General features: G+C 34.7%; 1 protein-coding gene and 1 long non-coding RNA gene across 2 annotated transcripts; one reads left to right on the top strand and one right to left on the bottom strand.

Annotated features, from left to right (window-relative positions):
• Positions 1-9691: 9691 nt before the first annotated feature.
• Positions 9692-53770, bottom strand: LOC149787783 (uncharacterized). Its single transcript, XM_089973987.1, has 12 exons — positions 53637-53770; positions 51682-51789; positions 49950-50087; positions 47759-47842; positions 46808-46975; positions 40594-40785; positions 39715-39903; positions 24617-24787; positions 19924-20282; positions 18810-18903; positions 12378-12457; positions 9692-11901 (listed from the first exon to the last, which is right to left on the bottom strand). The coding sequence occupies exons 1-12, from the start codon at positions 53638-53640 to the stop codon at positions 11875-11877; spliced, it is 1614 nt and encodes a 537-aa protein (XP_089830113.1). The 5' UTR covers positions 53641-53770; the 3' UTR covers positions 9692-11874.
• On the top strand, positions 44222-50871 carry LOC149787784 (uncharacterized). Its single transcript, XR_016424099.1, has 3 exons — positions 44222-44498; positions 46210-46335; positions 50520-50871. It is a non-coding gene; the product is annotated as an uncharacterized LOC149787784 (long non-coding RNA).
• Positions 53771-56924: the final 3154 nt, after the last annotated feature.

Genomic DNA, 56924 nt, shown 5'->3' with positions numbered 1-56924 from the left:
TTCTGATGTGAACATGGTCTGGAAGGCCACATACAGTTGAATACTTTTGATGTGTCAATGGTCTCGAAGGCCACAGGGAGTTGATTACCTCTGCGGTGAATATTGTCTCGAAGGCCACAGGGAGCTGAACACTTCTGATGTTAACATGGTCTCGAAGGCCACAGGGAGTTGAACACTTCTGATGTTAACATGGTCTCGAAGGCCACAGGGAGTTGAACACTTTTGATGTGTCAATGGTCTCGAAGGACACAGGGAGTTGAACACTTCTGATGTAAACATGATCTCGAAGGCCACAGGGAGTTGAATACTTTTGCTGTGAATATGGTCTCAGAGGTTACATGGAGTTGAATACTTTTGCTGTGAATATTGTCTCGAAGGCCACAGACAGTTGAATACTTTTGATGTGTCAATGGTCTCGAAGGCCACAGGAAGTTGAACACTTCTGATGTAAACATGGTATCAAAGGCCACAGGGAGTTGAATACTTTTGCTGTAAATATTGTCTCGAAGGCCACATGAACTTTAACACTTCTGATGTAAACGTGGTCTCGAAGGCTACAAGGAGTTGAACACTTCTCATGTGAATATGGATGTCAAAGGCGCCAAGGATTTGAATCCGCTTCCGGTGTCGTTCATGCTAGCAGCTGGATACTGGTAGTACAGAATACGTTATATGATCTTCTGTTTCAGAGGGACTGAAATATTTAGGTCAAATGAAGGAAGGAAGTGATTATCTGTGCAGATAAATAAGTAATGATATTCAAAAGACAACGATACATAGTTTTACTTGTAAGGAATTGACATAGTACCGCTTTATTGGCTATTGTTAGGACACACCAACCCTTCACTAGTCTGGGTGAGTACGCTTTGACTACGCTATTAAGATTGGGGCGGGTTAGGCAGGCATCTGCATTTGTAATACATTGTTGGCTGTATCATACTAAGTGCCTTTCCCTTGCATTTTATTCCAAACCAGGCGAGTATAAAACCCGCGACCATGGATTACTAACCCTACGCTCTACCAACTGTGCTAGCGCTGCTCTGATTCAGGGATAGACATTTGATAAAGACCTTACAGTTGATCAAAGAACTGACTGAGTTTCAACTGCCGGTCGATTGATCATGTAACTATTGGCTGACAACACGGCCAAACCGTGATACACTTATTTCACCAGTGGCATTCCTTTTTGTCACGGTTGTGTATTGGAATGTATGTGGATACCTATACTAGAATATGATCAAAAATGGTAAAGTTGTGACTATTTGCACGTGTTTAGGCGCAAAAAGAACAGTAACAAAAAAGAGCGAGAACAACAAGCTTTGAAAAATTAATCAAATAATTTATTTACCTGGAAAAACACAATAAAAAAGAAAAAAGAACTTACGGTTTTCAGAATCAAATCCAAAATTAATCCAAGAATAATCCACGAATCAAATTTTAGAAGTCCTAATGATGAAATGTTCTAATGAATTCAAGTTCAAGTCCCGACGAAGAATAAAAAATGGAGGACGATGACGTATACTGTAATCTTTATGAAGTAGTACTGTTTAAGTTCTTTTTTATTCCACAGTCAATAATATTCTGGTGTTTGAATTCAGAATAAAATTTAAATAAATGTCTTTGTCCCAGAATTCTGCATGAACAATCAAATGTTTCCCGGAGAAGGAATTAATCTTTTATAATCCAAATAATTCGAATAAAGGTTCCAATGTAATTCCCAAACTTATCACAAACACAGACACCTTCCAGTGTAAAGTAAAGAGCCTAAACTGACGAAATATCTCTATAAACAAAGGTTATACAGTACCTCGAGACGCAAAACAGATCACGTTCTAGAAATATTTAGAAAATATCCTCAAGTCAAAGTTCACGTAGCACAGTACAGCCTCGATTTCACAACCACCAGTCACACACCAAAAATGAATAACAAAAAGTTGTTTACTTGACCCCCAATCATGGCCATTACCTAAGTCAAAAATAGAAACAGTATTTCTATTATTAGGTATTTATAAAAAGATTCAGCTCAAACTTACATTGTTTTTACATATAATGAAATTAAAATTAATTTTGTTTTATAACTTACAAACAATTAATTTAAATGAAGTATAAATTAAATCAAATATACAAAACACTGTATAAATTGGTAAACATCAGGTTGTAAAAACAATCTGAATGTCGGAGTCGTCATGCATGGCATTTTTACATAACGTGGTACAGGTTTAGGTAGATATTGACTGTAAATTGACTTGGTTAAACATAATTAGGATTAAATTTTAAAACAACAAATTATATTTAATTTACGATAAGTTAATACGCATACATGTCTTGTATAACTTTTACTATAATGAACATCAGTTAATTAATTGTTATTGATATGGGGACATTTTCAAGAGGGTCTACCCCTTGTTTTAGATTAGCATAGATTTTTTTGGTATATTTTTTAAATTATAGCAACCAAGATGTTTTCATGAAGGAATTGTTGAGTGTACCTTCATTAAGACTGTAGCAACATTGATGTTATAACATTCCGTGCCAGGATCACTGTTTTTGACAGCCGACTTGTTAGATTAACACAGAGCGTTATATTCAGAGATGATGCGTTGTTTTTTTCAAGGAGTGCTAGACTATTCATCGAATGATTTAGTGAAGCTGATAATCTGTAATTATGAGTGAATGTCATATCATTTAAGAGAACTTTGTTCCATCTAACTGTTTGGGAATAACTTGAAATCATTTAATTTGTGTTGAATTGTTTATAATTTTCTGTAGATACTGGCGCTTGATTTTCTCATTGCTGTACTTCGAAACAAAAAGCCAGAAAACTAATATTTGGTTATTTCGAATGACAAGTTGCATGCTAAGTGAACATTGACAAAATCATAAATAAAAGAGGACTTCCTGTTAAAGCAACACTGGTCGCGGAAGTAAATTTTCATTGTTGTTCACTAGAACAGTTGTAAATTTTATATTTTCGCGGATATTATTCTTTATTTTTTTGCTTATTTGTTTCATTGTTTTTGTTGGTGCAAAATTACATTTTCGTTTGCACTTTAAATTGTGGATTAAAGAAGACTTTCTATTGTCTCCACAGAAGGATAGTTGTTTCCTGGGTCTATAAATTCGTCATCCGGGTAACTGTATATATTGCTTATGCAACGACTACACACTAAATATTTTCAAGGGACGTAGCTAATTGCCCGTCAAAGGTTTATTTTCTACTGTAAATTCTAACTAGTTTCTAGAAATGTCGTAGACCAGACCACATAGTACTACAGTCACCCTGGTCTCCGAAAAATAAATCTCATTCGAAAAATACGTTGAGGTTTCTGCAATTACTTTGACAAACTTTGCCTGGTGTATTTGGATATATATATATATATATATATATATATATATATATATATATATATATATATATATATATATATATATATATATATATATATATATATATATATATATATATATATATATATATATATATATATATATATATATATATATATATATATATATATATATATATATATATATATGTATGTATGTATGTATGTATGTATGTATGTATATATATATATATATATATATATATATATATATATATATATATATATATATATATATATATATATATGTATATGTATATGTATGTATATATATATATAGCACAACCGCGCAGCAGCAGGGCATGATAAAATAAATGTGACATTCAAATTTGTTCTAGCAATCAATTCCTTCTTTGTCCCGCCCCAGTATTGTGAATCTTCTTGTAACGAGGTATTAAGTGACATTCATTGCCGGTGAGAAATGCTATTTACGATTATTTTTTCCAGCAATACTAGTGAGTCGTTGATATTAAAAAGCAAAGGATCTAACACCTTAGAAAACAAGTCAAACGTTGTTCTTGATTTGGTTTCTTATTTCCATATATGAGATTTTGCCCGTGCATGAACAGCTGCAAACAGCAATTTCCCATATCTTTCCAAATGAATTGTTATGTATATTTGATTTATTTAAGTTAGATTTAATCTAATTGTTTGTAAGATTAAAAAAAATCATTTTTTATTTCATTATATCTCAAAATAATGTATTTTTTAAAACTAGGAATTTGATATTATCCAAAATTAGTTTAACCTTAGAGTTATTAGTAAACACCGAACTTTGTACCTTACATTGACCTAGTTCCCGACTTTAATTCAGAAATCACTGAGACAAGTAAACAACTTATTTTTTTTTATCTTATTCTTAGAGTAAACTGATTTGTGTTTGTCATGGTCATACTGGGATAACGTGTTTTCAAACATAAATACTTCTCGAAGATTCTGGAAAGTTGACCTTCATCCGGGAATCTGTTTTGCGTTTCAAGTTACTGTATAATCTTTTTTTTATAGAGATGTTTCACAGTTAGGGCGTTTCTTTTACACAGAAAAGTGTACGCTTGTGACCAGCTTGGAAATTATGTTTAAATTTGTATTCGTATTATTTGGATTCTAAAAGAACAATTCGTTTCTCTGGAAATATTTGAGTGCTCATACAGAATTCTTGGACAAAGACATTTGTTTAAATTTTATTCGGGAATTCAAACACCGGAAATACTATTGACTGTGGAATAATAAAAAGGACTGTACAAAGTTCTATACTGAATATGGATACGTCATCGCTTTCCGTTTTGGATTCTTTGTCGGGACTCGATCTTGAATTCATTAGAACATTTCATTACTAGGACTTCTAAAATTTAATTAGTAGATTATTCTTGGATTATTTTTGGATTTGGTTTTTAAATTTTATAGTGATTTTCCAGGGAAATAAATTATTTTCTAATATTTGGAAAGCTTGTTGCTTTCACTTTTTGTTTTGTTACTGTTTATTCGAGCCTAAACAAGTAACATAAGAGAATCTTTCTCGCCTCCGCAACGATTCGCTCCAGAAGAAAGCACTGTTCACTTTTAATCTTGGTTGTTTTTGTTCCTTTTCATTTATTTTTTTCCTTCCTTTTTCTTGTATTCCTATTTTCTCCACTTTCTGCACAATGTTTGACACATTTTAATGAACAATGTCTCATTTTAACTTCTTTATTTCTTTGTCCTTGTCTTTCGTTTTACTCCATCATTGTTCATCCACCTGCTTATGTTTAACCAATAGACTCTTCACTTTAACTATAAAAATGTAGCTTTGTATAATTGAAACTTACTATCATCTATTATTTATTCATATTAATATAAGTTTGCAATTTTTCTATCATAAAGGAGAGCAGTATTGTAAGCCATTTGTTTTCGTTCTAATCCTTTACCTTCTTCATTGTACCTCTTGTTATCTCTACTTACAAATTTATGAAATAAAACATGTTTAAATACGTTAATTTGATTTTTTTCTAGCTGGTGCTAATGTTGTTCCCTAGGAAGGTTCGCTACTAAAGCGGCAAATATTCGTTATCTAAACCCCAACCCCCCTTACACGTCACATATCGATCTATGATATAGGTACTCTGTTCATAGAATATATTCTTTATTGGCTTTTACTGGAGCACATCTTCATACCGACATATTATCCCATAGACTTTAAAACACCGTCTTTATCTGCTTTGGAATTGCAACATTCTTTATTTGTACCACTAATTCGCACTGACTTACTTGGAGACAAATCTATGCTTATTTTCTTATTACGAGTCGGATAAAAAAACTGACCTCTTAATAAAGTTTAGAAAGTTTTATATTTGGTTGGTGAAGTACCGTGCATCTTAAACATTGTCAAAACATCGAAATACCGAGCTTAATTGTGATTAAGACCGTGTGCAAAGCTAGAGGAAATTATGGTATATATGCATTGACAATAACAGTGTTTCGTAATTGAAATATTGAAAGAGTCTGGTTTATATATAATTCCACTTTACGGGGATAGAGATATTGATAGACAAACATGAAAGTTCGAGAACGGCTCGGGGAAAAACTATGGACTTAGAACTTCGAGCAAGGTCTTCATCGAATGACAATTAAAAAAACCCACTCACACCAGAAAGAGTGACACCTGTAGAACAATATGTATATACATTTTAGCACAAAACGTCTTGTTTTGGATAGTCTAAAATAATGAAGAGGTCTAAACTAAAGAAAAAGAGCAAAATAATATAAGAAATAACCACATGACTTGAAAAGGCACTTTTAGTTGTGAATAAGGCGACACGTATCGATGCGTGCGAACAGTACTACTTCGTATGCTGTTCTGCGGGACATAGGGCGCCATCTTTAGTGATGCATAGTTTTGCCAATATCTGTATCATATATTAAATTTATATATATTTGATTTTCATTTGGGTATATGACAGTTATGTTTAAAATTATATAATTCAGTGGCTGGCTGGTGCAATACGCGGTGAAATGACGCAATAATATTATTCTTACTATTACTAATACTGCTAAAACAACTACTACAACAACTACTAATATTACTATTAATATTATTATTTTTATTATTAATATTATTACTATTACTACTACTTGAACTACTAAAATTCTTACTACTATACCGCTCCCTGGCTTAGTGGTTTGAGCGTCCGCCTCAGATGCGTTAGGTCGCGGGTTCGATCCCCGGTTGAGTTATATAACAAAGACTTTTATAAAAGTGGTACTAATAGATGCCTAGATAGGTGCTCAGCATTAGGAGGTTAGTGTTAGAACTGGTCGGCCTGGTGTCAGAATAATTAGACTGGATTAGATATAATGCTACATGACTGTGGCATGATGCCCAGTTCAAGACATCGCTATAAACTGCCACGGTGCATACATCGTAGCAATATGACTGAAACTTTGTGAAAGCTGCGTTAAAAATCCAAATCACACACACACATTATTATTACTACTACTACTACAACTGCTACTACTACCACTACTACTACTATTACTACTACTATTGGGGCCCCGATTGGCCGAGTGGTCTAAAGCGCTATCCGTTACGGATCACTGCCATCTCACCTCTGTCTGCGTGGGTTCGAGTCTAGGATTCGGCCAATGTGGGTATGTGAGAAAGCTTCCAGTAGCTTCTCGTGGGTCGGTGTTTTCTTCCTCCACCAATAATACTGGCCGCCATGCATAGCCTATCGTGTGCTGAAAAATGGCTTTAAACCCCACAACAACAACAACAACTACTACTACTACTACTTTTACTAATAATACTATCATTACTACTACTACAAATACTAATACTATTGCTACTAATATTTCACTCAAGGAGTGTGATGGTGAGAATCTTGCAGGAAAGAACATGCATGGTGGGTTAAACTGAACACTTTTAGACAAGAGTTTTCGTTTAATCCAAGTTGGTCTCTTTATGGCCATGTTCTTATGCCATGTGATCTTTGATCTGATTCAGTGGCACCATTTCAAAGGACAGGACATAGTATCGAGCTGATGTGGCATTAGTTAACCTCGTTTCTAATAATTACTTGGTCCCTCTTTTTAATAAAAGAGCGGTTTCACGAACATATTGTCTGCGCTTTAAATATGTGTTCTTGGTTGAGTCTTGTTCTTTGAGTTCAACTGGGTACGCACAAGGTGCTCTTTTAGGTTGTTTTGTTCGTCGGTAAGCAGCCATATATGACACACCGTAATGTACGAGTAAACCGCTTTAGTCAATGGGCTTAGTAAATTTTACTATAGTCTGACACATAGTTTTGTATAGTCTGACCCATAGTTTTGTATTTTCTGACCCATAGGTCTTTTTTAGTCTGACCCATAGTTTTATATAGTCTGACCCATAGTTTTGTATTTTCTGACCCATATTTTTTTTAGTCTGACCCATAGTTTTGTATAGTCTGACCCATAGTTTGGTATTTTCTGACCTTTAGTTTTGTATGGTCTGACAGATAGTTTTTTTATAGTCTGCTCACAGTTTTGTATTTTCTGACCTATAGTTTTGTATGGTCTGACGGATAGTCTTGTATAGTATGACCCATAGTTTTGTATAGTCTGACCCATAGTTTGGTATTTTCTGACCCATAGATTTTAGTCTGACCCATAGTTTTGTATAGTCTGACCCATAGTTTTGTATTTTCTGACCTATAGTTTTGTATGGTCTGACAGATAGTTTTGTATAGTATGACCCATAGTTTTATATAGTCTGACCCATAGTTTTGTATTTTCTGACCCATAGTTTTTATAGTCTGACCCACAGTTTTGTATAGTCTGACGCATAGTTTGGTATTTTCTGACCTATAGTTTTGTATGGTCTGACAGATAGTTTTGTATAGTCTGCCCGTAGTTTTGTATAGTCTGACCCATAGTTTTGTATTTTCTGACCCATAATTTTGTTCCAATATCCCTTTCTTTTAAATTGTCATTTAAATTTAGTATTTTAAGACGTGTTTCAGCCCTGAGGTTTTTTTGTTTTGTTTTAATACAGTACTTTAGCAAGTGTTTCAGCTATGTTCTAGTCTCTTTGTTTGGCTTTTTGAATTAATCCGTCGTTTATTATTCGTTGTATGTGTTGTGCTAAAAAGTCTGTGTTATTATAAATTTAATAGTATTTCAGGACTCATGATAGACCACAAATTGATTAACTTTAGATGTTCTGTTACAAATGATTTAATAGTATATTGGCCATATTGTTACAGTCTTAATATGAGCTGGAAAATCGACGCGTAAAATTATTTTATGTAATATATTAATTTTCTCAGGTCTAATGGCCCCGAGTGGCCGAGTGGTCTAAAGCGCTCTCCGTTACGGATCACTGGCATCTCACCTCTGTCTGTGTGGGTTCGAGTCTCGGATTCGGCTAATGTGGGTATGTGAGAAAGCTTGCCAGTAGCTTCTCGTGGGTCGGTGGTTCTTTCCGGGGTTTTCTCTGGTTCTTCCTCCACCATTATTACTGGCCGCCATGTATAGCCTATCGTGTGTTGAAAAATGGCGTTACCCTACAACAACAACAACAACAGGTATAATGCTGATGATAATCACTACATAGTCACTTTTGGATGCAGAAAAACATCCACACATTCTACTGAAACGGACCTTTACATCTTCCATAGGCTTTGAAATAAAAATAATTTGGCTTTTGTAAACAAGTGAGATTAATGAGAAATATTTAATTGCTTGTTGATCATCCGGGTATTGTTAAGCTCGTCCTCTTAAACAAAACAGAACATATCGGAAAGGGACGAGCATGACTGAGCATGGTGAGTTGGGTGTACATGTCTTTGCATATAGCTACTCTTCATTTTGGGAGAACAAATAAAGTCTACTTATGTACCAGAAGGTAGAATCGAAGTAGTCCCAACTTATCAGTAGAAGTAAAATATACAGACAGAACGTAGCTCTGAGGAGACAAAGGAGATTTGTTCGTACTAATTTAACAATTTAAAATCTGCATTTTAAATCAATGACAATTTCTGCAAAGCAAAACCTCGATTATAAATGTTCATAAACCTAAACAACACGGAAGATGTTGGGTCTCTCAATCCATTAGAAACAATGACCAGTGACCACAAGGAAATTTTGCAAATATGGAACTTGTTAAAGTCGCATATTTAATTATTATTGTATCTCCTAATTACAAAGCGTTAGTTAAATAGAAACACAAATTGCATCAAAATCAGCAGTACAAAGACCATGCCATAATACACATCACCACTGATCTCATTGTTAAGAAGTTTCACCTAGTGATCAAAGTAAAGGACATAACTTTTCAAGACTGACAACACTGACTGCAAACAAGTTTATTAACTTATTAACTTAGCATAGTGAACAAAGATACAGGTAAATAGGAAGCAAATGTCATATATTTCGGTAGAAGATTTTGTTGAATACAGGTAATCTTATTCAGGAAAGTTTCATCAACACTTCGGAGATATCAGATATTACCAATAGTGTACTTCTATTTTTTTGTGCATGTTATATATTGACTCTCCTGTCTCTTAAACTTGCCACTTTATAACACTAATTAATTTGTTTTCTTAATTTCATTGAGGGATGGGGTTACTAAAGAGGAAATAATTCCTTTAGATGTAGGGTAAGAACAAAAAGTATAATTGACGCTAATTTACCTGCTAATTAAAAAACTTAGGTCTATTATCATATACATGGGAAACATATATTCCATTTTGGAAGCAAGCTCAAACTGTGCACTGAGATGGGCAGAAGGTGCCAAAACAATATATGCACAGAAATCTTGCGAAGAAATAAAATATTTTCACGATCAGCATTACAAATTAATATATACAAAATGACAAGTGTTAATAGCCTGTTCTAACAGAAGAGTAAAAGGCAACAAGCTTTGTAAAAGTCAACAAATAATTCATTTCCTAGAACACAAAGTGAAAATGAAAACAATAAAACGGTATTGCGAATTAAATCCCAAAATAATCCTAGAATTACAGACTTATGTACTAATAATACAAGTTCTGAAAAAGCTTTAGTGGAATCCAAATTAAGTCCAACCCTGTAGGTGTTAATGTGCCTGTGGCGGTCTGTTGTACCAAGTCTTTTGATGAACCACATTAATAATTAATATAATTCCAGGATTGAATTCACTATAAATCCTAGTCAATGTATCTGTCCAAGATTTTGTTTTGTATGAGCACTCTGTTTGTCTAGTGAACAATGACTCGAACTGATTAATTTGAAGAAATAAATTCCAGCCCTAATGAACTACTGGACAAAACAGAAATACAAAATTGGTTCTGTTAGATTTTAAAGCACGAATTAATCATTTTACAGTGACAAGATTATATAGTCCTCTACTTGACATTAGAACACGATTAGCATTTTGTTTTAAAAACAAACAATATTACATAGAAAGTTCCTTCAAAAATCTTAATGTTTGCAAAATAAAATGTTAGTTAAAATTAGAAACTCTTTTACCAAAGCTATACTATATAACATAGACTTTGCTAGGTACGCCATGGGAATCCCAATTACCCAACGCTAAACCCAAATAAACATGATTGCTTCTATTAATAATGATCCTGATATTAAACCCATACACTGAGAATATCTTAGCCATTTATTAGTTGGTTACAGAATACAATTTAAATTAATAATTCAGGTCAAGTAGAAAATAAACATGATTGCTTCTATTAATAATGATCCTGATATAAAATCCATACACACAGAGAATATCTTAGCCATTTATTAGTTGGTTACAGAATATTATTTAAATTGATAATTCAATAATATTATTTAAATTAATAAATCAAGTCAAGTATAAAATAAACATGGTTTTGGACAAGGTTAAGTCCAGCATGCTATGTAACTTTACAATAGCATATAATGAAATAAAAGACAAAAAAAAATAACTAACAATACAAATTAAATATACATAACACAAGTAATTTATATTAGTGGTAGTGTATTTATCATATAGAAAAATACAAAGGAATATTGCCATTCAGGCATAGCAATTCGAAATTTTAACAAATTTGGGTGTATTTAACTTAGTTCAGACAACGTTGATCTTTCTGTAAGTAGCTTTAATAGGATTTCGCGAGTTTGTTTGCTGATCTATGTCACCAAATCTCAAGCACTAATGGTTTTCCAACCAAGTTAGTATATCTTGTCTTCAACGATATTTGCTTACATCTCGACGATTCTATAGATGTACGAATTTTATGTTGAACGAATCTTTGATTCAGGTAATGAATATATCACCTAGGACAATACGATGTCCACAGGAACGCTGTAATGTTATTTCCAGGAATTCATGATGATACATAGTTTTTATCGTAAAGCGCCGGAACCAACTTCTGTGATCGTGCAAATTAGCATATCATTTAGTCGACACAGAGGGAACGAATATGTTTAAAATGAGGTGTCCTCCAGAAATACAGAAGTTACATCATGGCGATGACTTCATACATGGGTGCCTCTAAATTCTCGCTTTCTTTTCTCATGGTGGACAAGTATAAATTGACATCTATAAGGAGATTGTAGAAAAAGAGAAGATTTAAGACCGTGCAACGGAATACGTCTCAGCAATATGCACTGAATACAAAGATGATTTGTAAATATCATGCCATGGAATGATCCCCAGTTTACTATCAGTCCTGATCATTGACAACATATCATGACAAAAGAAACGTATATTATTATTATTATTATTATTATTATTATTATTTCCTACAAGATGACGCGATAATTCGGTTATTAAAAGAAATATACTAATATTACAATTATGGATTTTCAAGCATTTATAGATTGCCTTCTAATACGTAATAAAATTAAGAATTTTAGATGACTTAAGATTTGAACAAATTCAAAATCTCCTCTCCTTGACAAAAAACATTAACTCTAAGGGTACATTAAAAAAAACTTATATCATTAAAGACATGTTAAACCTATCGCGAAGCATACGTTTACTCTGTGAGTGAATATACAAATTAGAAAACTTACAAAGTCTATGCATCCTCTGAAGGCGTGCAAACTGTGTCCCCAACCAACTTTGAGACCACACTGACTTTTAGCGATAGATCCTGAAAGTGCAAGGCTTTATTATTATATTACTGGACAGATTAACAGAGTGCAGGTATAATGCTTACAAAGGCTAAATATTCTGCCCTGATGCTTGCATACCATGAAACAAAGAAAGAAATATTCACTTATCGGAAAATGAAACTGCAGATAAACTTAGTGACTAAATAGAGCTAAATGCACACTGTTGCATTACACTTGTTTCTGATCAGACATTTAATCAATCAATCAATTAATGCAGAAAATTACGTGCTTTGTCCTGATTATGCGAAAGAACGAGTTTGATACAGCTGTCAGGCATAGACGTATTCATACGCCATATCAAAGAGTTCTTTCATCCGAATCGGAGCAGTATATAACTGTGGCTTTTGTTTTTATTCCAAGCACCACCATGTATGCTTTGGAACTATTTTAGCTATATATTTTATATATATTTAATGATGTGCTTAACTTTTGTCCATGATTTTTAATTGTTCTTCAAATAATGTAAACAGAATGAACACATAACTAACTATTATCCATTGTTGTAAATAGTAAATAGGATGTTTTCATACAATTTGAGCTCGGAACATTCTAGGCCCAGTCTTGTTTACAATTGGACTATAATTTTATATTGGCTGGTTCACATCTAGTTCAAGTGATAAAATGTATAAATATGGGTTTGATGAACAAATAATTAATTCCTGTTTTAGGTCAGTCTGTGGAAATCCTTGATCGCACTTTACAGTTGTGTTCAGATATAATTAGAGAGCAATTATTTGTTTAAAATATTCACTGAACATAACAAAGTGCTATTCACTTGTGAAATTATACACACTGCCTTGAATTATTGTCAACGCATTTAAAAACATTCTGGGCTACATGCTTGTCTTACATAAGGATATTAAAGACTACTGGAAATAATTGGGAACATTCTATACTTTTGGACATGTGATAGGACATTTAAGATTATTTGGGACTTAATTCACACAATCTTTGTCTCTTGAAGTTTAACTTTATATTGTACAGAAATATAGTTGCTTATTGATTTTACTTTACATTGTTGGTTTAGCTTTATTGCTGTTATATATAATTTAACACCTACAGTCGTAAAGGAAATTGGGGACTGGTGAGAGATCTAACTATCTTTACAACATTTAAGAGATTTTGAAAATTGTATTCAAAATTTAAATTGACATTGTTTCGGAATTTTCATTGTCACTAGTAAAGACTTTAATTTCACACATTTGAGAAACCATTAGCAAAGCCAGCAAGCATACACAATGTCATCTAATGTCGAGAACTTTGCTTTAAATCATACCACAGATGGGTTAGAGTCTTTGAAAAGAACGATTTGTTTGAGTTCGCCAAACATGATCATTCTGAAGCAAAATCATCGTTGACGAAACAAGCAATTAAGAATACTTTGATTCAGAACTTAGTGGGAAAGGAAATTTCGAATGTCAATGTTTTGAGTTGGAGTGGTAAGTCTATATCTGGAATTCATAAGAACTTAAAGGAATTAGATTTAACAAAACCAGATAGAAATATAATTAATAAAGCCTATGCTTCAGAAGGAAATAATATTAATACAAACCCAGCAAGAGGAAAATGAGAGGGAAATACAAATACTAATTCAGTGAGAGAAAAAGCAACTGCGGATGCGGAGAGACATAGAGGGAAGAGAAAGACATGCAAATTCAGAGAGAGAGAGAGAGAGAGAGAGAGAGAGAGAGAGAGAGAGAGAGAGGGAGAGAGAGAGAGAGAAATAAAATTCAGATGCTGAGAGTAGAAAGGAAAATACAGCATAAATTAAAATAATTAGAACTGACAGGCGGAGCACACGCACCCTTACACACAAGTTCAGGTTTTGAACGTGCCAGAAATATGAAGCTATTAGGTTAGTACCACTTTTCAGGAAAAATAAGTAAATAAACACTTTCTTCACTTTGAGAAAATTGATGACAGCTTGACATAGAAAATATATCATTGAGCTTCATTATCACAAAGTTTACTTATTGGCATAGCTCGTGAAGTCTACACATCGCTGTCGATACAACAGAGTACTGATTATGATGTGGATAATGAATACATGTAGAACAGTTATGAAATGTTACCTGAAGCATATTGGCAAAGGCTAAAGAATTGTATAAAACAGAAAATACACAAACAGATGTCAAGGGAACACGAAAAACTATTTGATAGGTGGTGATCAGTCAACATGGTGGATAAAGTTTATGATTACATCAGAAACTTATATTAATTAAAGAATTCAAGAGTTGTATCCTCAGTGATATCAAGACCTATCTTGATGAGAAAAACGTGGAAACTTTGGAAAATGAAGCTCGCACAGATGATCATTATTCCTTGCTTCACAAAGTTTAGTTTGTCAGAAAGTCTTCTTCTCAAGAGCATTTTGGTTAAAAGATCATCTCAATCTTCTGATGAAAGTGTTCTTCTCCTGTAGAGTGCGACGTTGTTAATGTTCCTTTCCACTGTATCAATTTGGTATCATACTTAGTTTCTGGACCCATGACTGTTGGAGCAGTGTCTTCTTTATCTATATAAGTATTCTTAATGACTTACCTGGATATAAGGTTGTCGTCAATCCACTAGTAACTGACAAACATTATTTGGGTCGAAACGTTGATCATATTAAGTGTGAAATCCCTGTTTTGTATCCTACTTGCGCAGTTACCAGAGATGTGGAATAAAGCTCTTGGGAATGATGTAATCAGGAAATTATTTCTTTCGCTGACACATTTATTGGTCAGTCTTTTGTTTAATCCACTTTTGCTCCTGGTATTGATCAATCAATAAATGTTTATCAAAGGGACCTTCTTTCACTACTCATTATCTCTACTTTAACCAGGCTGACAAAAGATAATCACTAGTTGTCTTACAGGAATGAGATTCTGAGATCTCTTTCTTGTTTCAGATGGCTATTCGTGGAAAAGCAATACACAAATCCCAGTTTGTTAATTTGTGAAAAATGGGATTTTTATGAGAAAATGGAGACCACCTGAGATATCCGCTGGTGACGAATGGTCAGTGAGCAATCAAGCTGTTGTTCATAGGTCATATATATATATATATATATATATATATATATATATATATATATATATATATATATATATATATATATATATATATATATATATATATATATATATATATATATATATATATATATTGAAAATTCTAAGTCTATCCAATGGGTCTCAAACTCAAACCACCATGAGGGCCGTATAAGGGCATGTACGATGGCCCATGGGCCGTACTACCTTTATATCTCTCATGACACCTTGGGACGCCATTCATTCTGCAGGCCATACGATACGGTTTGGCGTGCCGCGTGTTTGAAACCCCTGGTCTACCACATGGCGCTACTTTGACTGCTCCTTTAGGGGGGTTTTTGTTTCACCAGTTCATGAATCAGTTTTATTGGCCGAAAATTAAAAGTGATGTTTGTAAATGCTGTAGATCTTGTCACGATTGACAAATGGTAGGGAAACCCGATCAGAAAATATATAAAGCTCACCTGCAAACTATTCCTGCATTTATCGAACTGTTTAGCAGAATAATGGTAGACTGTGCAAGTTCCTTAAATAAGCCAGGCAACCAATACCTGTTGACCATAATGTGTGCCTGCGCATACATTCCAGAGCTAATTTCTTTGAGAAATATTAATATTAAAAGCATCGCAAAGGCTTGTATAAAGCTTTTGTACAATTATAGGCCTTCCCAAATCTGTCCAGTCTGATCAAGAGTCAAATTTATTGTCTGAAACTTTCAAATAAGTTATGCATAAATTAGACATCCAAAGGTTTAAATCTCTGACTATCATCATGAAAGTCAAGAGGGTTTGGAATACACGAATCGTTGATACAAAAAAGATTAAGTTACGGGTATCAATTTGCTGTTGTTCAATGTTACGGAATCGATTCCAAGATTAATCTTCGAGACTATGTCTCTGAGTTTAGATATAAGTTGTCAAAGGCTTGTGAAGTTGGAAGAACTAATCTACACTCTACTCAAAGTTGAAATTTAGGTATGACAGAGCTACATAGGGAAGTTGCTTTCGGCCTGATGATACATTTCTGGCTCTCTTTCGCATACGTCAATATCCACTTTGGGCAAAACAGTGTTGTTCCTATACAATTGAAAAGAGAGCGAGTGACGTACATTGTATTAGTAGAACGCATGGGAGGTAAAATAGAAACAAAAATATCATATAAATATGTTACAGGAGTGCGTCGATAGGGATAGCACAGTTAATTATTCAATCAATTAATTTGTACCTGTCCCATGCAGTGAGGATGTAATCGATAGAATGCAATCTGTTGTGACATTGGTTTAACTAATCCTATGAATTCGGAAATATTAATAAATCTGGACCAGAAACTTCCACACGTATTACAACACAAAGGAGTAAAGTAAAACAGTTGTGATATGAACATGATCACTTATTTCTTGCTGTTCCAACACGAACAAGTTATATTTATTAAGAATCTGAGATTCTAGATTCTACTCCTAGGAAGCAATATCCTTACAGGATGAATCTTCTCAAACGGAACATTTAAAAAGAATATATAACAGGAGAATGATTCATAGAACTGGCGTTCATAATGTGTTCTTGTGCCTACACCAAATAATACATGTCGAATGTATAATGGTTATATAAAAGTCAGCAGCGACACCAAAAGAGATTCATTTCCAGTGTCAAGAATAGACGAATGCTTCAACAAAATTGGAAATGCGAACTATGTCATCTCATTTGACCGTTTAAAAGGATGCTGGCAAATTCAAATCACGGAAAGAGGAAAAGAAATTTCTGCATTTGCAACTCCAGATGGGAATTATCGATGGAAAGTGATGTCATTTGGAATGAAAATTCTCCGGCAGCATCCGAGCGTCTGAAGAACTTGGTAACATCTGGTAAAGATAAGTGTGACGCTTACCGCGATACCTGAAGCAATCACTTGGAAACCATTCGGAAATCCTTCAGTCGACTCAGTGATGTAAAACTGACAGTCAGTTTAGTTAAAGTGGGGGTTTCCGTGCTAGTGTCATATTTTTGGAACATATATGGTGAAACAAGGTCAAGTTCAACATGTGGAAGTTAATGCCAGGGCTATCTATGAATTCCCGGTGTCTATTAGTAGAAAGCCACTGATGCGATCTTGAGGTATGGCTGGATATTATAAGAAATCGTGCTCAAATATTGCCATGATTGCCAAACGTTTGGTAAATATTTTAAAATAAAAATTCCGAAACAAAGTCAGTTTAAATTTTAAAGACATTTTAATATCTCTGAAATGTTTTCAGAAATTCAGCGTCAGAATTATTTTGGATTTCATGCACACTACTGTGTTTGCTGAATTTACTTAAATTATTGGTTTTATTTTCTTTATGTTACATACTTTAAGACCTAGAATCGTAACAATATTGTTGTTATGGGTTTAACGCCATTTTTCAGCGCACGGTACACTGTACATGGTGGCCAGTATGACCTGTGGAGGATGAACCCGGGAAAATCCATGTAAGTACCACCTACCCACGGGAAGCTTCTGGCAAGCTTTCTCACATTCCCCATATTTTTCGAGCCCGAGACTCGAACCAAAGAGGATTTTGCTATATATAATGTCAATGTAAGCAAAAACAATCTGGAACCTTTAAAAGTTTGATTATGTTAATAGCGACGTGCAGACGTCTGTGAAAACACCTAAATTGTTCCTGTCCGGGGTGTGAGAGAGCTATTGAACACAAAGTCAACCTTTCTATACCAGGTATGGTTATATAATCAATCAATAGCTCAATTCATCAATACTAGGCAAAACTAAAAATGTAAAATGTGGGTGGGGGGAGAGGAATGTTATGGACTGATTATATGTGTTGGATTTGATATACCTTGGAGGGGTTTATGTATTGGATTTGATATACCTTTGAGCGGTTTATGTGTTGGATTTGATATACCTTTGAGGGGTTTATGTATTGGATTTGATATACCTTTGAGGGGTTTATGTGTTGGATTTGATATACCTTTGAGGGGTTTATGTATTGGATTTGATATACCTTTGAGGGGTTTATGTATTGGATTTGATATACCTTTGAGGGGTTTATGTATTGGATTTGATATACCTTGGAGGGGTTTATGTGTTGGATTTGATATACCTTTGAGGGGTTTATGTATTGGATTTGATATACCTTTGAGGGGTTTATGTGTTGGATTTGATATACCTTTGAGGGGTTTATGTATTGGATTTGATATACCTTTGAGGGGTTTATGTATTGGATTTGATATACCTTTGAGGGGTTTATGTATTGGATTTGATATACCTTTGAGGGGTTTATGTATTGGATTTGATATACCTTTGATAGGTTTATGCTCAACTAATTGCTCATCTATGGAAACGCTGAAAATGCCTTGGTTCAGAGACATCTCTATCGTTCTCCATCCATCGATCTGAAATATCACAAAAAGCTTAATACAGTGACACATACTCTTCTCTCTTTCGTTAAAGGTATGTTATATATGGCATATATATGTCATAGTACGCATATATAATTATTCCTGACCTATCATTGGAACTACACAATAGGCTTTTTGTCCCTTAGTTATAATGTTTTCATTAAATAATAGTAACTGTTGGATAGTTTGCTGCTTCAAGTTGAAATTTATAAGTGTAATCTGCTTGGAATATAAAGTTTTCGACCGCACTTTAACTTTTTAAGGATACATTGTAATTTTACATTTTGCATGTCTGAAATAAAGTGGATTTACAACTTAATAATTAATTTGAGACTGGATATTTTCGTCAGCTATGAAATAAGTATTTTATAAGAATAACAAGAAAAAATCAAATGATACTTATTAAAAAAAGGAGTTTGGTTTGTATACCTCATTTTTATATTCGGTATTGTTAAGGCATACAAACTTGAAAGATAAACTACTGATAATTTGGAATTTAAATGTCACAATCAGGCAATTTGTATATATTCATATATAGTTTCCATTAGTAGTTCATATCTTTTCTAGAAAATCGTTCGTAAATGTTTCCTTACATCTAGCTTTCTTAAGAGTCAGGCATTTTCTTTATAAATTCCCGTATGCACATTCTGACATGTTTCTGGATGGTTTGGAAATTTTGACTTTGCGACTTCAGGCGTACTCAGACATGAAAACTGCGTGGGACTCTTTAAGTACATTATTTTTTGCTTCTCTTTTCTGTTCATAATTAACAAATAATTTGATCATTTTGTAATTGATCATGTAAGAAAAACAATTATAGAAGTTTCGCAAAGTTCTAACTATTTGTCTGAGCACACAGGAAAGTTTTTGAACGCTGAGACAATTTTAACTTAGGAACCATGCGTTGAACTTAGGAACCATGTATTAAATTTAGGAACCATGTACTATCTCTGTATTATTATCCACTCTATAGGCGCTTAAATCTAAAACACACACGGACGAAAGTGGTCTTACTGGCTTTTTAAATTTTATGTCCGTGTAAGATCCATCTGTTGTCTTCAATTGAAAGTAGTTCCAATCTCTGTTAGCTCCAATTATTATAGTTGGCTCCTTTCCACAGTCTCCGTTATACATCAATGCCTGCATATCGTTGGTTTCGCCAAAATCGGACAGTCTATATTTCATCCGCACGACAAATGTTTTTCCAATGTCAGCGTTGGCAAACCGAGGAATCACAAAAGCGCTGTTACCATGGAAACATGCTGCGCCACTTTGGAATGTGACGTTGTGCACTTGAACATGCAGATCATTTCTCGAGGAATCTGTGGCTTCGCCATGGTTAAAGTTCAAATCAAGTTCTGGTTTGCATTTTGCTACAGGAAACGGGAAACAGAATAGATGTGGTTTTAAGAGATAATCTAGGTTAGTTAATCCTGGTAAGCTGCATTGACTTGATGAAAGTGGAAAGAACTATGTAGCATCTTTAATGGAAAACATGCCATCAGAAGTTTAACAAATACTTTTTATGGTATTTTGTGTCAAAACTGGCATCCTTAAATCATGGAATAATCGTGTGATAATATTAATAATAGTTGTGGCTGATGCCACTTTTGACCGTGCCTATTACGGGCAAACATTTTTGTTCAAATGTCAATCAAAGACAAATGCCAACAATTTATAATCTTAAAGCATTATTGCAAGTTCGTTCATTGTATAATTAGTTCAGAATAGTTAAGAAATGAAGCCAATTGACAAAGGAGACTTTTGACCGTGTTTAGGAACAATTGAATTATACTTACTGATTACTTCATGTGGGCAGATCGCGATTTATATGACATAGATAACGCTAACAATTATGGGAAATATGAATTCACAGGATGTACATTCTTAACATCTGTTCAGGTCCTGATAATGAAAGGTAAAGTCTGTGTGTTTAGTTTGAAAGTATAGTTTCATATTAATGAATGACACCTTCCAGCTTTACAGGCAACTGTTTCCGACAAATTGAAAGAAAAAAAATCAAAGTACTCATCATATTCTGGAACAACATATTGAATAGTCATGTGCATAAAAAAGGCAATTACTGCATGCAGTATTATTGACAAGAACATAGCTTGCTTTTAAAGCAATAACCGGGTGTGGATGACTCTGACACATAAGATATCAAAACATTTATAAACAATATCTTGTATGTAACAACATGGAGTAAATTTTGTGGATTCAGCTGGCAAAATGGTACCTAATGGAGCAAAATAATGCAAATACTTACTTAAAGCATACTTTCATATCAACCCTCTATATTATCTACTTATCAACTTATCACTTCACGTGCGTGATCGATAAGGGCACTTGCAAAGCACGATGAAGGAACAAGTGCATGACAATCTTGCCTAATAGTAGCCCGACAACTCCCGGTGTCATAAAAGATAATTAGAGTGCGGCTAATGTTAAAATAATTCTCGCAAGTCTCAACGTTAAATAATAAATTTCAGTGGTTGTTACTGCTCTACAGAAGTTCAAAAGTATAGAATATTCCGAATGCATTCTAAAAGTCTTAAATGTTCTGATGTACCACAATGATGCAGTCCAGCATGTCTTTAAATGAGTTCACAATCATTCCAAAATAATGTGTTAATCTATTGATAATTCCAATAAATAATTTAATTCATAATTCTTCTTGAATTATATATGAAAACAACTGCAAAGGATTCCGAAAGCCTGATCTTAAAACAGGAATATGCACATTATGTTGGACTTATGACATAATATGATGTGAAGATTTCCAACTGAAAATCCTAGTCTAACTGTAAACAAGACCAACTAGTATGTTTCTAGAATATTCTGAACTTAAAAGCTATGTCAATATGTTATTTACAACCTACAATCATGGAAAAAGTTTGTCACATGAACATGTTGTTTTACAAATGACCATTATTGAAAGTCCAATCTACAATCATACACACAAAAAATATAAAATCGGCTTTGTTATAACTAAAATATTTGTAATTTTATTAAAGACAGTTTTGCTGGTTAAGTGCCGCAATACCTTTTACAATTCACATATATATTACAGTGTTTCCTCCTGTATTCCATGCTATTTAGTTAAGTAACATTACACATTGCAGATGCCATATGAAGATAATTGCTGATGTTAGCAAACTCCTATGAACTCTATAGTCAGGTGGTCTGTGTTCTTGCCCAACAGGCGGGCGATTTTTGGAAACGTAATAATCAAATCTAGTAACTTCTCGTAACTCCAGAGCACAAGGATGAGTTAATTGCTTTAAACACGAGACTTTTTATGGAGCAAGGTACACATTCCATGCACCCAGAACTATATAAACGGCCACGTGCTTGTGAAAAGCCGCTACCAAGACTTCACATCGTATACTTCTGCCTTTTCTTTACAGGTAAGAGAAAACACATTTTAAGGACCTTATACTTCTGCCTTTTCTTTACAGGTAAGAGAAAACACATTTTAAGGATTTTTTTTCCAGTGACTTAATGCAAATTTGTTTTATGTTTAGGGACATTATGGGTAGAAATTCAATTTTCTCTTGAAAACATCTGTATTATTTTTATAATATATTATTAATTATCAATATATATATATATATATATATATATATATATATATATATATATATATATATATATATATATATATATATATATATATATATATATATATATTATTTGTTTAAACGTAATTAGATATTTATATTTATTTGTAATCGAATACTGAATCATTCCAAAAACTATTTTGCTACCAATTTCATGCTCTACAATAATCAATTTAAAAATAAAATACCTTTTAACAGATACAAAAAATGTTATTCGGAGTTTAAGGTTATGCATCAAATTGTTTCCTTATACTACAAACGATTTTTATATTAGTTTGAAATACTGAATTTTTAAGCATCTTTTTCGCTTTTGTTATGACACTGTGACTTTCATCTACGTAACGGCAATGAGCGAAAACCAAAAGGTTTTGTAAAATTGAACAACTTTAATTTTATTTCCATAAAATAGAAAATTAAAAATTAAAAATAGCTTACAGCATGGTTAGTGAAATCCTAAATAGTCCTAAAAGTTAAATCACAAGTCCGAACTTATCCAGAATTCCAAATGAGTTCAAGAGCTATTCGGAATGAAGTCAAATCTACTGTGTTGATGTCACATTGTAGCAACACCCAGTGCACCTGCCATCAGACGAGATTGCCATGCACTGAATGTGCCATATACCTGTTGTGAATTAGATATATTTCTAATGTGGACGCCTTCATGACGACAAGTTGATATGGTATCTTGTGAGAAAGATTATACACGTATCTTCCGGTGCTGCCTTTCTTGTAATTTTAATACAGATGAAAAAGTGACATCAGCAGCTTGGGAATTCCTGCACACATTCCCACCTTAATTATTCGTTAGATAGGCCTACATATATTCATGTTTATAATGATGACCTTGCGATCGTTTACCTACCGTATGTACTCACTAATAAGTTGACTCGAACTGCAAACTGCACGAGCCCAGAGATGCCCTCGCATAATGCGCCAGCAAATATGTGTTTGTTCAGTTTGATAGGAGTAATCAGTAGAATAAACACCACAGACCCTGATATATAGCCGCATTCTGCTACATCATATCAGGATCTTGTTTGTTTGCAGTTTGATACTACCTATAAGCGAGTACAAACGGTATATTCGAGTGATACATACTTTTCACTTAAATAATGTTCTCACAACAGTACCTTCGGTATTTTAAGCCCCCCCACCCCTCCCCCACCTACAGCCTTTAAAGTGTTGAACAATCAGCAAATTGTATTGACAAATCGTATCAAAAATATAGTATTGTTCACTGGACACACTTTCCTGTAAAATCAATCGTATGGATTTAAACTACATTAAGCAGCGACTGAGCGACAATGTATGCTGATTTACCTCTTTAAGTAATGTGTGTTTAGTTATGGGTATTCTGAAAAGGTATTGAATATTTTTCCCACTCTTTTAAATTATGTGATATTTGTTTTTACATTATTATTTGGGCTACCGTTTACAAAGAAAACGTCGAAATGTAAAAACTAAATTGACTAATATCGAGTAATATATACAACAAAAGATACGCTAACAAATGCTCCAAAACCCCACAAAATAAAAATTAAGCTATAAATGAACCCCTGCAATGGGAAAACAACTCCGGCCCCGATTGGTAGTCAACCTATGTGAAACAAAGAGCCAATACATCATTATGTATCTCTGTCTACTAACATTATAACCTGTCTACCTAAATACACACATACAGAAATGCATTCATACTATTTTTCTTTGCAAGACTAACATTTGATAAATAATGACATTCGCCCTTTTTCCTATGCAGTAAGTGTCATGAATAAAAGTGACTTTATTTAAAATAAATTTTAGAACAAAACCAGAAAATAGTTTTGAGGTTTAAAAAAATATTTTTGACTATGAATAAATATTCCATTAGATATGTTTTGTATACTAGATTTTCCTCAAGTTCCAATTGATTCTGGGGTTTTCGGTTGATTTTTGTTTTCATTTGTTTGATTTTCTTTTTTCTGCAAAAAGGGTGACATAATACTTTGTTTTGTTGATGTAAAACATTTTCCCCATCCATCTTCATTACAGAATACGATAGACGGAATAACAGTTAAATCATATAAAGTAGATAAGTCTATAATTACCCGAGTTCATTTTGCTGTAAGTTTGGTTTTCCGGAGCGGCAAATATACATCCGCAGACTTCAGCGCTGTATACTGTTCCTGGAGCACACTGCATATTGATCAACCCGAAACCATTCAGGGCTTGCTTGAACTCGTGCGGTTTTCCGACGACCCCGGTCTTGTCACATATATCTGTAAATTTGTAATCGCAGATAAATAATAGGCAATGTTAAAATCTTTTACATTTTATTTTATTGAAAAAGGCATTAACTATTATGAAAATAAATTAACTACAGCATTATTGGACAAAAGTGTTTAATGGAAATTATTTGTATCTACATCCCCCCAATAGAATGAATATAATACATTGTCTGTGGCTTTTAGGGTACAATATGCGCGAACCCTTAACAGATCTTCAATGTTTTATGAGGTTCTTAGCATTCTCAATGCAAAAGCGAACATATATCAGTTTTCTCGGCGTTTTCAATGCAAAAGTGAACATTTCAGTTTTTTCGGGGTTTTCAGTGCAAAAATGAACATATCAGTTTTATCGGCGTTTTCAGTGCAAAAGTGAGCATTGACTTTTATCTTGTCACAAATGAAAATGTACGATATAGGATTAGTTCTTTATCTATTGACATTAAATACTATAAGTCAAATGTGATGATGCAAATTTAAATTGCAAGACATAAATCAAAGGTGATTTTAAGTCTACAGAATGGATCATTTCAAAGGACGTGCTTCAAGGTTATTGCAGAGGCTCGGACATTGTACACTTTGATTTAAATTCATGATTTGTGCGTACTCTCGAATTCGGGAAATTATGATTTTTTTTAAGGCTGGGTGTAGTCCGAAGTTCTTTTTTTTTTTTTAAATTACTTAAAAGTAATTGGACCTCTAAAAGAAATTGAAAGGTTTTAGTAGCATGAAAGTAGAGTGTTTAACCCAGTGGCCCTCTTTGCGGTCCTTGCCACCCTTCTTAGCTTCTACTCCCTATGGCATAGTTAACCAATACGCGACCGTTGCATGTTTAGTAAATTTAATTATGCGCACACGTGACCCAGTCTTACGGATGTCAGTGTCCCACTCCAGTGGGGGAGCAAACCCAGCTTTTGATACTACTCGTGCTTTGATTTATATATGACACCGATGAACAAACGCTGTGAACTATGCGCAGTGAGTGAATATACTGGTAGTAGCAACTAATATGTCCTCGATCAATAACTGGGCTTTTCATTTGACTTTGACATTTTGTAAATCCGTGCTGTTTCTTTTTGTGCTCGTAACTGTCCGTAAATTTCCATTTCTGCCAGCATAGTTTCAACTACTTTGTGTGACTGCCAACAGTTCGGTATAGGTGTGTATTCGTCAATGCAATCCCATCGAATTTAATTTCCTAGCACCATCGGAGTCACCAGTTACTATCAATATAGCTCCGACAATATTACCGATTGGTGCACTTACAATGGTTGATGTGGTCTTGATTCCAGTCACACCATGACCAACAGTCGCTTCCGCAGCAAGACTGCAAATAGCATCTACAACCAAACATGAGCTTTTGTATTTCACGATCAGCGCTGTTCTGCTTCGATTATTTTTTTCACGTCGGTAAGACTGAGAGTCTATCATAGTTCTTCTATTAATAGTACATTCGCGTATTTTAATCGTATGACAGGCAGATCTTGTCACGTCTCATCATCACGCCCAGGCGCAATCTGCACACGCACTTCAAGCCAGTTACAGTACCATTTTTTTCTGTGCAATTGTCATACAATTATAAAAAGACCTCTTCCTCAGGAACACTTAAATTTACCAGCGATTGTGCATTTTGATGATCTGGAACGCCAGTCATTCAAAAACACTGTTTACGTCAGCACCTTATACATCTAACGATCAACTTTGACCAAAAAAATGCTACCTTTGTTGAAGAACAGGCGAGATCTTTCTCTTTACAATTCAGTCAACTTTGCTGTAAAATATTCATTGGTGAACTTAACTGGGGTGGATACAGCATGCCACTTCGCCATTGTAGAAAAAATCCCGAAGAGGTTTTGCATCTGCTGTTGCAGTTAAAGCTTGATCATTTTCAAGTGCACTTGCGATTATTGCAAGCTGACCTCGAGTTGGTTGTGATACATCATGGTGATTCCTAATGGTAATTTCTACTTGACCCGTAACACAATTTTACAACAGTTCATCTCCGCAGTCAGATTCAATTACTTACATAATAATGACAGAAATAAATCTTAAATACAAACACCAAAGATGGCTAAGCATCGGTTAGGATAAAAGTTGAGTGCTTGGAAAAGAATTGCAGCTCTGGTAACTAATGATGCGGATATGGCAAGTGTGAAAATAAGTGTTAATGTCACAGTCTGGCTGCACCATATATTATGTTGGTGTTACAGAATAAGAATAAATATTCCCTTTTTTGGTTGTGTTTTTTTATTTATTTTATTTTTGCGAATAACTCTCCGCTTAATGGCTCTATACGTCTTGGTTGTAATTGTTGTTCCTCGTGCATACGTTGCAGATCTTGTCCTATAGCATATTCAGGGTTGGGATGTTTAGGACGTTGTTGTGGTTGTGATCGCAATTGTGAAAAATTTCTCCATAACGCTTCACCTTCTGCTCTTCCGCCCACAAATGCATTATAAGTTTATACAAAATGATCCCACCGAGTAGTGGTAGCTTGCCTCTTTCCAGTAAAATCCTTAAATACCATTTTAGTCCATTCTACATTCATGTCTTTATTTTTTGTCTTTGGTGGCATTTGTATCATGTAGTCTGTCCAGTTGGAAGGTCTTCCAAGAGAGACAGGCATAGGATTTTCAAAAATCATTTGTTCTAGTATTAGGGCGGTGTTGGAAACTCTGACTCGGGTGGCATGTCTGGTATTTTAGCAAGTGCTTCTCTAACGTCCTCATCTAGTGCCTGGATTCATTTTACAAGCATACCCTGGACCTCTTCAATTTCATCAAGGTCTTCTTGGACTTGCTCAATTGCCTCTGGCAAACGCGTTATCGTCTCCGCAGTTGCTGTTGTAGCTGTTCTGATATATTTGGTTCGTTTGGCTATTTTAGAAACTGGACCCGTTCCTTCTTCTGTTCCCGTAACCGCTGATACTTGTTCCACTGTGGCATTTTTGGCCCTTTCAATGTCCTCGGCACGTTCAGCAATTTATTTTGTGGATTTAATCAGTGGGGAAAATGTTTGTTTGCTCAAACAGTTTGTTGCAACTTTTGTACGATCTTCTATCACATTTTGAATCAATTCTTGCTGTTCTACGGCAGCTTTAGAGCGTCGTTTCTCATACTCTTTTATGACAACACCGATGGACATTCTTATCGATTGTTTTTGATAGTTAAACTGAAGCATCCACATTACAACCAGTTCGATGTTTATCCTTGTAAGTACCAGTCAAATCAATGGTGAGAAAACTATTGGGTCCAAGGTGATCTGCGCAAACATTTCACGAAATTCATCCCACGTGTGGTCACCGGCACCCCAAGTCAGATGATTGTTTCCAATACCATACACGTCAATGACACGTACTATCATCAGAATGTTACAGATGTCACCAATCACTTTAGGCACATGTGCGTGTCGTTACGTCAGAAAAATCACGTTCGTGGTTTTGTGCTGACCTCGTGAAAATGTTTGTGCGGAATTTACTTGGTTCCCAAGCATTACATTGTAGTACACGACAATATTGTTTTTGTTTACATCCAAGTCGTCAATGATAGGTGTTTCATCAATGGTGGAAAAAAATAGACGTTGGACGACAAAGTCGTCTTAACGTTGTTGCCTCTTCTCAACGATCTCCTGTCATTCAGCGAGTTTTTAAAGTTTTTTAAAACATCATAACACGGTTGATCATATCAACTGATGGTGCAATCACGAATAACTGATTCCATGTTAACCATCGTAAAACCATATTTAGCAACAGTTGTGTTTTCCTGATCCGGCAGGGCCAATCATCAGTGCACGAAATGAGTTTAGAAATACAGTTGGTTCACCATTCTTGGACGGTTTAGGTGTTACTTGTTCAGAGAAATTAATAAAGGAAAAATCTTCGATTTTTCTCAAATCTTTGCTCTTGCCAAAAGGATCTGCGAATTTCCATTTCGGAATGACACTGGATATACCACAATAATGTCTTCATATTGTGTGCGATGTCGCTCGAAAACACATACCGTAAATCCAACTCGAGTTCAGGCATATACTGGACGAGCATCTGTTACTGGAACTTGGGTTCGATGTGGAGCAAAGAAGTTTACCTTGATTTGAAAAATTTGGCGACGGTGATATCGCGACTGCATTAAAAAAAGCATCTTCACTGATAGAATTAATGTGGACCTGGTACGCGGCTGGATATATGGCTCAATTTTAAAAATCCACGAAAGCCCGATCAAGCGCCTATTAACCGTGTTGATGCTGCGCGTTACCGACATGACCTTGCTCATGAAGTATTCAATAATATCGGTTTACGTCAACGCGCGGATATCGATCTCATTCATGTCTAAAATGCAATTAATCCAACGCTAGGAGAACGAATCGCACGATGGGTCGTCAAAGGAGGTATGAAGGCCAATATCGCACTCGAAGTTTCACCTATCGTGGACAAAACTTCATTCATTAGAAAGATATTATATCGATATAAACAAAGAAATAACAATGGACACAAAACGCCGAACATTTAACAAAATATAATACGTCCTCGAGGGTATTGGAGAGATGAAGTCAGCGGGGAACAATCAGCCAGTGGGGCCAAGGTCACTCATGGGATTGCTCTATCATGGTTGGTCAAACAAGCGATGTGGCAACTTTACTTACCAGTCCCAATAAAATGAAAGATTTCACGTAGTTGGTTTGATGTCCAGACACCAAATGAGATCAATCAATCTGATTTATTGATTCTTTCACATGATCGAATCCGTGATGGACAAGGTAAATTACGTACCAACAAGTAAGCCCATACCGATGTTGATTTGGCCAGCAGATACAAAGAAGAGAAGCCGTAGACATAACAAATTCTGCAAGTGTCGCAGTTTCATTTGAACTTATTTCTGATCAAGGACCATTCACATGGTCATGATTGTTACAAGTGGGTCCTGACAAAGAATTTCTTGGATCTGCGGCTGTGATACTGACCAAACATCATCTACAAGTACATGTCGAATTTGTCAGTGTTCATCTTGACAACGGGTTTGTTGAAATATTTAACTACGTTCTTGCAGAACGGTTATTCGGTCATAAGTATGCACAAGATTTCAGGAATGGTCTTATATTACGTATTTAGGCTCGAATAAACCAGTAACACAAGAAAGAAGGAAAACAGCAAGCTTTAAAAAAGACAATAATTTATTTCCCTGGAAAAATTCTTTAAAAATGAAAAAAAAAATAATATGAATTTACGGGCTTTAAGAATCAAAACCAAAAATAATCCAAGAATAATCCACGAATAAAATATTAGTAGTCCTAATAATAAAATGTTTTAATGATTTCAAGTTCCAGTCCCGACGAAGAATCCAAAATGGAAGACTATGACGTATGCCGTAATCTGTAGTGTTGAAGTCTGAAGTTCCTTGTAGAAACAAGAAACATCACTCCGGTTTTGGAACTCTGAATAAATTTTATAAGAGCTGTCTTTGTTCAAAAATTTCACATGAGCACACATATTTTCTAGGAAAAAAGAATTAATTCTTTTGATCCAATTAATTTGAAATAATTCCAAATGAAAAGGCCCAACTACTGAAAATATCTCCGAAACAAAGTTTATATCGTATTCTAAAACTCAAAAGGGGTCACGTGATCATGTTCCAGAACCTCGTCGAAATTATTTACTTGTTAAAAACATATACACCCAGTGTGGCCCTAACGAAAACCAACCATTTTACACTAAGAAATAAAATACAAAAAAATTGTTTACATTTTGAACATGTAGTCCCAGAACAAAAATATATACAAAATAGCTTGTTCACGTGGCTGTTACTAATTTTGAATTAAGGTCGAGAACCAGTTCAGCCTTATGTGTTTATTAAAATGAACAGTCAAGGTCACACGATTTTAAAAAGTAGGAGTTCCTAATAAACAGAACTCCATTATTTTGACATGTAATGAAATAAAAAATAGAAAGATTTTAAAACTTACAAACAATTAAATCAGATACAAAAATTATATCAAATACACATAACAAATGGGTTGCATGAAATTCGTAAGTCATAGCAGCACTGAATAATGAAGTCACACACACGACTTTATCAAAACCAGCCAATGCGATTCAACCAAAGACTGTCACTCTGAAAATGATATCATCGTCAGCACTGTTAAAACCAGTCGGAAACAAGTTTGGTCGGTATTTATATGCACTTGAAGAGTTAGAAGGTGGACAACAATGTCGTGCTACTGACACAGTATGGTCCGTAAATGTGTTTACGATTTAGGTACAGATTAACACTCCAAGACAACCAACTCGTTTCTGATTGGGACCGTCATCTCCTGGTGGAACAAAGCCTCCCAGCCGAGCATTTGTGCGAAAGGAACTGTCAGTCGTTCCACCAAAAAACGGAACTGCCACCAGGATGTGTATTAGCAAGTTGGTGCATTGCACTAACCAGTAACAATCGTAACTTAATTCATAACAGTATGATTACCCAACACGTGTGTGGTAATTGCATCGGGGAGTATCCATCGCTTAGAATCAAGCATGATTAAACTTCTTTAGTGTATCGGTAAACACCCATGCGATGTTTCTTGGATTGGATCATATTTGCTTTATGTGCGAATTCGCATCGGTCTCGAAGACATTCTACGTACAGATCGTGTTTGAGATATTACTTAAGAATCACCTTGAAACACCTTTGACCTTTTTAATGTACTTGCCGTAGCCACAGAATAAAGTACATTTTGGGTCGCAGTCCCACATACTCTTCGATTAGCTTCCTCGAGCATTCGCCTTCGAACTTACCAAGCTCCTTTTTATTCTCAGTAATAAACAAAGGATGCTCTTTTGATTACTTGCTGGTATCAAATTAATTGACCAAAACCTGGCTGTGCCATGTCAGCTTATAGATCATCGGTGGTGATATGCATCAGCAACGAATCGGTGTCGGTGTACGTGATCCTGACTGGACAAAACGGTTTTATCTTGTCATATTAAAATTTGTACATAAGCAGTTTAGATAAGCCCAGCACGGATGAATCAACATAGATTGCTTTTGTTAGCTTTAGTTTTGACTTTTTACTGCGAATGGCAACAAGTCCACAATCAAAGATTTTTTTCTGGATTCAAAAGCAGGGTCCGAAATGAGCTTTAGAAAATTGTCTTGTTCAGATCAAATTTTCCATGTCTTTTTTCAGAGACGCCATTGTTCATGAACTTGAACTTGAAAAGCCCTTTTCAAAATTATTGGTGGCTTATGTGTGTAGGCATTATTCATCCGAATATAAGGAGACTATTCAAACTTGTTGGTAACATTCAAGCACTCGAATGATCCTGGTTACACGCATAGGCAATCACAAATACAGCTGTAGATTTCGCACGTACATTACATAATTATGTTTGGTAATAAGTCTTGTCACCACTTTGGTACATTCAGTGTATTTGCGTCAAGATTCATAGATGGTTTTGCACTGATACTGGAACAACCATGCTCCGGGCATCGTAAGCGCTTCTTGTGAAAGCGGATAAACGTTATATGCGTCATGTAAATGTTTAGGGGTATTCCAGATCAACTGCAAAGAAGTATCTGTGGTAACCATTGATGTTGCCATCGTGCATGTGTTGTTGTAGATCAATGTGAGCAGGAACGATCCACTGAAATCGACCATCTGGAAGTAGTTGCATCATTGTCTAGTCATAAAGGTTATTTAGATCTAGCTACATGATGTAACTGTTGGGGTCAGCGGGGTATTTGTGACTTGTTGATCAATGTCAGTGAACTATTCTAGCTCGATTTTGGTCTTAGATATCAATGCATCCATCCCATAACCGGGATCGAGCTTATACACTTGCATGGCAGTGTCACGAACATTTTCAAACACATCATTGAGCAATATCACATCAGTGCACAGATACAGATCGTGATAGTCAAGTAGGTTTTGCATTCTAATGCAGACCAAACTTTATTTGCATGTTCCTAATCTTCTTTTGAAATACCTTTGCCTTACAACGATGAATAGAACGCTACGATCGGTCGCAACTGACTCGTATGGACACACACATTTTCTCGTTATCTGGTTTATGTTGGTTGGACAGTATCGACGAGTGATTGCGAAGTTTTACTCGATTACTTGTCTAAGTATGAATTCATAAACCGTAATGAATCGTTTGTCCTATCCTAAACGTCATTTGTTTTTCTATATTATTGAGTATCACTCTTTTTGGTGATATAAATACCGTGGCTACTGCTTGCATTAATAAATGACCATCGTACCCATGCAAGTTATGAAGCACTACAGGGACTTCTGTTTTGTTTGTGTAAATTCTCAGATGCGAATTCTACGCATTGTGTGCGGCACCTCTGTGCGCGGAAGTGATATGACAGTGGTCACGTACTTGGCAACCAGGATTTTGTTCTTCAGTGGAAGTCAAAGCTTCTTCACAAATCCAACAGTGAAAGGTTGCGGAAGATTCACATCATCAATCATAATAATGACTGCCGGTGAATAGAGCTGATGTCGAACAAATTTTGCCGTATCTTCAATCAATCTTAGAAACATATCAACTGTGCTCACAGTACAAGCACTTTGGGCACGATAAAGGACAGAATGCTCTGTTTGCCCATCACATCGAACTCTTATATAACGGAATACGCACGGGATTTGTTCAGAGACTTGAACAGTTCGATCGATATTACTATTATCAGAGCTGGATGCGTGAAATCAGTTTTCTGCTGAAGAAATTCCAGAATTTAAAATCCGTGTAGATAATATATGGGTCTTTCATTGTTCCTTGCGCTGCTATAAGTTTGACAATGTTTTTACAGGCTCTGGTATGATTGATCGCTGCTGTTTTTCACATATACCACCACAGTAATAGTCATGACTGGTGAGCCGTTGTTTGTATTTAAATACATGCATGCAAAGTCTGCATTTATATTTGTTACCCTTGTACTTACTTTGTCGGTTTAGCAGTCATTTTTTATCCATACATACAGCGATATCTATTCTGTTTCTTTCATTTCACTCAGCAACACCAAATAAATCCGAGTTCGTTCATTTTGTCCATGGGGGGATAATGCAAGTGGGTAAACGCCGTTGTCATAAGCGAATACATTGACAGCGACACGTGGATTAAATGTTTCATATTTATTCAGTGTGACTTTGGTAACCTGCACGAGAAATTCAATATCACCAAAGTTGAGTTCGCCCATGTGTTGCTGGTATTTTCGAGGTATGTCTTTGTGATGACTGGCCAGATATAACGCTAACAAAATTGCTCTGTCAAAACAACGTTTGTCAACGTTTTATACGTTTATGACTGACCTTGGTGGGAACCACGGTGGTGTTGCAATGTAACTGGATCTAAGCAATGGTGATTCAATGGGAGATGTACTTCGACTTGGCAACATATTTCCAGAGTCCAATCCTAATCTGCACTGGTGTATTTCACCATAGTTTCGAGAATGTGTTAAATACCTCTGCCAATTTCATCGCTGATGACGCTGGTGTCGCTGCAGTTCAGGATTACGTGTGAATCCATGGTGTAGTTGTTGTAAATCCACTCTTGTCGCGACTAAGCAGTATAACTAGATGAGTGCCGATGACAATGTCTGCATGTACGACAGTGTGACCAAACTTTCGTTACACAGTTACGATTCTTGGAATCATATTTGCCAATAGTTTTCGAGCAGATTTACCAGGTTTGTAGGTGGGTGGAATAATTGCCAACTCATCACTACGTTTTTGAAATTTGAATTCGGGTACTTGTATTTGATGTGCTTTTGCATGAACATACTTAGCCGCTTCAGTACCGATTACAGATGCCAGACGACGACGACGGTTTTGTTCATACTCGGCTAATACTGCCAGGATGTCGGCTTTTCTTGTAACCCTTTGTATTCTGATATTATGTTCACATACAATTTGTTTTAGTGCTGTAGTGTTGTTCGTTGGTGATTGTTGCTGCAGTGGCAGTGGCAACCGGTGGTGGTGTTGGATTCAGTGTAATTACAGGTCTCAATAATTAAAGTACGTCAGTTTTTATCATGCGGCTTGGTATGCATATTTCATGCTGTTATGCGATCTGTTTTAGCTACAGCATAGCAGGTAAGCTTATACTAGAAGAGGGTGAAGGGCATCTTTAATTACGAAGTCTGTCGATAACTTGTTTTATTTTTTGCATGTTTTCAGGGTCAGAAACTGCAATAGCTTCAATCCTGATTATTATTTAATTTACTTTTGTTTTATTTATTTTGTATATGTTTATACAGCCATATGTGTTCGTGGTTTTGGTTTATTTCTGCGTGCATTGTAGTATTCACAGGCAGATCCACTGAGCTGGTAAAGTAGATTATGTTATTTGAATACAGTGCCACTCTTAACACATGGTCGTACCCCTGGACCATGATGTAACACCTGGGGATGTTTTATACAGTACCCCGAATTAGCATGTTCTGCCAGAGTTCGTATTTCCAAGGCAGAGAGCTATAGCGCAGATGTAGATGTGCCCTTCGCTGTTAGCAATAGCTTCTGAAAATTGCTGTCGGTGCTTGCGCTGCTCCTGCTCTGCAACGTCTTATATTATTTCATACAATAATTCTCTTCTTGGGTGGGTGAGTTGATTGCCACTCCTTTGAGTAAATTGGCATGCTTCTGAATGCCATTCTTATATTATTGCCCCAAAACATTTATTTAATTAGCCTGCTGTTGGACAACCTCATCAATGACCTGATCAAAAACGTCACTCCCTTTGGACACAGTGGGCGATTGCGGTATACGTTTTGATGCACACTATTCTGCAGATTCTTTCAAATTTTATTTTTTTCAAAATTATATCCAAGTTTATTTCATTCCATTTCTAAGATCACTCCCAGATGGACCAATTTATCAATGTGCTCTTAATATGTCTCGGTAAATGTACTCACCATTTTTAGGGCTTCCTTGATAAATCTGCATGATGAATTCAATAGATCCATCGCTTTCAGTTTATACGTTACATGTTTAATATCCCAGTCCTTCGGCAAGTGAATGCCACTGTTAGAGACCTTCATAAATGTCTTCAGTACACTTTGAGAGTTGATCGCTTGACATTACTTTATAAACCTCGGCAAGCATTTCTTCAATACAAAAATATTCACAACTCAACTATATATTTCTTTTTGCCAGATCAAAAGTATCAGGCAGTGCATATTCCATGCTATAGAGACCATAATGTGAAGAAAATCAATACACAACCTCTGTTGATATAGTATAGTTACACTCAGTAATACGGACTCGTGTGTATTGAAAACGTTATTTGTTACTACCAGTACATTCAATAACTGAGATTGGCTCACAGCCTGTATTGGTCAGTACACCACATTTATAACAAAGCATGAGTAGTATCAAAGGTTGGGTTGTGCTCCCACCGACCCCACTAGCCCTCTTTGGGCGCTAACATCCGTACGAGAATCTATCCCCCACCCTGCATGATTGGTCAGGTGTGTGCATATTAAAAAGTGTCAATGTGCAACGGTCACGTATGAGCGTATTTTTTCTTGTGGTAGAGTCGAAGACGGGTGGCAAGGATCCCAAAGAGGGCCAGTGGGGCAAAAGCTTTACTGTCATACTTTGCACATGTCTAACATTCTTTTACTGATCTACGGACATTAAATATATGAGACCTGGATGATTTGCTTGGTACTCCGATATATTATAGCTCAACAGTTCAACAGGTACACTTTATGCAATCAGGCGTGGACAGTGGTCGCCTTTGAAATATACATAGTCTCTGCTTCCAGTATTATTTACTGTTAACAATCCTCACAAATTTACATGTAGACATAGAAGTTAAACAGTCTCTTCCTCACGCTCTATCTCTCTCTCTCTCTCCACACACACACACACACACACACACACACACACACACTCACGCAAACACACACACGATAATCTGCGTGTCATTATTCATGCACCTAATCTGACCTCCCTCAGTCTATTAAAACATGAATCATCACACGATCTACACAGAGAACGCATTATGCTTAAGGTACATAAAGCCTCAATGCCGCCCTTTATCATAAATTTACGACCTTTGCACGTAACGGCGGCATTGGGGCTTTAACAACAGATATTTGCATCCAAACATCAATCGCATGTATGTTCCACCTAACATATCAAATGACTTCATGTTATTGCTATTGCTGAGACACATACTACTGTACCTGTTAGTGTACAAGTTGTGCCCAACCATATCTAAGTCGGCGTTGTTCGCATTATGTAAACGTTATACACAAATCCATACGGTATGCAGGACTCATATAAATACTTCATTATATATGAGCCGCAGAGGTTCATCGGAGTCATGTTAGGAAATCTATTTTCCTGGTTTTGCTTTTAAAAACGATATTTTCATCAGTACTTATACTCGTAGTTTGGAGATTAATTCAAGGATCGCAGGTTCAATATCCCGCACAGGCCAATCCAGCCTGGTGGTTGAGCAAAAACACTTAGATCCCACGTACTCGACGCGAGAGAGCCGAAAAGGTGTCAAAAGTGCCGTATAACAACACTATCATCTGTGAATCAATCTGAGACATATTCAGTCGAAAACGGTGAAATGGATATATTTACTTATATACCAGGAACAGATGATAAGGGATGTGTGTGCAAAATTGGCGCCCTCACAAAAATTACAAGCGCTAAACGACAAGATGGTTCAAGATTAAGCTGGGCTTTTTACAGTTCGATGGTTAAAAGTATAGCCTGGAAATGCATACAATGCAGAATCTTCTGCAGGCTTCTCCCACAGACTCATCGTCTACTTATTAACGTCCCTCGCCCTAACGATTATCTGCATTTGCCAATGTCACTGTATACCTTTTAAAAGCCTCTCAAAGTTAATGATTGTTACCCATTTGTAATAATGTAATCAACATTCACATAGTGTAATAATGTAATCAACATTCACATAGTATAATAATGTAATCAACATTCACATTGTGTAATAATGTCATCAACATTCACATAGTATAATAATGTAATCAACATTCACATAGTGTAATAATGTAATCAACATTCACATAGTGTAATAATGTCATCAATATTCACATAGTGTAATAATGTAATCAACACATAGTGTAATAATGTCATCAACATTCACATAGTGTAATAATGTCATCAACATTCACATTGTGTAATAATGTCATCAACATTCACATAGTGTAATAATGTAATCAACATTCACATTGTGTAATTCCAGTCCTATTTTTTTCGCATACGTGTATATACTTAAATGGTCAAAATTCAGAAAATGCTTACTAAAATAGTTGCATAACGATTTTGTGCAGCATCAGCTATAATTACGAGTCAATTAATTTTCACACTTGTTTATATACGTATGAAATCTTTTACAAAGCCGAATGATACATTTGCACCATTCGAATTAAGTGCGCGCTATTCACTGTTACATATGGTTTGTACATAGAGGGTATACTGTCTATGAGTAGATATACGGAAATATTTCATGGGTCACCATGAGGCCACCAATGACTATACAAATTGTTTTCACTTCAATTGATTTTCCACTTCATTTTCTTTGCACTATATTTTTTAATGCAAAAAGCGTCGATGTGCATTGATTTTCTCCATTTTGTGCCAATGTGATTAACAGCTCTGCGTTACTACATTGATAAAACGAAGTTTTCAAATTGTACAATAATTTTAAGACAACGACATTTTATTAATTTTGCTTTGACATATCATTCTGAAATTGTGTACTTTGCCAAATTAATGGATATTATCATATTATCATTAGTTAATATAATAATTATTTCGATAACTTTTACAATGGCTAACATAGTAATGATACTTAATGTCACTCAGATATTCACATCGACATTTTGTTGTGGTGTTAAATCAGTACTAGTATATACTACGAGTTACCTAAATTATGACCTTTTCTAATAAAATTAATTAATTTATGTTCATTTTCACAGAAATCTATTTTCCTGGTTTTGAATTTAAAAATGACATTTTCATCAGCACTTATATTTATGGTTTGGACAAAGAGAGATGTTCACAAAAATAGGTTTCCCACAAATGTTCAGTAATACAATATTAAATAATCACGTGGAAACAAGAAATGCATGGATCGGCAATGTTTATATCATATAATAACCAAATTTCTCTCTGTTCCCAAAATGTTAACGTCAGCATTTAATTTTCAGCGAGACAGAATAAATCAAATTTAATTCTCGAAAATTACTTTCGATTACTATCATATGATATAAATTGAATGCGTTTCTGTCGTACAATGCAGTTCTGGATGAAACATTGACAGCAATTATCCCATGTCAGTTTTAGGTTCTAAAAGCCCACCCATATATTAATCGTTTTAATATACGAATTGAAAACAGACAATTTCTCCTCATATGATTCATTTGCAGATTGTACGTTTTACTTTTATGGTTTTACATCATTTAAATATTTTTTTCTTTCGTTTCTACGTTTCATCATTTATTGTACGGGAATAAAAGTTTTTAGTTATTTGCATAGGCTTATATTCCAAAGGACTTTAGCTACATTTTACCTTAACAATTTTTTTACTACCTTCGTTTTATTAATTACTACAATGCCGGTATTTTAATGATGTGCAGTTAAACTCAACTTAACCATACACACACATACACACAAACATGTATATATATATATATATACGTACACAGATCAAGAAATTTTTCATTGGAAAAACCTTTCATTACCAAAATAGACTGTTAGCATCCGTCTGTAGTTAATGATTATGTTTTAAATTATTGTTTCTGATTTTTATTTTTTATAAGGAGCGGTTTATGCATCGTCAATTACGAGGTCAAACACGTTTTCATAGAGACTGAAACATGCACGAGAAAAAAATAGCTTTATGACAGAGTAGCTAATTGACTTCACAATTAAATAAGTATTAATTTCTAACTTACAATGTTTTTGTTCGTCTTTCTGGTCACATCGAGATTTGCATTTAGTATCGATGACGCAGCCCACACCATCAATGTACGCATGGCCACTTGGGCAACAGCGAGCAATCGATACGCCGTTTACACATTCCCAGTATTCTCCACATCGGTTTTCGTGACGGTAAGTCTTCAGTCCAGGCTTAAGGCACTTGTCTACGGAACACACAGGTTTTAATAGTAAATACTCTCGTTTCAGCATAAGGGTATATATATATATATATATATATATATATATATATATATATATATATATATATATATATATATATATATATATATATATATATATATATATATATATATATATATATATATATATATATATATATATATATATGTATACATAGATATATATATATGTATGTATGTATACATAGATATATATATGTATGTATGTATGTATACATATATATATATATCTGTATGTATGTATACATATATATATATATATATGTATGTATACATAGATATATATATATATATATGTATGTATGTATACATATATATATATATGTATGCATGTATACATATATATATATATGTATGCATGTATACATATATATGTATGCATGTATACATATATATACATATATATATATATATATATATATATATATATATATATATATATATATATATATATATATATATATATATATACTGAATTGTAATTTTTAATGGCAGAATGCAAGTTAAAAATATTAACAAGCTGTTATATTTAGATAAATCAAACACATGCAGATATATATTTATTTTTACAGTTTGTTTTTAAATTTCTATTAAAATTTGGTAGAATCTTGAAATTAGTCATTATTGTTTTAATAATTGTTATACCAGCCTCACCGTGCTTGCACTTGACCTGCTCTGACGTCCGGCAGGTTTTGACATCCTGGTCCCAGTATTTACCATGGGGACAAGAACGGGTATCTTCCCTCGCCTTTCCCAGACTGTTATAACAGATGATGAACTTGTCACATTCACTAGGATGAGGGTTATACCCGACTCCACCCTCAAAAATACACCCATCACAAAGACCTGAAATGGCAAAAGAGATTGCAATGAAAGTATTTCTGGATTATTTTTCGTACCTCTATCCGCTTATTTCTCGATCTATCAGAATTATAGGACCTCCAAACTCTTCTCAAACTCTATGTTATTGTCTTCTACACAAAATGTCTGCTTTCGTTTTAGGTTGTTTAGGTTGCTTATGTTCTTGTGGAAAATTGGAGGGATCATTATGTAAATTTGCCTTTGCATCGAAGAACGCATGAACCAAAACAAAAGATGCTACAGCCCATGGGAAAAAACTATTGCCGAGATGATGATGATGATGATGATGATCATCATCATCATCATCATCATCATCATTTCAAATTATCAACATTTAAATCTTTACATATCAAAATCAATCTTAACAGTGGCTGAAGAAAGAAATAGGCTATTTGACTTTATCAGAAGAAAGTACAACTACTGGAAGGAATATATTTTATCTGTTGTACGTAAATGTGTGATACACGTTGTATCAGCGGTACGTGAATGTGTACTACAAGTTGTATCAGTGGTACGTGAATGTGTACTAGAAGTTGTATGAGCGGTACGTACATGTGTACTATAACATGTGACGACAAGTCTTGTGCTGCAAGCAGGTTTAATAATAATAATAATAATAATAATGATAACAACAACAACAACAACAACAACAACAATAATAATAATAATAATAATAATAATAATAATAATAATAATAATAACAATAATAATTAATAGTAATACTTTTTTCAGTAATTTAGGCCACCAGACCATATTACAAAATACAATACAAGGAAATATAATGTTCCCCATGGTTTAAAGAAGTTAAATGGTGTTTATACTAAGAATAGATAGTTACTTTCCAATAATTCGTGCATTATTTCATAAAGATGTTACTACCTCGAAGTATATTATTTACCATTCGTTTGAGTTATAAAAGATTATCTAAGACGAAAAGCCAAATTGATGTAGCAAGTAAGATTTTTGATAATTAATATATTGCTATGGCTCATTATGGATACACATTTTTCTACAGACGGATAGAGATAATAAACTTCACTGAAATATTTCTTTCTAATATGGTCGTAAGTTGGACAATGACAAAAAAGACAAACTGGAATTCATATCTACCAAATAAACATTTTTCCGGTATAGTTCACAAAAGATAGTATTTCTCTCAATCCTGCTGTACCTACGTGTCTCTGTTTTCAGCGTATGCACTGAGCATCTAAATTTAGCAAGTAATTTCCTAAGAAAATACGATATGTCACATGAGAGGTATTTATCCGGTCCTCATTCGGTTTTATATATGCTATAATACCTACATTTATGTGAGTTGTTAATATCACTTCGCCCGTTTTCTTGTGTTGAATCCTTAATTCTTTGCTAAAAGAGTGCGAAAAAATGTTTTTCGTCTCCAACATCTTGATGTAGCCAAACATACCCAAAACCGAAACGAAATAACATATCTTCAACTTTGGTAGCCCAGGTGACACGGCTAATTTAATCTAATCTTTTCAACATTAAATAACATTGGTGTGGGTATCGAGTTGAAGGCATTCTTACAACCTTCAACCAGTATTTAATGCAACTCGAAAAGTACGAGGTACAAAGTGTGTATCTTCCGCACTCCCATAACACAACCGCGTTAGTGGTAGATTTAGGAACACAGTATCTCTACTAAATTCATATCCCAAATTTCTGACCATAGCAAGTAATTGGTTTTATTACCGATTCAAAAGCGTTAAATGCATCCTCTACAACAAAGCATCAGAATCGTTTTTGATAATTCAAAATCTTTGAAGTTGCTTTCTTTGCCTGACCTGCTAGTATCTATTTTGCTTTCGTCCAAACCAACTTTGGGGTGAAATTTAAACCAATGTACTTGCAGTAAGGCGAATATTCAATACTACTTTCTTTGAAAACCATACCTCCTTTCGCTTGAGATATTCCCCATTTCTGAAAACAATGATTGTAGTTTTATCAAGATTGACCATCATAACAGTTTTATCACAGGAATGTTCGATAACATTTATTTGGTTCTGAAGTAGCTTTGCTGTATCGGTGCAATTAGCAACATCATCAGCGTAAAGTATTGCAAAAATATCAACAATATCTTCTGAGATAAATACACCTCTGTTGCATTCGAGCTTCAGTTGTGTAATCAAATCATTTATAAAAAGTAAATATGATAGGGCTTAAAATACACCCTTGCCTTGTACCCAATGTACATTCGAAATAAATAGTAAATAGTTTAACCTTTCTGTGTTCGAACACAGCTTTTAGATTTCTAAACATATCCATTAAACTTTTTACTATTTTACCATTCATACCATTGCGTATTATTGACGACCATAATATATCATGCTGTACTTTATCAAAGACTTTTTTGAAATCTACAAAAAGACGAATAAAATCTATCTTTTCTTTTGGGTATATATTTCTGACCTAAAGCCTGAATGAAGATATTGTCGCATGCGGAGTATTTTTTTTTCTTCATAAAACCTAACTGCCAACAGGTTTTATAATATATAGATAATATGTGTTAATGTTACTATATTGTGTAAGTACAGCACAAGATAAAATGTCCAGATCCCATCGGCTAATTGCATAATATATCTAAGGAAACGTTTCCTCTTGTCTCAGATGTACTATACATGACTACGGTCATTACACCTGTTCCGGGGAGTTTTATTACCATGCGCAAATGTTCTAGAGTTTCATAATTTGCATTAGGGTTTAAATTAAATAGAAAACGAATTCCCAGATTTATCTCAGCGGATAGCCTGGCTGTTTAGCAAAGACCTTGTATACGTTAGGCATTTTTTAAAGAATATTTAATTCCCCTTTCTTTGGTGTATTATTGATGGTTGTAATTTGCGTTATATGGTTTACAACTCAGCCTAACTTCAGATGTGCTACATTTTTAAAAAAATCTGCTAACTCGCCTTGGTCATTTTCACTTCCTGGACTTCATAGGTAAGTTGTAGATAAAGACGAACAAATAACTATCTACAATTTTGTAAATATATTTTTAATTCATTGCAATTTTAAAACCTGGTATTGCCTACTCTTGCAAAATTTGTTTACCTAACTTAGTTCCTGCTAAGGTTAGTGTATTTTTGACTAGTTCAGGTTGATGTTTCGAGGACATGGGGTAGCAATTTGATTAGATGTGTACTTTGATCATGCACGATTTTCACAAATACTACATGTGACAAAAGTTCATCCACAGTACATGAAAGTAGTATACAGGTATACCAACATTCTCTCCACTGTATATATTGTCAAGTGCAAATAACTTCACCTTAGACCTGCCACTCCGTTAGAAGAATGTAATATACGTGGAGCACCTCTTAATTACGTCACATCATTTCATGAATCGGAACACCGTTCGGCCATTTTTGGCTCGGTCGTCAAATAAACCTCGGATGTATTTCGTCTCCATTGAGAACTATGTACTGAACTACTTACTTATCGTTCACATATAACAATATGGCGGTAGATGGCGACTAAGTCACAATCGGAATAATCTCAGCCTCTGCTGTCGTAGCATATTTGGTGCACACCGCCAGAGGCGAATCGTCGAATACATCAAATAAAAGTGTATTTCTACAATATTTTCTGAGGTTATTTGAAGACCTGACGCAAATGGCTGAGCGATGTTCGGATCCATCATATCACATATGAGACAACTTGTAATAGTTACTGTCAGAAAGGTAAAGTGGTGTCATTATTTACAACGCTTATGAACAGATGGAAAAATCTTTTGTTGTCAGTACATTTATGGCCAACCACTTGACATATTAATGAAAGAACAAGAAGAAATGAATATTTAATCATGTTTACCGACATCGAAAACACACGAGCGTGACATTAGGTAGTCATTACAATAATATATCCATGTGGTCTGACTGGCAAATGCAAGCGATGAAGACAATCAGATAATACAACTTGAGAATGAGAAATAATTGTAAAATACAACTGCTTTTATTATCGAGATGTCTTGTCTTTATAACGTCAAGCATCGTTGCACAAATTGTGTAATTATATGTTGTTGTTGTTTTGGTGTTTAACGCCATTTTTTCGGAGCAATATAGGCTATACAATGCGGTCAGTATAACTGATGTAGGAAGAACCTGGGGTAAATCTCGCTAAGAACCACCTACCTCCGGGAAGCTACTGGTAGCATTATCACATACCTATATTAGCTGAGCCCGAGACTCGAACCCACGCGGACAGAGGTGAGATGGCAGTGATCGGAAAAGACGAACGCTTTAGACCACTTGGCCACCCGGGGCTCCGTAACCTGATATTAACTTGTGTTAACTGCTACTAATATAACGTCCAATAACCACGAAACAGACAGATTTAGGTAAATTATATGTCCGTTCATTGCTTTTGCGTACTAGCTTTGGACATTTAGAAGTAATTATGACGTCAGATTTGTTCTGGAATAATTCCCTCAAAAAAAAAAAAAACGAAAGAAAAAGAAATGATATGAAATTTAGAAAAGCTCCCTCAGGCCTTCTTAAAAATTAAACTTTAATCAGAAAGATAATTAGAAGCCAACCTGCCACCTTCCTGCGGATCTACCTGACACATTTGCTGTCTGACGCACGAAGATTAGGTCATTGTTGCAACGAAAATGCCTACCTACCTGTCTGCCTATTTAACCCCATACATATAGCAATATTTAACGTGACATGGACTAAGAGTTTATTATGTAGACTTAGGTATGTTTACATTATACAAAATAACATTATTTTGATTTAAATATAATGTGCTTATCAGAAAATGATGTTGACATGGAAACAAGTGACCTAACTGCATCAATTAATTGTGTGGATTGCCATTAATCTAATGAGTCAATAGAAATTTCCGAAATAGTCAATTAATCAATTTTCTTGAGACTGACCGCTCCAGTGTAGGCCACTGGAGCGGTCAGTCTCAAGAAAATTAATCAAAGTGGTTAGAGCGTCTGCCTCGGAAGCGGGACGTAGCGGGTTCGAACTCCCGGCCGTGTAATACCAAAGACTTATAAAAATGATACTAGTAGCTGCCTCGCATGGCGCTCAGTATTAAGAGGTTAGTGTTAAGACAGATCAGCCTTGAATCAGGATAATGTGACTGGTTCAGACATCATGCTACATGTCTGCGGCATGATGCCCCAGTGCTAGGCATCACTATAAACTGCCACGCTGCAGACATCGTATTGATAAGACTAAAAATATGTTAAAAGCTACGTTAAAAATCCATATCACACACACACACCTCTTACATTACAATATGTCGCGTTACTGTCGATTCAATTAAATCTAATTTGTATTCGAAAAGTTATTTTCCATTTCAACGCAAATGATTATCATTGTAAATAATTGCTAGCTCATTTTATAAAATGCTATTACGAGCAAATTTGTTATTTAACAGGGACTCTAGCAGTGTTTGGGTTACTCCGTAAAAAATTATAGAACAGCAATTGTGGTGTAAGGACTTGAAAGCGCTCTCGTGATCTCCAGTCCAGATTTTTAGGACTGAACTAGGCCTCTGTTTCCGGTACGTGAAATAAATATGATTTAATCGGGTTTTATCCTTCGCCTTACCCCAAAATCACCAAATAGTGTTTTCACATAATTTCTCAAATTTAATTTTGGTAATTTTTGAGAACATGATACTTGCAGTTAATGGTACCATATATACTAGGTTATAAGTCGAATCCAACTGCAAACAATATGGACTCTGACTTTGACGTCGCATAAATGTACTGGCACATTTTTTTTCTTCAGACGATGATTCCTATGAAACTGCACTGACCTAGATCTGCCAGCGCATTATGTGACGGCAATTGGAATTGTCTTATAAGAAATTATATACGGTAGATTAATCAGCTTAACATTTAAAGTGGCCGTAGTTTCGTGGTCTGACAATATTTATATGCACGCTTTTAGTTCTTGACAACCGTTAATTAGGACGATAAATAAAAACTAGGCAAACAATTTGATGAGAGAGAGAGAGAGAGAGAGATTACTTTTCGACTTTGGTTTGGGCCTTGTTGTAGTGGAGGTTTTTGTAACATATGTTGTCTTTGCAGTTGTTGTGGTCGTAGTGGTGGTGGTTGTTTTCTTTATCATCGGTTGTGGGGGATTTAATGGCACCAGAAGTTTGGCATCTGTGGGTTTAGCTTTGTACACGATCTCTGTAAAATATTGGAAATATATTTAGACGAAATGAAATCATGGTGTGGTTTTTAATATGATAAAATCATGGTATGGGTGTTAATATGATGAAATCATGGTATGGGTGTTAATATGACGAAATCATATTAGGGGTGTTAATATGATGAAATCATGGTATGGGTGTTAATACGATGAAATCATGGTATGGGTGTGAATACGATGAAATCATGGTAGGGGTGTTAATATGATGAAATCATGGTATGGGTGTTAATATGATGAAATCATGGTAGGGGTGTTGATATGATGAAATCATGGTATGGGTGTTAATATGATGAAATCATGGTAGGGGTGTTGATATGATGAAATCGTGGTATGGGTGTGAATATGATGAAAGAATGGTGGTAGCAACAAAATAAATTTCAAAATCTAACTTATGACTGACTAAGAACTTCTATGCTTGAGAAGCAAATTTATCCTTAAAGTCATAGATGTTAAGCATGGAATAGAACAATAGCTCCAAACGAAGCGATTAACATTGAATCAATACATTTCCCAGAGCATGTAGACTTCTGAAAGCATTTACACTTAATAGTGAACCCAACCTCCGAACAACCAACGAACCTTGTATTATGAAATGATCTTAACTTCATTGATACCGTTGCTGCTGTTACTAGTATTGCTCACTTCTACTATTACTGTTAGTCATAATGAATTTGATCAGATGACGAATAAAAACGGAATTAGCAAAGTTAGGTTTGGTCGGGAAGAAATCTGATAGCTGATAGAAACAATAAATATCATACCTTTCTTTGTGACAGGAAGTTGCATTCTTGGCAGTGTTTGTTTTGGTGCCATTATTTTTCTTTCTGTTGGTTTGGCCGGTAAAGCTGAAGATACAATTTGTAAAACGAGTTCTAAGACAGAATATGTCTCATTATTCTTTTAAAATTATATATCTCGGTGATCGAGCTTTATTTTGGTGGTGCACTGATTAAAAACGATTTCACTTTGAGATCATTCGTTGGCCTTTTTCGCGACCTAGGTTATAACAGTCTTGTGAATTTATTCCGATAAACAAATGTCTATGCTTAACGTGAACGTTTTACTTACATCAGATTAGGAGTCATGTCGACATTGGTTTCTTATCAATGAATCACTAAGAATTACAGATCAGATGAAGCCGTCAACAGAAATGTAAGGTTCATCGCTGCCTCACATGGCTTGCAATTCGAAGTAATATCCACTCATTCGTTTGGCACACATTTGATGTCATACCCTTTTTTTCTCAAGCCATTCAATCCAGTTAGAGTATCATACCTCAGGTCGAATCGCCATAAAAAATACCTTTGCTGACGTATTAAAAACCTCGTTTCATAATATAATGTTTTTGTCACCGTTAAATTTTGAATCGTATGTAGGTTTTTTTAATTACTATTTTGTTTCTTCTTAAATATCTTAGACAAAATACAATCCTATTTAGAGATTATTTAAACAAAAGAGCTACAGTTAAATATGTTGTTTTATTTGAATGTTTCATTCATTATTTTAGATCCTGTACAAAATCTAGAGAATAGCAAAGTTGATAAGGATTTGCTTATCTAGAATAGTACTGTACATAACAGTATTCAGCGAAGTAACTCTTAATAGCATACCGCTCCGGTGCCCTAGTGGTTAGATACGGGAGGTTGCGGGTATGAACCCCGACCGAATCATACTAGAGACTTATAAATATGGTACTAACAGCTGACTCGCTTGGCGCTCAGCATTAAGTGGTTAGTGTTAGGACTGGTTGGCCGTCGGCCTAGTGTCTGGATAATGTGACTGTGTGGGACATCATGCGGCATGATGCCCCAGTGTTAAACATCATTATAAACTGTCACACTGCAGACATCGTAGCGATATAACTGAAAAATTGTTAAAGCTACGTTACAAATATATAATAAAAACACACACACGTAATAGCATAATCAACATACTAACAGATTTATCTGCCTTGACCATTATTATGTTTTCTGTTGGAAATTTGGCCATCAAAGTTTTTTTTTACTTCAGCACTTACGCTACTCATCCTAGCTTTATAGATCATGTAGCGTTTTACATAACGACATAGTACTTCAATGTTTGGCTGGTCTGGTAAGTTGTTATTTATGTCCCAAAATACGTCTAAACCAGGGATGTCTAGTTTTTCTTTTTATTTCAAATGATGTTGAAATAAATTCCCAAATATGGCTGACCTAATCGTTATTTGCAATGTTCTCGTAAACTTATACGGCTCGATAATACACGCCAATATGAGTGGTCCAATTCTTCGAAAAATGTATACTATCTCCAAAAATCATCGATTTTTCCTAAAATATATCTTACAAAATCTGGAGAATAAATGTAAACATACTTTATTCAACAAATATTCAGGCAATAAACAAAAAGACAGTCGATAAGGATTTTATCTGTCGTAAAAGTAAACGGAGCAACACCGAGCCGCTCGAATGAACTAACGATTCCTAATAGAGGGTTGTGATTGCTTTAATAATTTTGAAGAAATAGTAAATGCAAAAGCTCTTCTTGAGAAACGATCAAAAGGTCTTGATGGGATTGATTGATTGATTGATTGATTGATTGATTACTTGATTGATTGATTGAATGTTTGTGTGATTGAATGATTGATTGATTAACTGATTGATTGATTGATCAAATACTTTACTTTTATCGATCCATCACACATGCCAATATAGCAAACTATCTTACCCAGACAAACTCCACGGCAAACCAGCCTGGCTTGGTCTGCAGTGGATTGAAACCTCACCTTTCTCTTCACTGTCGACCAGTGTATCTTAGTTGTATTTATACAAAATCTAGCATTTGTATGGTGAAATGGTAATAATTATGCTAGTCTTCAACTGTCAGTTACATTATTAAATAACTTTCTTCCATGTACGGTTTTTTATGTTTTCAAATATCAGTTCGATCTAATATTTATGTCAGACAGAAGCTAACCTTCTTGCATACAGTCACATGCCAGTTCACTGAAATAGTATCCCGATGGACATGCCTGTATACTCCAATCGATTTCGCTGTGATACTGGATGAAATGGTAAGGGTAGCCGTCAACAGGTACTCGATCACAGGTTGTAGCTAAAATATGCAAATATTGTTATTTGGTGATTATATATATATATATATATATATATATATATATATATATATATATATATATATATATATATATATATATATATATATATATATATATATATATATATATATATATATATATATATATTTCTGTTTTGGCTGAACTTCACGCTCTCAGTCACAACGCAAATAAAACTATCTCATGTTTTGATACCCGCAGCCTGAAACAAAAGGGGTATTGGATAGGCAGGGAGATGTAAACTTGCCGTCATGATGTCACTTTCGGAATAGTACTTGCAATGTCTGATGTTATTTTTCTGATTTATAATACGATTAATTTCACGGAAAATCTAATTTCGTTTTGCATTATATTAACCAAACAAGACAATTTCATAGTTAAACTTGATTTTGAAAAAAAATCTCTTGATGTAGCTTTTCATCGTCATGGTCAAGGTGCACGTTATGGACTGGTCGTCATCGTCATGGTAAGGGGCACCTTATGGACCGGTCGTCATCGTTATGGTAAGGGGCACGTTATGGACTGGTCGTCATCGTCATGGTCAAGGTGCACCTTATGGACTGGTCGTCATCGTCATGGTCAAGGGGCACCTTATGGACTGGTCGTCATCGTCATGGTAAGGGGCACCTTATGGACTGGTCGTCATCGTCATGGTCAAGGGACACCTTATGGGCTGGTCGTCATCGTCAAGGTCAAGGGGCACCTTATGGACTGGTCGTCATCGTCATAATTCAAGGGGCACCTTATGGACTGGCTTTTGTTGAAATGAATGAACATATTTTGCATGTAGACATGAAGAGTGTTTGTTGCCTATGTAAACTCTGATATCTTCTCATCGGGATACTGCATACTTATTTTGCATGGAAGAGTTTGATACAATGATAGAACACGAGTATGTTGTTAAAATGTCTGTGTAGACAAAAAGGGTGCAGCTTGATTAAAAGTTCTTAGAACGAAGTCATGAACCTAACAAAAAGCTTATGCACGTAACAATAGTGTTGCAATCAATATTCCATAACACTGTTATAACCTCTTCGCCTGAGTACTCAGTTATTTTTATACTTAGTACGAATGATGCTGATATTTAACGAGACAGTATAATCCTACTATTACTACAATTCCTGTTACTCTTGCTATTATTACGAATGCTGCTGCTACAATTCCTACTACTATTACTACTACTTCTAACAACATGTTTTGTAACTACTCTAATGGAGAGAAACTCGTACGTTTATGTAACTTGTTTCGGATACAATTGCCGCCATAGTTCAATCTGCGACAATACAATATGTTTCAACTTACTTCTACCAAAACTAAGCGAAGGTACTATTATTACTGTTACTTCTATTACACCAATTTCCGTTACTGCTGTTACTTCTAATACTACTACTACTACTACTACTACTATTACTACTACTGCAACTACAAATACATCACTACTGCTACAAATAAATACCATTACCAGTACTGTTATGACCTAATAACTGAAAGGTTAGCAAAACCGTCTCTCTCAAACACAAAGATTGTAATATCGAGTTGACAACAACATCTACGAAATACATAATTTATACTTACTTTCATAGTGAATGTACGTTTCTGATTCATCCGCCCAAACTGCTTTTAGTAATGCGAGAATCATACAACCAGCGTAAGTCAACGTTACTTTGCTAAAGAGTTCCATGCCTGTAAGCAAAATAAAAGAATACGTAGATGAATCAACCGTTTCATGAAACTTGACAATCATGACCGAGAGGAAAGTCAAGTACATCTGACGTGTGCATTGTTTCAATAGATCTAACAGTGGCATGGTGTTATTATAACGAATTTATCTGTTCAAATATTATGACCATAAACTAGATAATCGAGGAGAGAAAAAAAAGAGGGGGCAAGTGTAGTAATTATCTGTATTTACACCTTTTGATTTCTATAAAGTTCCTAGCATTTATTGTAAACGTATATAAGGGCCAAAAGCAGTCCACCATACGGCGACAAGTTAGTGTTGGTGTTTAGAAATAACGTTTTAAATTCACCTGCATAAATTGCACTGCACACACGAATTGTTGGAAAAATATTGCAATGTATCACTTTGAACCAATTTAGAAAAAAACTGAAATATTGTGTTTGCTAAAATATTAACAAAATATCATACCGGCGTTGTATGTAGCACTCTCATCCTGTCAGCCTTTGCAAAGCAATACACAGCGCTTTTCTCACAATGTAACTTCAACATATTTCCTTACCTATAATTTGGCAGTTACATACCAGTTTTCTGTTACATTTAGTTACTTCATATGTCACTCACGTTAACAACACAGTAACTGCTGCGGGCCAGCAATTCAAGAAAGCAAAACCATTATTAGATTCTAGCACAGATGCCGATCCTAAAAAGCAAAACTATGTATTTCTGATTTCTCACAACCCTGGACATGTTTAACAAGATATGTTTACACAGACTACATAGCAAGTTCAGTAAGTCAATAGCCTACGCATTTTTTCATTGTTTTACATCAACATGGTTTGTTCTCCTACTGAGTGACACTATTCCATCTTAATATTTATATGCTTTTATTAAAGAGTTGTAAACCCTAGTCAAAACATTTCGTTTACAATGTAATCGAACACCAAATGCCACCCACCTCACCCCACTTATATCGCCAATGTATTTCTGCATTAAATTTAGTGAGCTAAATTTTCACGTTAGCGTCAACGTCACCAGTTACTAAGCATATCTGACATCAATCGTTTCCAGCACATATTTTGATACACACGAACAGCAGTTTCATCCACTGAGACATTAGAAGCCTGGTTTTCTTCTCAATCCGGGAAAGAACATAAAATAGATTGATTTCTCGTTATAATACTATCAATATACTACTGCCCTCTTATAAAGCGGGTATGGCGGCAATACGTCATTTTAATCTAGACAAATTTAGTTGTATCGTTGTTACTGAGCTAATTTTAATTTATTATGATTTTCGGCGATTGGAAAGCAAAATGTAATGCGATCTTATACCATAAAATTGTATATTTTGTGTTGTAAACGACATCAGGGCACAACTTTGCTGGTACACATACCTCAGAATGGTGTACACTCGCTACATGTGTAACTTGTATAGCTCCAATTAACAGCTTTATAATGAGTGTGCGCTGTTTGTAAATGAGCATTTTTTGTTTTTAAATCTTAAAGCTGCAGACGGTATATCAGGAGTTATCTACAAGAATGTTCTACCTTCTTAATTTTAAAACAGAAAATGATATAAATGTTCTGTGTGATTATCGAAATAGAATCGTATCTACTTCCGATGAACTAAGAGACATTTTTCACCATAAGATAGTCAAATAATTTGAAAAGTTGTTTTTGGTTAATTCCTTCTATTCAGATACCAACATTATTTCGCAAGCCATGCTTCTTATTATGTGGATAGATATAACAATATTTAAATAAGGCAATACATAATTGCTATGTATCAGCCAAAAGTTACAAGACTAACATAGTAACATTCATATAAAATCAATAAAATAACACTTACTCATTTGGTTCAATACTTCAAACTCGTAAATTATAAATAAGTCCTTCTGTTCGGTGCAGTCAAACACAAACGTTCCCGGCACCGTTGGTTTTAAGTACTACCAAACTCAACTTCCAACTCATCAATGAAACAAGGTCTTGGAAACTTTATATGTCTGTCCCATTTTACCAATTTTTTCCGTTTTAAAATATGTATTTACCTTTATGATAATCTTAACATTCTGAAGACAGGTGTGTCAAAATAATACCACATTTAATGACTGATGGGGATATTCTTAATTCAGTGTAGGAAGGATGACTTATTGTTTAGTGGGCGGAGTCTTAACCAAAGAATTCTCTGGACATATGAATCGAGTACGCCCAGAGTAAAGATTCAGTCAATTTGATTTATGGACTGCAATATATACAAATCAGTCAAGGTGATATTTCCGCTTATTTTTATAAGTTACGTTTACCTGACTGAAGAAATAAATGTTTTGCGTATTCATTTGTTACATACGAATGATCTCATTAATGAATTATGAATGCATCTGGATGAATGAAACATGATAAGCTACAATGTTTTTATCCTGACGCGTCTTCCTGGAATTAAACTAGTCAAAGGAAGTGAAGTAAATATTTAATTGACAAAATAGCCGATCATTTATGTAAACTTAGTGCGAACAATACATTTAATTTAAGATTAGATCGTGCCAACAGTGATGTAAAATTAACATTATATTTTTCTATGTTAATACGTAGAGTTGTAAATTATTGCTATTCCCAAACTATTAAGGCAAAGGAATATTGTAATTAATATTACACAAGAAATGATATTGAAAACCTCCAAAAAATCCCAATCTCTCTCTCTCTCTCTCTCTCTCTCACACACACACACACACACACACACACACACACAAACAAGCACACACACGCACTCACTCACACAGTCTTAAGTTATTTAAGTGAATTACGTTGTGGTTAGCTATGGACAAATTAAAAAAATGGGCAAAAAAGATCATAGGCCCCTTGTAACTTAATGTCCCCGTGGTTCGTGTCCATTTTTAAAATAAAATATTGAAGTAAAGGTTTGGGTGCAGGACAATCCCTTGGGTATAAGCAAGCAACCCATATGCAACATGTAGTAACTAAAAAAAATATATGCAATAATCTGCTAAAAATGTAATAAACTTCTAAAAATGTAATAAAGGTAAATGTGTTTGGATCTTAAACAGTCAATTTAATATATTTCCGTCTTTCTAGAATCATCACATGTAAAAATACTGTAAGAAGTACCACCACCTTCGGTTCCAAATTTTTGAATTATGGGAGCATGACAAACCTATATGACCCTTTTATTAAATCGCTGGTTATTTTCTCAGCCTATATTTAATGATTTTATATTTCTTACCTTTTATCTTTTACATGATTGTAGCATCTTTGCTTTATCAGATCCATCTGGTAGTATTACATGATTGCAGTTTTTGGAAGGCTGCATATTATAATTTTGTAATGTTTATAATGCTTCATTTTTAACATTTAATATGCACCATTGCAGCCAGAATTGTGCTGACGTGTAATTAAACCATATACAGACATAAACATATACATATACGGACGCACACACACACACACACACACACACACATATATATATATATATATATATATATATATATATATATATATATATATATATATATATATATATATATATATATATATATATATATATATATATATATATATATATATATATATATATATATATATATATATGTGTGTGTGTGTGTGTGTGTGTGTGTGTGTGTGTGTTTTGTTGATGTTCGTTGCCATTAACAGTTGTGCTATGAGCTACGACTCGGCTCTGGTCGTGTGGCGTCGCTTTCTTCACCACGTTTTACGATCATGTGACAAAATGGCGCGTAAGTGAGCATCCCAAGAAACAAACACATTGCATGTCACCAAAGAGAAATGTAATCAATAAATAGATGTATATAATTAACACAAATAATAATTTCTTGCGAGAACTGAAAATATAGTACAGTTGAAATAAATTTGCGAAGATTTTCTTTATATCTGTTTTGACGAAAAGCTGTTTTTGCTTGTAAACAGGAACACATATATATGGTCATGAAATCTAGTCAGAACAGACTCGATTGGAAAGAATGCTGAAATGGTAAAGCGATATAATACGTAATATGTGGGGAATCAGCTTCATATTTCCTGTAATATAAACTAATTTTTATGCACAAATTAGCGGATGCACTTTTTTAATCAGTTTTACTTTTGACTGATGATCTTCTTAATTAATTATGCAAATAATACATACAAAAGGGAATAATGTTCTTATGTCACACAAATTATGCTAATTAGACTGTAATTTACATTTTCATTCTCAGAGCTACATTCTGCGATCAAAGGGCTTGATTTATTGCAATTTACAAACGTTCAACGAAATACATGCCACATGATTGCGATATGTTAATAATTTAGAACCTATTAAAATCGCATCTAGTGCCTACATATTAATTCGTATCTATAGCCTATCTATTCAATCGTATCTAGTAACTAAATGAATGGGCACCGTAAAACCATTATGGAGTTGAGTGCTGAAAAACTCCAACACATGCCTAACTCTCATATCATAGTTGCCACCAATGGCTAGGCTACTAATAATATAGTGATGCATACAATTCTACATCCAGATTTTAAAATAGTGCCAACAATCAATGCTTACAATAGTCAGTACACGAAGAAAAGCTGGTCCAATGAGAAGATACAGTTAGAAATTTAAAGTCATATGTCAAGAATTCCAAGTTTACACTGGGAGTCAAATCGTTGGTGTTGAAAGTTGTTTTCAAATGTCGAATTTTATATCTTCATCTTTTGCATCACGCAGCGGTGGTTGAAGGTTGAAATTTCCAGTTTCTTTGTCGATTCAATTTTCATTTGATTCGTTGAATTACACATGGGCGGTTGACATTTCAATGTTGTAAGTCTGTAATTTTACTTTCACATGTTGAGTCAAAGTGTTTGCGTTGAAAGGTCCATTTCATGTGTCGCATTTCAAAATTATATTTGTTGAATCACACAGCGATGGTGGAAAATTTCATTTGGTATATCGAGCTTTTTGATTTAATTTTTGAATTGCACGTGGGTTTTTGAAATTTAAATATTGTATGTAGCGAATTCCAATTTCAGACGTTGAATCAAATTGCTTGTGTTGATAGTTCCATTTCATATGACGAGTTGTTAGATTTTATGTTGAATTACACAGCTGGGGTTGAAAGTTCAATTTATTATGTCA

The sequence above is a fragment of the Sinohyriopsis cumingii genome, chromosome 11 (genome assembly GCF_028554795.1).
Source record: "Sinohyriopsis cumingii isolate HCF-2022 chromosome 11, ASM2855479v2, whole genome shotgun sequence".
NCBI lineage: Eukaryota > Metazoa > Mollusca > Bivalvia > Unionida > Unionidae > Sinohyriopsis > Sinohyriopsis cumingii.
This window is presented reverse-complemented; position numbering and strand designations above follow the sequence as displayed.

What these genes read in the sequence shown, in the direction of transcription:
- LOC149787783 (XM_089973987.1), bottom strand. An exon ending in GCAGGTCAAGTGCAAGCACG is followed by an intron (nt 39,904 to 40,593) that starts GTGAGGCTGGTA and finishes TGTGTTCCGTAG; the next exon opens with ACAAGTGCCTTAAGCCTGGA. An exon ending in TCAGAGGATGCATAGACTTT is followed by an intron (nt 11,902 to 12,377) that starts GTAAGTTTTCTA and finishes ATCTCCTTATAG; the next exon opens with ATGTCAATTTATACTTGTCC.